The 60,000-nt window shown below is 45.0% G+C and overlaps 3 protein-coding genes across 5 annotated transcripts; 1 reads left to right on the top strand and 2 right to left on the bottom strand.

Moving 5' to 3' along the window:
- Positions 1–11,485: 11,485 nt before the first annotated feature.
- LOC125545740 (probable auxin efflux carrier component 5a) lies at positions 11,486–16,294 on the top strand. Its single transcript, XM_048709771.1, has 5 exons — positions 11,486–12,417; positions 12,689–12,774; positions 13,268–13,425; positions 15,751–15,827; positions 15,930–16,294. The coding sequence occupies exons 1-5, from the start codon at positions 11,678–11,680 to the stop codon at positions 16,000–16,002; spliced, it is 1,134 nt and encodes a 377-aa protein (XP_048565728.1). The 5' UTR covers positions 11,486–11,677; the 3' UTR covers positions 16,003–16,294.
- LOC125545741 (cis-3-alkyl-4-alkyloxetan-2-one decarboxylase) lies at positions 14,414–19,542 on the bottom strand. 2 transcript variants are annotated; one of them, XM_048709772.1, is made up of 15 exons: positions 19,388–19,542; positions 19,259–19,307; positions 19,096–19,157; positions 18,557–18,657; positions 18,382–18,451; positions 18,237–18,306; positions 17,780–17,836; positions 17,632–17,699; positions 17,475–17,555; positions 17,227–17,304; positions 16,989–17,144; positions 16,702–16,854; positions 16,401–16,465; positions 14,794–14,843; positions 14,414–14,682 (listed from the first exon to the last, which is right to left on the bottom strand). In XM_048709772.1, exons 1-14 carry the CDS (start codon positions 19,499–19,501, stop codon positions 14,837–14,839), a joined length of 1,131 nt encoding a protein of 376 aa, XP_048565729.1. In that variant the 5' UTR covers positions 19,502–19,542; the 3' UTR covers positions 14,414–14,682; positions 14,794–14,836. The 2 variants fall into 2 exon arrangements, with proteins under 2 accessions (XP_048565729.1, XP_048565730.1); XM_048709773.1 differs by lacking the exon at positions 14,414–14,682 and having other exon boundaries at positions 14,803–15,238.
- Positions 19,543–22,693: 3,151 nt separating this feature from the next.
- Positions 22,694–25,815, bottom strand: LOC125545739. 2 transcript variants are annotated; one of them, XM_048709769.1, is made up of 5 exons: positions 25,598–25,815; positions 24,400–24,795; positions 24,010–24,264; positions 23,753–23,944; positions 22,694–23,664 (listed from the first exon to the last, which is right to left on the bottom strand). In XM_048709769.1, exons 2-5 carry the CDS (start codon positions 24,565–24,567, stop codon positions 22,873–22,875), a joined length of 1,407 nt encoding a protein of 468 aa, XP_048565726.1. In that variant the 5' UTR covers positions 24,568–24,795; positions 25,598–25,815; the 3' UTR covers positions 22,694–22,872. The 2 variants fall into 2 exon arrangements, with proteins under 2 accessions (XP_048565726.1, XP_048565727.1); XM_048709770.1 differs by having other exon boundaries at positions 24,400–24,513; positions 25,598–25,814.
- Positions 25,816–60,000: the final 34,185 nt, after the last annotated feature.

Below are 60,000 nucleotides of genomic sequence, written 5' to 3'. Positions count from 1 at the left end.
CAGTCCTCAGAAGGATTGCTGGAGCTTTGCATACTTATTAGCATCTTTCAGGATTGACAAAACCTTCCGGTTGTATCACATACAACCTTTCCTCAAGAAAATCGTCGAGGAAACAATGTTTTGACATCCTATCTGCAAGATTTCATAAATAATGCAGTGACTGCTAATATAATTCCAACAGACTCTTAGCATCGCTACGAGCGAGAAAATCTCACCGTAGTCAACTCCTTGAACTTGTCAGAAAACATCTTAACGACAAGTCGAGCTTTCTTAATGGTGACATTTACCATCATTGTCCGTCTTCCTTTTAAAATCCATCTACACTCAACAGCCTTACGACCATCAAGTAGTTCTTCCAAAGTCTACACTTTGTTTTCAAACATGGATCCTCTCTCGGATTATATGGCCTCAAGCCATTTATCGGAATCCAGGCCCACCATCGCTTCTCCATAGCTCGTAGGTTCATTGTTGTCTAGCAACATGACTTCCAAGACAGGATTACGTACCACTCTGAAGTAGTACGCATCCTTGTCATCCCACGAGGTTTGGGAGTGACTTGATCCGAAGTCTCATGATCAATATCATAAGCTTCCACTTCAATTGGTGTAGGTGCCACAGGAACAACTCTTTGTGCCCTGCTATACATTAGTTGAAGTGACGGTTCAATAACCTCATCAAGTCTCCCCATCCTCCCACTCAATTCTTTCGAGAGAAACTTTTCCTCGAGAAAGGACCCGATTCTAGAAACAATCCCTTATTGCTTTCGGATCTGAGACAGGAGGTATACCCAACTGTTTTGGGTGTCCTATGAAGATGCATTTATCCGCTTTGGGTTCGAGCTTATCAGCCTGAAACTTTTTCACATAAGCGTCGCAGCCCCAAACTTTTAAGAAATGACAGCTTAGGTTTCTCTAAACCATAGTTCATACGGTGTCATCTCATCGGAATTACGTGGTGCCCTATTTAAAGTAAATGTGGTTGTCTCTAATGCCTAACCCATAAACTATTGTGGTAATTCGATAAGAGACATCATGGTATGCATCATATCCAATAGGGTGCAATTATGATGTTCGGACACACCATCACACTATGGTGTTCCAGGCTGTATCAGTTGTGAAACAATTTCCACAATGTCTTAATTCTGTGCCAAACTCGTAATTCAGATATTCATCTCTATGATCATATCATAGATTTTTTATCCTCTTGTCACGACGATCTTTCAACTTCACACTGAAATTACTTGAACCTTTCAATAATTCAGACTCGTGATTCATCAAGTAAATATACTCAACATCTACTCAAATCATCTGTGAAGTAAGAACATAACGATATCCACTACACACCTCAGCCCTCATTGGACTGCACACATCAAAATGTATTACTTCCAACAAGTTGCTTTCCAGTTCCATTTTACTAAAACCGAGGCTTTCAGTCATCTTGCCCATGTGGTATGATTTGCATGTCTCAAGTGATTCAAAAATCAAGTGAGTCCAAACGGTCCATTTGCATGGAGTTTCTTCATGCATAAACACCAATAGACATGGTTCGCATGTCTCAAACTTTTCAAAAATGAGTGAGTCCAAAGATCCATCAACATGGAGCTTCTTCATGTGTTTTATACCGATATGACTTACGTGGCAGTGCCACAAGTAGGTGGTACTATCATTACTATCTTTTGGCATGAACATGTGTATCACTACGATCGAGATTTAATGAACCATTCATTTTAGGTGTAAGACCATTGAAGGTATTATTCAAATAAACAGAGTAACCGTTATTCTCCTTAAATGAATAACCGTATTGCGATAGACAGAATCCAATCATGTCTATGCTCAATGCAAACACCAATCTCGATGGTAGAGGGAGCGTACGATATTTGATCATATCAACATTGGAAACACTTCCAACACATATCGTTAGCTCACCTTTAGCTAGTCTCCGTTTATTCCGTAGCTTTTATTTCGAGTTACTAACCCTTAGCAACCGAACCGGTATCCAATACCCTGGTGCTACTAGGAGTACCAGTAAAGTACACATCAACACAATGTATATCCAATATACTTCTATCGACCTTGCCAGCCTTCTAATCTACCAGGTATCTAGGGTAATTCTGCTCCAGTGGTTGTTCCCCTTATTACAGAAGCACTTAGTCTCGGGTTTGGGTTCAACCTTGGGTTTCTTCACTAGAGCAGCAACTGAATTGCCGTTTCATGAAGTATCCCTTCTTGCCCTTGCCCTTCTTGAAACTAGTGGTTTTACTAACCATCAACGATTGATGCTCCCTTTTGATTTCTACTTTCGCGGAGTCAAACATCGCGAATATCTCAAGGATCATCATATATGTCCCTGATATATCATAGTTCATCACGAAGCTCTAGCAACTTGGTGGTAATGACTTCGGAGAACTATCACTATTTCATCTGGAAGATCAACTCCCGCTCGATTCAAATGATTGTTGCATTCAGACAATCTGAGCACAAGCTCAACAATTGAGCTTTTCTCCCTTAGTTTGCAGGCTAAGAGAATCGTCAGAGGTCTTATACCTCTTGACGTGGGCACGAGCCTGAAATCCCAATTTCAGCCCTCAAAACATCTCATATGTTTCGTGACGTTTCAAAACGTCTTTGGTGCCTCAACTCTAAACCATTTAACTGAACTATCATGTAGTTATCAAAACGTGTATGTCAGATGTTCACAACATCCACAGACAACGTTCGAGGTTCAGCACACTGAGTGGTGCATTAAGGACATAAGCCTTCTATGAAGCAATGAGGACAATCCTCGGTTTACGGACCTAGTCCGCATAATTGCTACTATCAACTTTCAACTAATTTTTCTCTAGGAACATATCTAAACAGTAGAACTATAGCGTGAGCTACGACATAATTTGCAAAATCCTTTTGACTATGTTCAGGATAATTAAGTTCATCTTATGAACTCCCACTCAGATAGACATCCCTCTAGTCATCTAAGTGATTACATGATCCGAGTCAACTAGGCCGTGTCCGATCATCACGTGAGACGGACTAGTCAATCATCGGTGAACATCTTCATGTTGATCGTATCTGCCATACGACTCATGCTCGACCTTTCGGTCTTCTGTGTTCCGAGGCCATGTCTGTACATGCTAGGCTCGTCAAGTTAACCCTAAGTGTTTTGCATGTGTTCCGAGGCCATGTCTGTACATGCTAGGCTCGTCAACACCCGTTGTATGTGAACGTAAGGATCCATCACACCCGATCATCACGGCGTGCTTAGAAACGACGAACTTTAGGAACGGTGCACAGTTAGGGGAGAACACTTCTTGAAATTGTTATGAGGGATCATCTTATTTACTATCGTCCTTCTAAGTAAACAAGATGCAAAAACATGATAAACATCATATGCAATCAAATAGTGACATGATATGGCCAATATCATATTGCTCCTTTTGATCTCCATCTTCGGGGCTCCATGATCATCATCGTCACCGGCATGACACCATGATCTCCATCATCATGATCTCCATCATCGTGTCTTCTTGAAGTTGTCACGTCATCTATTACTTCTACTACTACAGCTAACGGTTAGCAATAAAGTAAAGTAATTACATGACGTTTATGTTGACACGCAGGTCATAAATAAATTAAGACAACTCCTATGGCTCCTGCCGGTTGTCATACTCATCGACATGCAAGTCGTGATTCCTATTACAAGAACATGATCAATCTCATACATCACATATATCATTCATCACATCCTTTTGGCCATATCACATCACATAGCATACCCTGCAAAAACAAGTTAGACGTCCTCTAATTGTTGTTTGCATGTTTTACGTGGCTGCTATGGGTTTCTAGCAAGAACGTTTCTTACCTACGCAAAACCACAACGTGATATGCCAATTGCTATTTACCCTTCATAAGGACCCTTTTCATCGAATCCGATCCGACTAAAGTAGGAGAGACAGACACCCGCCAGCCACCTTATGCAACTAGTGCATGTTTGTCGGTGGAACCGGTCTCACGTAAGAGTACGTGTAAGGTTGGTCCGGGCCGCTTCATCCCACAATACCGTCGAATCAAGATAAGACTAGTAACGGCAAGCATATTGAACAAAATCAACGCCCACAACTACTTTGTGTTCTACTCGTGCATAGAATCTACGCAATAGACCTAGCTCATGATACCACTGTTGGAGAACGTAGCAGAGATTCAAAATTTTCCTACGTATCACCAAGATCTATCTATGGAGAAACCAGCAACGAGGGGAAAGAGAGTGCATCTACATACCCTTGTAGATCGCTAAGCGGAAGCGTTCAAGTGAACGGGGTTGATGAAGTCGTACTCGTCGTGATTCAAATCACCGATGATCAAGTGCCGAACGCACAGCACCTCCGCGTTCAACACACGTACAGCCCGGTGACGTCTCCCATGCCTTGATCCAGCAAGGAGAGAGGGAGAGGTTGAGGAAGACTCCACCCAGCAGCAGCACAACGGCGTGGTGGTGATGGAGGAGCGTGGCAACCCTGCAGGGCTTCGCCAAGCACCACATAAGAGGAGGGAGAGAGAGATATGCAGGGCTGCACCAACGGGATCAAATCGCGCGTCTTTTGGGCAGCCCCCTAGGCCTCATATATAGAGGGGAAGGGGTGGAGGCTGCACCCCCTCTAGGGTTCCCACCCCTAGGGGGGCGGCAGCCCTAGATGGCCAAGGGGTGGCGGCCACAAGGGGGAGGAGCGAGAGGCGCAGGGTATATGGGCCTTAGGGCCCATCTGCCCTTAGGGTTTGCCTCCTCTCCCCTTCTAGGCGCATGGGCCTTAGTGGGGCTGGTGCCCTTGGCCCATGTAGGCCAAGGAACACTCCCTACAGCCCATGTGGCCCCCCCTTGACAGGTGGCCCCACTTGGTGGACCCCCGGGACCCTCCCGGTGGTCCCGGTACGTTACCGATAAACCCCGAAACTCTTCCGGTGACCAAAACAGGACTTCCCATATATAAATCTTTACCTCCGGACCATTCCGGAACTCCTCGTGACGTCCGGGATCTCATCCGGGACTCCGAAAAACATTCGGTAACCACATACAAACTTCCTTTACAACCCTAGCGTCATCGAACCTTAAGTGTGTAGACCCCACGGGTTCGGGAGACATGCAGACATGACCGAGACGATCTCCGGTCAATAACCAACAGCGGGATCTGGATACCCATGTTGGCTCCCACATGTTCCACGATGATCTCATCGGATGAACCACGATGTCAAGGACTTAATCAATCCCGTATACAATTCCCTTTGTCTATCGGTACGATACTTGCCCGAGATTCGATCGTCGGTATCCCGATACCTTGTTCAATCTCGTCACCGGCAAGTCTCTTTTACTCGTTCCGTAACACATCATCCCGTGATCAACTCCTTGATCACATTGTGCACATTATGATGATGTCCTACCGAGTGGGCCCAGAGATACCTCTCCGTTTACACGGAGTGACAAATCCCAGTCTCGATTCGTGCCAACCCAACAGACACTTTCGGAGATACCTGTAATGTACCTTTATAGCCACCCAGTTACGTTGTGACGTTTGGCACACCCAAAGCACTCCTACGGTATCCGGGAGTTGCACAATCTCATGGTCTAAGGAAATGATACTTGACATTAGAAAAGCTTTAGCATACGAACTACACGATCCAGTGCTATGCTTAGGATTGGGTCTTGTCCATCACATCATTCTCCTAATGATGTGATCCCGTTATCAATGACATCTAATGTCCATGGTCAGGAAACCGTGACCATCTGTTGATCAACGAGCTAGTCAACTAGAGGCTCACTAGGGACATGGTGTTGTCTATGTATCCACACATGTATCTGAGTTTCCTATCAATACAATTATAGCATGGATAATAAACGATTATCATGAACAAGGAAATATAATAATAACCAATTTATTATTGCCTCTAGGGCATATTTCCAACACGGCCCTCCTAGGGCGCGCCAGGAGAGGGGAATCCTACTAGGACTCCAAGTCCTAATAGGTTTCCACATAAGGAAGTGGGGGAAGAAGGAAGGAAGAGGGGGAAGGGAAGGAAATTGGGCGCCGCCCCCTTCCCCTAGTACAATTCGTACCCAAGGGGGGGGCAGCCCCTCCTGTCCCTTCCTCTCTTACCACTAAGGCCCATCGAGGCCAATTAGTTCCCCCGGGGGGTTCCGATAACCCTTTGGCACTCCAATAATTATCCGGTACCTCTCGGAACTCATCCGGTGTCCGAATAACATCGTCCAATATATCAATCTTTATGTCTCGACCATTTCGAGACTCCTCGTCCTGTCGGTGATCTCATCCAGGACTCTGAACAAACTTCGGTCATCAAATCACATAACTCATAATACAAATCGCCATTGAACGTTAAGCGTGCGGACCCTACGGGTTTGTGAACTATGTAGACATGACCAAGACACATCTCCGGTCGATAACCAATAGCGGAACCTGGATGCTCATATTGGATCCTACATATTCTACGAAGATTTTTATCGGTCAAACCGCATAACAACATACGTTGTTCCCTTTGTCATCGGTATGCTACTTGCCTGAGATTCGATCGTCGGTATCATCATACCTAGTTCAATCTTGTTACCGGTAAGTCTCTTTACTCGTTCCGTAATGCATCATCCCGTGACTAACTCATTAGTCACATTGCTTGCAAGGCTCATAGTGATGTGCATTACCGAGAGGGCCCAGAGATACCTCTCCGATACACGGAGTGACAAATCCTAATCTTGATCTATGCCAACTCAACAAACACCATCGGAGACACCTATAGAGCATCTTTATAATCACCAAGTTACGTTGTGATGTTTGATAGCACACAAGGTGTTCCTCGGGTATTCGGGAGTTGCATAATCTCATAGTCTGAGTAACATGTATAAGTCATGAAGAAAGCAATAGCAGAAAAACTAAACGATCATTATGCTAAGCTAACGGATGGGTCTTGTCCATCACATCATTCCCTAATGATGTGATCCCGTTCATCAAATGACAACACATGTCTATGGCTAGGAAACTTAACCATCTTTGATTAACGAGCTAGTCAAGTAGAGGCATACTAGGGACCTCTGTTTGTCTATGTATCCACACATGTACTAAGTTTCCAGTTAATACAATTCTAGCATGAATAATAAACATTTATCACGATATAATGAAATATAAATAACAACTTTATTATTGCCTCTAGGGCATATTTCCTTCAATCCGAGCCCCACCCTCAAGCAGGACACACCAAACAGACGCGGCCGACCGGAACAAAGCGGAAGCTCGCCTTCCACCCCAAAGCCGACACCTTGGCATGGTCGATGACCTCGGCGACCAGATCAGGGCCAGGGGAACTCCGCCGGCCACCGGTAGTAGCCACCAGAAGCAACGGAGGGGGCACCCTACCCCTTCCCGAAGTCCCCTGCCACCACCAGCAGGCCTCACGTGCATCACCACACCATGGCACCACCCCGGCCTGATGAACCCGTCGCTGAGTCTAAAGAAGAGGGAGGGAGATCACTCGAGTCCGACGCAGATGAACCGCCGCTGGAGAGACCCGCCGTTGTCGCGCGCAAATCAGACAACCACCAGGTAGCAGCAGCGCCGCTGCAGACCACCCCACTCCGAGGTCAAGACCGACCTCGGCCACCGCCCCGCGCCACCCGCCACCATCCAGGAGCCAGATCTAGGAGGATCGGGCCGGATCCGTGCCAGCACGCTACCGCCCAGATCGGGAACCCCCACGGCTGCCGCGCCACAAACGAGCCCGCTGCTCGACGTCGCGTCCCCACCAGGCAACCCCACCGCCGAACTCCAAGCACGCAGCCGTGCCGCCGGCCCTGCCAAAGCCAGGCGCCCCCACTCGACGGTCATCTCGCACCAGCCTGGAGCACGAGGGGGGAGGAAGAAGAGGCCCTGCCATCGCCCCCACCGGCCGGGCTTCGTCCGACGGCATATCTGGGCGGCGGCGAGGGAGGAGAGGGAGGTCGGGTCGCGGCGGCTAGGGTTCCCCCCGGTCGCTCGCGAGAGCGACACGGGAGGAGAGGGGAGCGCTACTCCTTCGAAATGGTTTAGGGTTTAGGGTTAGCTAAAAGGCTTAAAGGCTAGGTAATGAACATCACTTCTTGGTTGTTTGGCCTGTAGTAGGAATCTGGTCCACTATTAAAGAAACCAAACACATTATAGAAAATAAATATATGAAAAGAGAAAGAAGTCGAGCTAGAAGAAAAATTCCCTCAACAGGGAGAGGCGGGAATTCATTCAAGAAAAAGGAAGAGGCAAGATTATAGCTTCAGAATCTCGCTTAACTGAATCTCCTGCTCCAAGTATAATTTCGAGGTGTTGCATATATGAATATCTTCAAACATGCCTTATTGCTCTCCACTCTCCAAGGAGAGAACAAAGTCAAGAACGTTGCCACCATCCGATCCAATCTATGTTTTTGCTTGAAGTATGAGACCCAAATGTTAGTGAGGGTGGGGGAGGGGGGGGGATGACGATGGCACCACAAAGGAAGCGGCAGTGGCGGAGACAGGGGTGCCAGCCAGGGCCCGGGCCGGGTCAACATGCAAATATTTTCAATAGAACATTGAGTATTTCTGCTACAACAGTGTATTAGCTTTGTATTCCTTTGGTCTGACCCTCCACAAGCTAGCTTAGCAGCTCTTGGCCCCGCCCATTCAGTTTTCCTGGCTCCGCCACTGGGAAGCGGTGCATAGGAGTGCCGGGATCGTTGTCACCAACATAAGTGAGGCAACACTTTCACCTAAAGCAGCACCACCGCACCCTCAATGACATGCTACAAGGACATTCTCCCGTGGCACGCAAATAACGTCACCAAAGAGCCGACAACCACGTATTAGGAGCACCCTAGGCCATGCACGGTTCACCGCCACCCACCCAACCAATATAGCACGCCACCAAAACTAAAATGACACAGAGCCACCACTTTGGCTTCCGCACGTTGACAAACACACCTCACACCTAAAATTGCTGCCGTGACACTCTGTAACTGCGGTTCGTCGCCCCATGTCCAAGACGGCCAACCAAATTACCTACATAGTTACTTTAACTAGGGTTTCTACTGCTGCCCCACTCGGTTTTTATCCTGTGGAGTAAAGAAATGGACGGCTCCAATTTTTTGGGAGGGAGACAGAACAACGGTAAAAACCCAAATTGGTGAGAAGCCCCACAATGTGTTAAGGGCCTCTTTGATTTGTAGGATTCCAAAAACATAAGATTGCAATGTCATGTCCATTTAAATCCTAGAGGACTTTGCCTTGTTTGATTACATCATAAATTTTTTATTTTTAAGAAAAGGATCCTTAAATTTGTTTTTTCTCCGTAGGATTTGATCCTATGAATCAGACGACCATCGTAAGAAAAAATCCTAATGATTTCAATCCTCCAAAATTGCTATAAAAATCCTTTGAATAAAGAGTCCAGTAGATAATGATGAAGATCATGAACATTGCATACGGCTTCAAGTGCCGAGGCATAACTTCAAAAAAATCCTAAGAATTCCAATACCTCAAAATTCACATAAAATCGTTTGAATCAAAGAGGCTCTACAAACTGCGTACCTCGCTTCTTCAAGGGACGAGACCGGACTTTAGTTTTCTTTTGTCGCATGCATTTGCCGACAACAAATCAATGTCTACGAGGATTACCCCTTCAAAACCAAAATCAAAATCGATACGCAAGGCATTAATGCAAGGTATATATCCCAGTCACTCTCCATTCCAACTTATTTGTGCACGACATGCACCAATTCTCTCCACATTATCCTTCCGAACAAACTAAAAAATTCGCCGCGTATCTTTGTTCTTTGTGCATACATGATACATCTCGCTGTTTCAAGGTCGACCAGAGATATATTTGCATACGGAGCTACTACTAGCTAAGCATTGTTAAGTGATAATAACAATAATTTGGACAACATGCATGGGATGGGGCCGGGCTAGAATTTCGAACAAATCACTATACTGCGCACCGTATTCCCTCATGCAGACATATATGCTTGATTGATCGATCCACTTACCACGTACACGATACGTCTCTCTCTCTCTCTCTCTCTCTCTCTCTCTCTCTCTCTCTCTCTCTCTCTCTCGTCCCCCTCAGGTACGTAGGCCCCCAGCAGGAGATGCTAGGTGGCTAGCGGTGCACTTTTGAAGCAACGTACTGGCCTGAGAGGCTGAGACCACTAGCATGCATGGGTAGTAGCATCATGCTAGCATTTCACCATAGCTTCATTCTCTTTCAACGCTTTACATGTAGTTATGTATCGTCATCTAGCTTGCTAGTTGCGCAAGTGCCTGTTATTCCCAGCTTTTTATTGCATCGATCGGTTGAGCATATATCCATTTTACTTTTTTTGTGTGCAAAATACATGTCCATTTTACTTGTACGAGTATGTAACAAATGGCAAGTGGTAGAGTTAAGTACTCCCTCCTTACCAAATTATAGTGCATGGATATTTTTCATAAGTTAGACACTCAAAACTTTATAAACGTTGATTAAGTTTGTAAAAATATTATCAACGTTTTTACGATATTAAATTAATACCACAAGATTCGAGATGAAATGTGTTTTCATTTTAGAAACGATAAGTACCTGGCGTCATGTACGAGCACATGGCAAATCGAACGTTTTCGATGGCGATTCTAGTGATGCAAGGATGGCAAATTAGTTAACACACACGGCAATTTTCCATCCAAAAAATAAACCGAAACGCGAAATTGCCATGCTTGCCAACTAAAGTTGACATTCCCGCGTCACTAAACTTGCCATCGAACACGTTCGATTTGCCATGTGCCCGTACCCGACGTTCGGGCATCGGGCGTTATCAAATTCCTTTCATTTTGAGATGGTCAAAGCTCATGGTTTTTCTCCTTCTAAAAACCTGGTCAAAGTTTATAAACTTCAACTTCTTCAAAATACTATACGTGCAACCAGCTGACGATGTGAACAGCTGAGCACTGACCATAAGCGTACGCACGCACGCACGCACGCCGACCGGGCTCGATCGAGCCGAAAGCATGGGAATTGGGGTGTACTGTACGTCCATTTCAGTCTCCTCGATCGCATGGACTTGGCGCTCTGCTTTCGGCCACATCCCACGTACTGTTGCACGCACCTGAACGCACGCGCACCGCGCGTATGTGTGTGTCCATGTCAGCCGCCTCTCCTCTCGTCGAAGCAAAGCAAACGAAGCTACTGCATGTCCATGTCAGCCGCCTCACCTCAAGTAGTTCACTCTCGCTGCTGCATGCGCGCGCGCGTCCGTGCATGCGCGCACAGATTCGAAAGCCAAAATTAAAGCGCGCGAACAAGATCCCCCCTCCTCCCCTAAACCTAACCGTCCCTTCAACCGGCCACTAGCTAGCTTGCCAGAGCTTCCGTGACATGTCCAACACCTGGCCACACACTCGTCTCTTCCACCTCGCCCCCAGCCCCCTATAAAACTCGCCACCCCGGCTCACCTAGCCTCTCACACACTATAGCTCTCACTCCACCGGGCACACACACACTCTTGCACGCTCGATCGATCGATCTCTAGCTTGCACGAGATCACAAGGTCACGAGTTAGTTTCGACAGCAAGAGGAAGAAGAAGCGGGTCACCGGCGCCGCCTGAGACCGAGGAGGAAGAAGGGGGCCACACGTACTAGTCGAGGATGATCGGGTGGGGGGACGTGTACAAGGTGGTGGCGGCGACGGCGCCGCTCTACTTCGCGCTGTTCCTGGGCTACGGCTCGGTGCGGTGGTGGCGCATCTTCACGCGGGAGCAGTGCGACGCCGTGAACCGCCTCGTCGCCTTCTTCGCGCTGCCCTTCTTCACCTTCGAGTTCACGCTGCACACCGACCCGTTCCAGGTCAACTACCGGGCCGTCGCCGCCGACGTCATCTCCAAGGCCGTCATCGTCGCCGTCATCGCCGTCTGGGCCAGGCTCCTCGGCCGGAACGGCAACGGCAAGGGCGCCGCGGGGTGGTCCATCACCGGCTTCTCCCTCTCCACGCTCACCAACTCGCTCGTCGTCGGCGTGCCCATGGCGCGCGCCATGTACGGCGAGTGGGCGCAGCAGCTCGTCGTGCAGCTCTCCGTGTTCCAGGCCATCGTCTGGCTCACGCTCCTCCTCTTCGTGCTCGAGGTCCGGAAGGCCGCCATCGGCATGTACGTCGACGTCGGCAGGAAGAACGTCGTCCACGACGCCACGATGCCCGAGTCACCGGTCAAGGCCGACGTCGAGGCTGCGCCCACCGGCGCCGTGGCCGTGCTGGTGGTCGGCGGCGTCGAGGAGGTGGGCGGCAAGCCGTCGGTGTGGAGGCTGGTGAAGACGGTGGCGCACAAGCTGGCGCGCAACCCCAACACCTACGCCAGCTTCGTGGGCATCACCTGGGCCTGTGTTGCCAACAGGTATGGTGCTACGTGCATTCCGACGTGTCGCTCACCATGCAGCACTGCATGCGTATGCATATGCATGCTGCTTTAATGCTATCTCCTCTCCACAAGCCCTAGACTAGAGCTAGCCATATAATTTGTTTAGAATTTATTTTCTGCTCCCCAAATGCATATGCATGCACGGTAGATATGCAATGGGACGAACTATTTTACTGCCCATCTTTTGCACCCCATGTTAACAAGTTTCAATAAGTTTGTGCTAGCTGAACATGAAATTAATATGCAGGCTACACATGGAGCTGCCAAGTGTCCTGGAGAACTCGGTGCTCATCATGTCCAAGTCGGGCACGGGGATGGCCATGTTCAGCATGGGTGAGTCGCCAATCCATTACTTATATATGAATATGATGCAAACATGCGCATGTTTTATCCAGATTTACGTACGTGCATGCACTGCTGGTGCATAGTGGTTAATCTCAATCGTAGAGGTATCGCATAGCTATCACTTCCATAGCTTTGCATCGCTACTTGTTCCTATCCGGATCTAATACCCCATCATCTAGTAGTAATACATATTCCATTTGGGTTATTAGTAATAATTACCTAAAAGAAATGAAATAGTACAAAGAATCATATATAGCAAAAGCAATAGAATATTTGCAGAGGAATCCATCCACCAAAAGGCACGGGTTCTGCTTTCACGTTGCATGCATGCTGTCTGTGGTCGACAGCAACCTAAAACAGGAGTGAAAGGCAACAAAAAATATTACTCTACTAGAGAAACTTACAAGATTATTCTAGAGTTGTTCGGTTAACTCATGTAGTACGGGGTAGTACTAGCTAGCTAATTTTTGTGTGCATGCAGGACTGTTCATGGCGCAGCAAGAGAGGATCCTGGCGTGCGGGCCGGGGTATGCGGCCCTGGGCCTGGCCCTCAAGTTCGGTCTCGGCCCGGTCGCCATGGCCATCGGCTCCATCGCCGTCGGCCTCCGCGGCGACGTCCTCCGCGTCGCCATCATACAGGCACGTACCGCTCCCTAATCACCTCATCACCTCATCTCCTTATGCTATTCTACATGCGTCCAACAAAATTTCACTAATCTGAATACTTCAGTTCTGCTTCTGAATCCCCTTATTAAGCAACTGAGAAATAACCTTTTTACAGTTACCACTAAAAACTATCTGGCCTAAACACGTGGTGATTCGTGTAAGTACAAAAAAGATATACCCTCCGTTCCTAAATATAAGACATTTTGGCAGTTCATGTATAGACAGAGATAGCACAAGATTTTGATCGGTCGGCTATCCATATCTAGGGTCCCTTTTTACCGACATGTTTATAAGATTAAAGATCAAATTTGTGTTTACGAAACCGTTTCAAAGCCAACACGCTCAAAGGGGCTGTGTATTACTGAACATCTAGTCTCTGTTTCCTGACACCTGAGAATTTTCACTTGGTTGATGCTATGCTGATGTCAATCCACCCAGCATCTGCCTTCCTAGGCATGCATGCAAGAAAACCAATGAAGAGTTTTTACCACTTTATAGCAAAGTCCCGTGGCTTCACTTTTGACCCGAAAAGAAAACCAGCTTAAGCCGAGCACTTCGGTCCTTACTGTGCATTTTAAACAAAAGCTTTCACAAAGTCATCTACCATGATTGGATTTCACCGACATTAGATCGCATCCGCGGAGAAAACATTACCACAAGAACACAAAGCCGCCCGAAGGTTTTCTTTAGTCGATGTAGATTAGGTATAATTTCCTCAAGACCACACACACAAATGTGCGATCCCAATCTGAGATTCGAGTCCTAGTTTGTCAGCACCACTAACCTCGCCACTTTGGGCTTTTGAGACCAACGCTGCCTGCAGAGCCACAAACATGGAGCCTAATGCTTAAAAGCTAAGCATGCACCACAGGAGCAATAACAGACTCATTATAGTTTAATCACATCATTACGTGGCATGGGACACGTACGCGTTCCAAACAGTATAGTTGTGTGATTGCAGTTAGCAGAATTATCATCTTGGTCATCTGTGTTGATATTGTTTAAGAACATTATAAATCATGCACAACGCACACTGAAAAACGCATCCAATAACATGGAACACAGACCGGTAATTGCCGTTTGTTTGTGTCCGTACACACTCAAAATCACTCTAGAGCGCTGTCTTGACCATGGAGTGGATTGGCCTTCAATGGGGCGGCGCAGCTTCTCTTTTTCATACCAAGAAGAGTGCATGTCCTTATTTGCTATTGTTGTACCACATTTTGACCCCTGGTGAGGACGAGAGGAGATCGTTGAAATCGGTCGGGGATCGAAACTGTGCTTAAATTAAAGGAAAAGGAAAAGAAAGGCTTAGAGAAAGTGCAAGCAAGGGCACACCACCTGTTTTTGGCATGTTGTAGAGCCTGGCCCCATATGACTATAGTCATCCTCTGATGAAAAAAGGCCATGTCCAAAACAGCAAGACATTAACAACCACTCATTAGATGCTTGTCATACAGTCGCATAGGCATGAACCACACTAAACTGTTGGTTAAACACTAGCATCCATATAGTAATATGTAAAGTTTGACAACATAATCATGTTAAGGGTTTTTTAAACCAGTAGCTGCTATTGTGGAGTCAGCACTTAGACGATGCACCAGGGTAGTCCTACTCCTCATCATGTCAGCTAATGCGCATTTCACTGGGGATGAGTTGGCCTCATATGAACCAATAAATATTTTGATGTGGATCATGGTTAAAGAATAGTCTGCCCTCTTTGATGCCTGACTGATGTCCATGCCTCGTCATCCTTTCATAATACCCCATGTTGGCACTTCAAACCCTATATATAACATCATAAAAGATGCAAAGCGGTGCCAGTTTTGCTTTGGTGAAACAATCACTACTTATTGTCAAGGTAAAGGACTGCCACAATTTAACAAACTGGAGGTAAAAGGGAGAATGTTACTCTGGAGGCGGTGCTTGGAACAGGTGTGAACTCAATCCTGGACTCCAAGAATTTGTGGTCTAAAAAGAGGGGGGAATTGGCCTCCAGCCAGATAGTGGGAAAGTTATCATCTGGGTGATGGTAGGGTTATGAAGGTCCGATCTCATATACCAAGAAGATGTTCCTCTCTACAGCTCAACCTTACTAAAATGAGTGTACACGAGGTTCTACATATTGTTGTTAAGAAATTTCAAATAAAAAATTGGTACCTCTTTATAATACTTTCTATATTTAATTCTTGAAATATATTGGACTGTAATTAAAAACAACGGGGGTAATGCATTATAATGCTGTTGACATTTTCCTGTGCCTATAGCCTGACTAAGCTTTGTTTGAACATTCTGCAGGCTGCACTACCTCAATCGATCACGTCGTTCATATTTGCAAAAGAATACGGGCTGCATGCAGACGTCCTTAGTACTGCGTAAGTCTTTGGAACTAACTATAAACTACAATTAGATGAGGGCAAATGCTTATGCAGACAACAATTTCTTAGTCTTACACCGTTTGTTGCTCAATTTTGCAGGGTGATTTTTGGGATGCTTGTCTCCCTGCCATTGCTAGTAGGACTTTATATAGTCTTAGAGCTAATTAGGTAGACGCAGAGCCTTGGATACATCAGGAAAACAGATTTTCCCCCTGAAGCTGCCCAAACATAAACGCTGACAAGAAATGTTATGACATATCTCATAACTACATTCCTCATCACATAAAACTCCAGTGGGAGTTATCTGAGTGCTATGGAATCCTTTTAACACACCTTGTGTTAGACCAGCCCAGGCCATTAGGCCCATTACGTACTCTAACACCTTGTAACAACAAGGCTTACTTATTCTGTTACTCAAAAGAATGTATTACATGAATGCTTGATATTGAGTCTGACTTCTCTGAGCCAGTCAGTTTTGCAGTGGTGTAAACAGTTAAAAACGACATTTGTGGCGGACAATGTCAAAAATTCAACTGTGAAAGGAAGTAAATAAAGTTTCAACAGCATTACCTCAGTATACGTTTTAGTATATTCCCTAGCTCTTCACCACGATCCTCCTGAGCATGGTGCCCTGCCTGTATGATAAGTCATGAAACCAAATTAGTAACACGTGAAGTGAAGAAAACAAGATCCAGGCATCCAAATTAGTTGCGCAAGAAAAAGAAGATGTATCAGCCACCTATTCCTAATACAAGGAACCATGAAAATAATCTAGACCTGCAGTAACTTTACTTTGATTTCATTTAATTCCCATTTAAGTACTTTGAACATAATGTTTTAAAAAAATTGGGAGAAGTGTACAGAAACAAACCATTGGCAGCTGCACAACGTTGTGTTTTAGGCCATCACAAAAATCTTCAACCCCATCATAAGTGAGCCAACGATCTCTCAAGCCCCAACATATTGTTGTCTTCGTATTCCATGAATCACTCGCTAATATGCTCCTCATGGACTCAATGTAAGCCTGTATTAAAACAACCAATTTAGAGCATTTAAATTAACATAGCAATAGCAAGGTGATAGATTAGCTGTCTGCATCAATAGACAGGGGTTACCCTCTTTTTGAAACAAAAGCCAGGCAATAGATGAGCATACTACCTTAAGATCCTTTCCCATAGCTCTTGTTATTGCATTCAGTGCAAAACCAGATGCACCTGAGACAAGGTATGGCCTTCTATATACAGTAGCATCTTCCTCCTTCATCATGTATGGCCCACTACTAGTCAAGGCCTTATCACTAGCTCTAAGAGGATCCTGAAAGATTTAAGACAGTTGTTTTTAACCAAAATGGTTATATAACATAAGTCTAGGCAAAGTTGGCACAATAGCTGCTAACCTGAGAAAATACTTCGCCCAACAAAAAGTTGCTGAAACATGCAAGGGTGGATGGAAGCTTTGCATGTTTGTCGGTTATCTATAATATGAGATATCCCGTGATCAGCCTATAACTCTTGAAACATAATGAAGCCTTTAACTCATAAATTAGATTCAGCCTGCAACTCTTAATGTATAATGAAGCTTTAGAGGGAAAACTTGCTTATCTCACCAAAATGCCTGTGCAAAATACACGATAAAAAAACTTACCGGTGGATTAACTAGTATAAGGTGGTTCAACTTGTCCTGATGTTCTTTAGCATATTTGACTACAATTGGAGCGAAGTACCCCTGCAAGATTTTACATTCTTGCATTAAAACACACACACAATGATACATTAACCAACATCCATATGATGAGAAGCACCTGAACAACAATGGAGAGCTTATCAGGAGCAACAGCATCGATTAATGATTCCAGGGCTGAAGTATATTCTGGAACATGGTAGTTCATATTAGTATGCAGTTCAACACGATTGTTTGGAACAAAAGGAATAATATGAAGATCACATTACCATCCAGAGTATAGTCAAAACCATATTTAGGTTGAGGCTTGTCTGAGAATCCAAAACCTGCAAATACAAACTTCTTTGTTCTAGAGTTACAGATAAATATCTAATTGTTCTAACTTCTGGGGACTGAGCGGGAACACCAAACAGAAACACAACCAGTTATTTACTAGTCCGTAGAGCGCTGAGGAGATTTTTACAAAAGGGGAAAAAGTTTTGTGGGTGGTAAGTTGGTAACTGGTAAGCTAGTCAAATCTGTCCCTTCTGTTCTTGATTTCTGACATCAGAGGTTGATAACTTGTACCAGTGATGACTTTCTATGTTGCTCCATATACTCTTTGAGACTAATGACCAGTAATTTTTCAGAATGTGTTTTGCCATCATATGAATGACATAGCTTTTCTCTGCCAATTTATTCGATTATTCTACATTTATCAAGCACCAAAAAATGTACATAACTCACCAAGCCAGTCAAAAGCAATGGAACGATACTTGTCTGATAGTACAGGTAGCACATTTCGGTAAGAGTATGCCTGTAACCCAAAAAAGCCTCAGCACAGCCATTGTCAGTGTAATGCGAAGAAATTGGAAGCCATCTAAAAACTGACCTGAGATGGAAACCCATGAATTAGAAGGACAGTAGGATTAGAAGAGCTCCCCGCTTCCACACAAAACCAACTGAAACACAATAAAGAAGTACACAGAAAAACTATGATCTTCTTTGCTATATTAACATACTTGTCCTATATATTAGCAGACAACATATGGTTCAATTCAACTCACTTAAAAACATCACCCGAAGATTGTGATCCTGAACCCATGGTGAGCCCAAAAAAGGGATCCTTTGCCTTTTCTTTGTTCCCATATAATGCATGAGCTTTTACCTGCAACAGTTTGGGTAATTCATCAAAAACTAACCAGCATATACAATGTAACTAATTGGCACCACACCACAAAAAAAAAATCCCTTATCAGCACAAGTGTACACTCATTGCCATGCTTGGTCAGACAACTGATAAGTCAAAAATTTACGGCAACATTGGCACAACACGATGTTAGCAGACGAAAGGCGCAAACATTCAAACATTTGCTCAAACAAAATAAAGGAAACTACCTATCAGCACAAGTGCACACTCGTTAGCATCCCTAGCTCAAATTACAGTGGCCACACGATTGATAAGTCAAAAGTTCATGACACGGCACTGAATTAGCAGGGAAAAGGTGTAAACATCCAAACATTTGCTCAAAACTAGAGAGATTGTGAGTATCCATCAGCGCAAAACAAGAGATCGGAACAGAGTGAATGAGTGACCGCATCGTACCATTCTCCCCTGAGCGAACCACTCGTCCGACTTACTCGGGCCTTCGGCTTCCGCATACTTCCCTGCACCAATCCCCACGTTAGCAAGCATCAGAGCAGAGAGGAACCCACCCAAACTTTTGCACCCTGCGATTCCGCAAGCATGCACACAGATCCTCACTCACCCCCGCTGAACGAGAAGCCGTCTCCGATGTCGTCGTCGACGTACAGATCCTGCAACGGACACCAAATCAAACCCAAACCGAGCAAGAAACCACCAAATGCGGGCGCGGGCGCGGGCGCGTGGGATGGACCTGGTCGTCCGGGCGAGCGGCGCGGCGCCAGGTGGGGAGGGGCTTCCGGGGGCGGAGGAGGAGGCCGCGGGGGGGGGCGGCGTGGAAGCGCGGGGCGGCGAGCGGCGGCGCCATGGGAGGGCTGGCGGGGCGGGTGCCATGGGGGATCGGATTCCGTTGGGGTTTTGGAGGGAGACCGTGGCGGGGCCTGGAGGGGATAGGGTTTGGTTGGTTCGCGCCCACCTGCTCCTCCCGCCACAGTTCCAACGGCCGTGATCCGGAAACATGAACTTCTGTGGGTCCGGCTTGTCAGTGGCTGCTGCTCACGGCTATGCGCGCATCGTTTCTTCTTTGTGTGTTTTTCTCAACACTTCTCAACGCGGTTCATGTATTGTTGAGAGTGTGCCTTGTCTCTCGGCGGCCAGATCCGCGATGGGGATCGACAAATTGTATCGATCGGTACGGGAATTTACTCAAAATCTGAGTATAAGAGGATGGCAGTGCGACGGCGCCGCACTTGGAGGTGGGAGCGGAGCTGCCATGGCGGCATGTGGGGTTGTGGTGGTGTTGCCGGACGTGTTGGTGGTGGTGGGTGGCGTCGCGGCGGTGAGTTGACCAGTGCTCTTGGTTGCTACGGGTGGCGGTTGGCTAGATTGACTATGCTGGCGATGGGTTTGATGAGCTCCAGGTGAAAACCATAGTTGATGCCAGCATCGGCGGTCTCCTAGGACGTCGTTCTTTCCTTGGAGGTGGCATCGTGGAGCCCCTTCACCTCCCGCATCTTCTCAGTCTCAGATTCTTTGGGTGAAAACCCAAGCTTCGCCCTTGGTCGAAGCGGACGATGGCGATGGTCCCCATTGCTTCCCTCTTGGAGGCTACGCCTTGGAGGTTTGGTCTCGTCAGTTGGTGGTGGATCATGTGGCTTGGTTAGCTTTGTCGTCTGCTAGGCAAGTGTGTGGCCTCGGGGCCGGCGTGGAAGTCGGAGCAACGACTCTGGAAGTCTCCTCCACATGGTGTTGATTTTGGTCGCTTGGGCGGCAATGTTTTCGACTAGGCTAGTTCGTGGCCTCGGGGCCAGTGTGGAAGTCAGAGCAGCGGCTCCGGAGATCTCCTACGCGAGGGTGTTGCCTTTGGTTGCTTAGGCGACAGAGCCATCGAAGTTGGGTCGCGGTCTTAGGTTGGTGTGGATGTCGGAGTGGCAACTGTGTTAGGTTGTTGGGTGTCGTCTGTTATCATCTCGGTGGCGGTGTTGTTGGGTCGGTTGGGTGTTAGTTTGTTATTAGGGTCTTCTGTGTAAGTTACTACACCGCTTTGATTAAAATGCAGTATTGGGTCTTTTTGGACCATCCTTTGTTAAAAAACATGGTTGATGGATCTATGAGTCTTTAAATCCAATTTCACACTTGAAGTCAACTATCCAAAAATTAGAAAGTTCATGACTATTTGGATCCAAAGAGATTTTGAAAATTAGTTCAAATATTTCGATTTTCTGAGGATATTATTCGTGTTGTGAAGCCTTTCAATCCCTCGGTTAAAGGAAAGGAAGGACAATGATACTTTATAGGCTACTTTGATGTTTTGATAGGGCTATCTGCTCGAAGGTATATAGCTGAGGGGTTAATGATATAACTATTGTGTCAGATACAAAAGGTAAATAATCCAGTGGATGTAGAGGATTTTCGTACTATCAGTCTTCTTTATTAGATTTATATAATCTTCTCAAAGTGTCCGGCGAACCGCTGAAGGCCATTGTTGTATGATATGATTCTCCTACTCACGGTGCTTTCATTCCTGGTCGTTTGATCATAGATACTGCTCATTTTTTGTGTTCAAGTATGTGCACTCCATGAGCACTCCGATGGATTTGACGAAAGACTATGAATGAGTGGATTGGACCTTCTTGACAGTTATGCTTCCGCCTCTGGGATTCTCATCTATTTGGACTAGTTGGATTATGACTTGTGGACCTATTATTACATATTCTATATGCTTCAATGGACAATGAATGACGTCCTTTTCCCAACCCAAGGCCTCCGACAAGGCGATCCCCTATTGTCTTATTCATTTCTTTTGCTGGTTGACGCACTCTTTGTTCTTTTGATCGATGCCATTTATAGGAGAGCGTTCCAGGAGTTTAGCATGGGTAGGCAAGCACTGGGGATGTCATGTTTTCTTTTTGCTGATGATTGTATGATGTTATTTCAAGTGAATATTGACCGGTCTTTGAGTATTAATAATTTTTTCGTTTGAGTGTGAGAGGGAACATGTTAGCAGCTGAACACATCTGAGTGTTCCCTTATGTTTGATAAGAAGTGTGGTATTGAGAAGCTTCTGCTATAGAAACTATGGAGGTGGTTTCATAAAGTTTTGAGGATGCAAATTTGGTACTCCGGCTCTAAGAAAGGCGTACGGAAGTCCAGAATTTGGTCTGCGGGAGGATAAACTGTAAAGTGTCTACGAGATTGGGCTGAAAAAATATACTCCCTCTGTTCCTTGATATAAGGTGTATAGATTTTTGAGAAAAACTCCGAAATATAAGGTGTATTGCGTTGCACCACTCGTTTGGATTTTATTTTTTTAGGGATTTGATTACATTTCCTTATAGCAAGCAAGCTCCTTTATTTTATCATATCAATTAAACGGGCTAAAGAGATTTTGATTAAGTCTATTATACAAGCATTGCCTACATATTCCATGGGGGTTTCAAATTCCATGTTGGTTTGCGTGATGATTTAACTCATATTGTTTGGGACTTCTAGTAAGGAACGAAGGAAAATGCATTGGTTGACGCAGGAAAAAAAACTATTACACTAGGGGCATGGAGGCATGTGCTTTCGTGATCTCCATTTATTTTACATGCTCTTTTGGCCAAGCAAGCTTGAGATTGTTGGAAAACGGCGAATTGCCTTTGTGATAGACCTCTAAATGCACGTCATCTTCGATTCTAGTTTTGTTTATTCCCAAAGAGAAACAGAGATATGTATTGTCACATTGTATTTGAAGCTCCAAGCTCCCTAACCAGGCCTGCAATTTTGATGTTTCTATATCGTCTAAGAGAATGTCAGTGCAACAACAAGTTGCTAACTGCCATTTGTTCTTCGGACGCCTCATCACCATGGCCGGATCTGATTTTCTGGGACTTGAGACCATCAAATTCTGAAAGCTTGATTCAGTTTTCTGGAAGTTGAGCCGAACAATTTTGGAAAGCCTGCTAAGTTTTTTTTTAAAGTTGAGTCCATCAGTTATCCAATTCGGTATTCTGAAAGTTATGATAAAACTGACATGTCAAAAACTCAAAACTTGGGTCTTTCAAAAAAAACTCAAAACTTCATTAATCCACCTTTTTACCGAAAATTATGATAATTACATCGTCTTTGAACCTATCTTATTGGCCGGGGAGAAAGAGATCTGTACATGACATGTTATCCGAAGCTCTCTAGACCTGTAAATTTTGATGTATCTTCTATGTCATCTACTCAACCGCAAAGGCCATCGCCGGCGGCGGGTCATCCCTTGGGCGTCGCCGTCGGCGGCTGCGGGTAGGGGTCCGTCCAGCACATGTCCTCCGCCACCGCCTCCTTCCACCTCTTGTTGAATATCTGCAGCTCCTTATACGATCGCAGCCGCACTGCGTACCTGTCCGCCGACGTCGCCGACGACGCCTTCGCCTTCGGCGCCGGCCCCTTGCCGCCGCCGTCATCGCCGAGCGTGGGGATGCCGCGGTGGAGGACGTACTCGCTGTCGACGATGCCGACGTTCGCGCTCCGGTTGCCCTGTGCGCAGTACCCGAGCTTGAAGTCGAGCCCCCAGGCGAAGACGAGGTCGTTCTGGATCATCCGCCACGCGCACCGCCACGCCGCGCGCGAGAACACCGGCACCATCATCTCCACCCACCCCGTGCACGGCGGCCCCGTGCTGTTGCCGTAGCACCTCCCGCCCCCGGCCGTCTTGTAGAACCGCCGGTGCACCGTCCCGCCGCGGCGCGAGCGGGCCGTGAGCCGGTGGTGGATCTGCGACCGGTGGTCCAGCGCCGGCTGCGAGATCTCCAGCCCCTCCTTCCTGACGATCCTGAGGTACCTCATGGGGTCGAAGCCGTCCACCTCGATGTCCTCGTCCCAGAGGAAGATGTAGTCGTAGTCGGCGACGAGGTCCGGGTGCAGGAACCGCTTGCCGAACCACCACTTGGTCTGGTCCACCGCCGCCACGTGCACCGCGCGGCGCGACCACGGCAGGTCGCTCCACCCGTCCACCGCGCCGTCGTAGTGGAACAGCATCACCGCGAAGTTCGCCGCCGGGAACTGCACGACCATGATCACGGCGAACAGTTAAGCATCGAGAATTAAGCTGATCAGGAAAACTGAGTGATCGTGCATGCATGGCGCGCACCTTGGAGACGAGCTTGTCGACGACGGCCTTCTGCTTGATGCCTACGGGGATCGCCAGGAGGCTCTTCGCCGGCCGGCCGGCGGCGACCCCCTTCCGCCCAGGGTTGCCGCCCAGCGACTCGAACTCAAAGTTGGACTTGTCCTGCACGATGCCCCTCGGCAGCGCCTCGCTGCCCGGAGCCCTGCACTGGTTCTGCAAGCAACAGTTGTTCAGCAGGTGTTCTGAAACTGAAAACAATGTGTCTCTGACTGACTGACCTCGCAGATGTCAGGGGCTTCTTCCACCGGCGGCGTCGTTTGCTCCACCGGCGTCGTCGCCTGGTCCACCGGCGGCGTCGCCTGTTCTTCTTCCACCGGCGTCGTCGTTTGTTCCACCGGGGGCGTCGCCTGTTCCACTGACGGCGTCTCAGCCACGTCGCTCGCGACGCGCAGATCGCTGGCCGGAGGCAGGGGCCTGAACGAGTCCTCGTTAGCGGCCAGCTCTCGTGGCTGCACCTGCAGTATCGACAGGTTCTGCAGGGGAACAACCGAGCAGGTCAGGCGTGACACTTCTGCAGCATCGCGGCGCCTCATTCGTGTGACGCGAAATGTGATCACCATCAACATGTCATGTTCAGTTATCTACAATACACAGCAAACAGCACGCACCTCCTTGTGATGGAGCGTGACGATGGCGCCGGCGACGAACACCAGCGCCAGGAAGACGAGCGCGGCCGGCGGCACCACGCCGGAGAACCGCTTCGCGTCGCCGGGCGCCGGACCCTGCGGGTGTGGGGACGAGCCGTCAGAACCAGCAGCGAGCGAGCGCATCATCATACATGTGTCAGGGTTTCAGGGAGGGCAGAGGCAGGATTGAACGAGGTAAAGCAATGTGAACTTCGCTCGGATTAACCAAGCCGGCCTTGATCGGGAAGCAAAGAGACGGAGGTCTACGCGGCGGAGGGGAAACCCAAGGGAGGACGGTGAAGCAATGCCAAGGCGCGCCCTGAAATCTACTGCAAGTGTGGCCCCCAAGCAAAGAAACCTTCACCGGGGTTAAGAACTCTGCAACAGCAGCAATCAACCTCTGTGGCACTCCAAGAAAAAACAACTGAAAAAACAGCAAAACGTGCGCGGGGAGATAAAAAAATTCAGAGAGAATTTTGCTGTTCCAGTCCAGTTAACACGGCCACAGCCTACGAAATGGAAAGAGATTTCAAATTATGGATTCACATGCAATGCATCAGAGCTAATAAAATGGAACCAAAATTCTAAAATTTCAAATTATGGAACCAGAGTAACCCCTGTCTGAATTCTGATTCACTCGAGCCTCGCAAGCAGAGCACCTGCCATAGCTACAGAATTTTATAAAAATGGAAAGCGCGTCGCCGGAGAATTGCCGGAGCGCCGGCCTGGCTGCTGAAATTCCTCGCGAGAAAGGCGATAAAACACCCTACAAAAGTTTCTTCCGGGAATTCCAAAAATCCGATCTTGAACGCAATTCAGTGAATCCCAAGCAAGCAGACGACACAAAAATTCTCCGTGGATCATCATCACCTCGTCACGGGCAGTTCTGCGGGCGGATTCCGGCAAAAGAATTCAGCGGCGGGAACCCACGAGCTCGGAGAGATTCGATTTTCTGAACCGCCGTCCGTGCACTGAATGAACCCAACGACTCGGCAAAAAGGCGGCGGAGAGCAGCGCGAATTCAGGGGGGAAGCGTTACGCATCTCCTCCCAGGAAAAAAAAAGCACCGAAACGTAACGGAACTCCATCCGCGTTGCCTGGAACTGGAATGGATAAAGCTCCAACTCCGGCGAGGAATTACGACCGGAGAAAAAAACAGAGGAGATCAAGAACGGCTTACCATGGCGATCTTCTCACGAGTCCGTCGGGGGCTTGCTCCAGCCGCCGGCGACCATTGACGGGGCCGAGCTCGTGATCGGAGGCGAGCGGGGAGCGGCGGGAATCGGCGGCGCGAGGAAGAAGAACTGAACAAGTCGGAAGTGGAGACGAAGGGGGAGGAGAAGTTGGGAGGGAGATGGAAGAGAGGAGTAATGGTAATGGAGGGATATTTTTAATGCTTTCGCCCCTCATGAATCATAGCCTTCGGTTCCGTTTCTGGGCGGTATTGCGTCCTTGCGAATATACCCCTGATATTTTATTTATTTGGAGATAGATCCCTAAAAAGGGTTTAAGGATTCCCATGATCATGGTTTATTGGTCCTTACTATTCATTTTTTTGGGTTAAAAGGAGATGTAATGAGGTGTCAAGTTATTATGTATTGGGATATAAAAACACCTCATCATTAGGCGTGGCATCGCGGCGACGTGTACACGCATTGTGTATATATCTCTCTAGATTATTAAAAGACATCGACTTGAATATACTAGTTTACATGATAGTACTCTAAACATCAGCCAACTCATCAATCATTGCTGAGATGGCTGGTTTAGCTTCTTGTCAAACATGTAATGTATTGAACACCTACAACTGCAATACACCTCTTCTTCACTGTTATGCATTCAAGGTATAAAGGTCATAGACATTATGGGTCTTCTAAACACATGATAATAGTTAGCAAAGTGGACTTGCTCCAAACTAATATCGTGTGAAATCTATATTTAGATATATATACATGCTTCCCTAAAAAAAGATATACACAAATGTGTATTTTTGTATATTTAGACATATATAAACACATGTTCAAAAAAAGGCATATATAAACACTTCCCTAATATATATATATATATATATATATATATATATATATATATGTGTGTGTGTGTGTGTGTGTGTGTGTGGAATGGTGTCTGCTAAAAACGGTGAAATCTAAGGGCTTGCGCCGAAAGATGCTGGAATAATACTTGTGGAAGTCAAGATTGATGACCATACGTCACAAGAGGGGGGACTTGCCTTTTCGGTGTCCACCCACCAGCTAAGCTAAAAAATGTGCTCATTTATTTTTGTCGATTTCCCCTACTAATATTTTTCTTTGGGAGAAAATTGTTCTACTGCTTCAATGAGTACAAGCAGAAAATAATCACCATTCGTCGTATTAAAAAAGTTTTTTTCTTTGCGAAAACTAGGAAAAAAGATTTCGTCATCATGTAATTTCTACTGATAGAGCGAGGGATACGGTGGCTGAATGGCATTCGGCGGAGCTGATAAAATTCACCCGCTACGAGACGATATGCGGCGGAGGGAATGAATGAACAGGAGCCGCCGTGTCTGATAAGTGGGGCCAGATAAAGTTTGTTTGAGCCGGTTCGCGTGTACCCCACGAGGGGCTTTCAAACACGTGGGGGCCATTGTTCATTTCGCACGCTGCGCATGAAAAATCTTCACTGCATATGTATCCTAGCGTGCTCGGGATCTTCTGTGGTCTTAGCTTTTTGCACCTCATGTTTTCCGAGAGGAATATGGGCTTTGTTACGCATGCATCGTTGCATGAACAAAACAAGGTTAAATCCAGCGTTTCTTCAGTCGGGTTTGGCGTGCAGTACTGCATGCAAGATACGCTCTGAATGCCACGACACAAACACGCTACTTTTAAACAGCCATGCTATGCTGACATTTTCATGAAAAATATGATGTCATTGTTTATTCTCATGAAAAAAGAGTATGGTTTTTACACGCGCAAAGCACCAAACTCAGGCGCACACACACTGAAACGCGTTTATATCGGAGATTGGAGTCGTGGAGTTTGAACGTTAGTGAAGACACTGTAAGACGTCTTCTTGCTCGACGGATGTGATGTCTCACCGTGGAGACATGCGGGACCTTAAATCGGAGATTTCATCTCTGGTAGGTTGAGTGTATAACCACCACCATGATGAAATGGTTAGAGAAGTTTGACCGTGATACACTTCTAGACAGAAGTATTAAGAACAGTAACATGTCTTCAGATATAAAAAGAAGAAGAAGAGAAATGACACCATTCTAATCAAGTAATCATGCGCGGGGTGAATTTCTTGTTGCAAATGATAGTGCCTAATGACCTTAATGGATAATAAAATGCTCGATTAGAAAGGCATTCATCCACCATCCACAAAGTTGTGATCCTTTCAAGTTGAAGCTAGAAGAGCATAAAGGGAAGAAATGCATATACATTATACTGGACCCACACCAGAAAGCAATGTCCACCACTGAGATCGATGAAGTAGTCAACTAAACCATAATCATCCATTGTGGTCATTTTTAAACATTTTTCTAAATCATATAAGATGTTTAAACATTTTTCTAAATCATATATACACACGTTTTAGTGTGTTTTGTTCACTCATTTCAGTCCCTAATAGTTCATATTAAAATATCTAAAACATCTTATAACAGTGATGGAGGGAGTAGAAAATACCGCCACACAAACACGACCTCGAGTGCATCCTTCGTCGTCAAACACAAAGAACAGACACATAGCTCCTCGTCCATCAGCTATCAACTACAATCCCTCTTCTTTTTTTATGGAACGGGAGACCTGACCGCGTGCACCGAAGTCGCTCCTCCTTCTCCAAGAAAGAAAGGTAGGGTTTCTGCCTCTCGTCGGCGCCGTCGCACGTCCGCCTCGTCTCCGGTGGCCCTAGAGCCATGGAGGCGCGGTGGATCCTGCCAAGGGCCGGCGGGAGGGCTCCATTTTTAGTCGTTTTTTTCTGTCTTGTTAGGGTTTGTGTCCTGTTCAGGAAGACGATACGGCGGCGGCTCCCTGAAGATGGAATAAAGGTCTCCCCGCCTAACCCTCGTTCCGGCGGTGCGTCTAGCATCGTTGGTGGGCGTGTGGAGGTGTGCTCCGGCGGATCTATCTTTGGTGGATTTGCTCGGATCTCGTCGTTGTTCGTCTACGTTCGTGTGTCTTCGGGTTGAATCCTTCCGACCTACGTTATTCTTCATCTGCGGCGGTTGCTGTTCTGGTGCGCTGGTCCTATGAAGCCTTAACACGACGACTTCCCGACTGTCTACTATAACAAGTTGTATCCGACTCCGACGATGGAGGGGTGATGACGACGGCGCGTCTTCGGCTCGCTTCAGTGCTTGTAGTCGTCGCTAGGTGGTCTACGAATCTGGATGTAATATTTATTTCTGGTAGTTCGTTGTACTGCCATGATTGAAGATGAATAGATTGAAAGTTTTTTGGAAAAAAAAACTACCATCCCATTTTTATTTTTATGTTTATTTTCTTGTTTCTTTATACTAGCACACTTTGGCCCAGTCCCTTCTAGAGGATGAAGACAATGTCTCTATCTATCAAGAAAAATAAAGAAATAAAAAATTAATAAAGAACAGTAATAAGAGCCAAGGTGTGACAAAATTGGGAATCTATATTTTGAGAAAAGGACGCCTTAATTTTGCCGATGTGTGCCTGCAACAAACATTTTCGTTCAAAAATAATGGATGGATGGAGGGAGGGAAGCTGTTGCAACAAAATATGCCTCGTGCTCGTGGCAACAGTCCCTGAAAATGCTATATCACCAACAAATATTTGCCGTACCAAAAAATAAAGAAAGCTGTTGCAAATAGTCTCTTTCCTTCTGAGATTCTCGTGATGCATGGCGAAGTTTGTTAGGAGGTCGTTAGGCCAAAGTACACGCTGAAATTTTGGTCCACCATGGCTAGAAATCGTGTCATGTTGCACCCTCGTACCTGATCATCTCGCCTTCTCGGAGCAGTGAGCGTGCATGCATGGTGACAGAGTGACAGTCCAACCAACAAAGGGTACACAAGGAAACTCTGCAAATCTGTTTTAGAGTTTGTGTTATATACTCCTACAGAACAAGAATGACGTTTTGGCACTGGCGTAACCTTTATGTTTTAGCACTGATATTTGTGCTTACACAGCAGCCTAATTTGTAAAACCTAACTTAGTGCACTATGAACGCATTTTTGAAGACAAATCCATTACATATGAATTGCACACATCCAAATGACAGTACTGCCTATACAAATACGAATGCTCAGTCATAAAAGTTGAAGCTAGAAAGAGCAAAAAAGAAAAGAAATGCATCTATCATACTGGACCAGAAAGCTATCTCCACCACTGAGATGAAGTAGTCACTAAAGATAGGCGCATGCTTGTCAAACACAGAAGAAATGTGCCACTGCATCCGCCAACAAAAGCCGTTTTCACTTCGTCGTCAAACACCAGAGAACGGCCGCATAGTTCCTAATCCGTCAGCTTTCACCTACGTACCATCCCATTCTCATCTTTATTTTCTTTTTTCTTTTTTTAAACTTAATTAACGGTGGTATGTTCAATTTGGCCGGTCGCTTCTGGATAAATTAAGTCGCCGTCTTTATCATGTAAAATCAATAAATATAGAGAGTAGAGAAAAGAAAACAGTATCTTTCTTTCTGAAATCTGTCACCCTCAAGCAAGGCTGCACTGACAAAAATATGCCGCGGCAAAAGTCTCTTTCCTTCTAACAAAATACTCTCCTGATGCATGGCGAAGTTTGTTAGGAGGTCGTTAAGCGAAAGTACACGTTGAATTTTGGCCTGCCATGGCTACAGAATGGTGTCATGTCGCACCCTCTTAACTGATCGTCTCGCCGTCTCGGAGGAGCAGTATACATGCAAGCATGGTGACAGAGTGACAGTCCAAACAACAAAGGGTACACAAGGAAACTCTGCAGCAAATCTGTTTAGAATTTTGTGTCACACAGTACAAAATAAGAATGACGTTTGGCACTGGCATAATTAACCTTTATGTTTTACCACTGAAATTGGTGCTTACAAGTGCAGCGTACTTTGCAAAATCTGACTCACTACCTCCGTCCTGGTTTACCAGTTCTCCTCGTATTTTGGGTCATAATTTGACTGTAGTTTAACTAATTAAATAGTCCCTCCGTATCTAAATATAAGGCCTTTGAAATATTTCAACAAGGGCTGCATATGGATGAATATAGACGTATTTTAGAGTGTAGATTCACTCATTTTGCTTAATATATAGTCCGCATTGAAATATCTAAAAATCCTTATATTTAGAAACAGAGGGAGTATAAGTTATACCTAGCAAACAATAAGTTTTCTTGTTTTCTCCACCATCTTAGCCATGATGCACAACCTAAGATGACTAATGCACGGGTATGGAAAGAGTAGGAATGTTCAGTCATAAAAATTGAAGCTAGGAAGAGCGAAAAAGAAAAGAAATGCATCTATCATACTTGACCAGAAAGCTATCCAGTATATATCCACCACTGAGATGAAGTGACTAAAGATAAGTGTATATGCTTGTCAAACACAAAAGAAATGTGCCACTGCATCCGCCAACCAAGCCATATTCACTTCATCGTCAAACACCAGAGAAAATCCAGTTCCTAATCCATCATCTTTCATCTACGTATCATCCCATTCTCATCATTATTTTATTTTTGTTTTCTCATATAACTTAGTTAACAGTGGTATGTTTAATTTGGCCGGTCGCTTCTGGATAAATTAAGTCACCATCTTTGTCAAGAAAAAATCAATAAAGAACCCTAAACTTGTTATTCTTAAAAAAAACAGTGTCTTTCTTTTTGAAATCTGTCACCCTCAAACCACGCTGCACTGACAAAAACAAGCTGGTGGATCCTTATTATGCATGACAAAGTTGGTTAAGGAATAAGGAGTCATTAAACGGAAGTACACACTGGATTCTTGAAATTTTGTTCTACCAAAGCTAAGGTCATCCTGCCATGAACTGCCTTCAACGCCATCGTTCACTGGGTCAGCGAGATCAGGATATATGCATGCGGAGTTGGTGACAGAGTGACGGCTCAACGAACGAAGGATGCAAAAGGAGACTTTGCGGCTAATTTGTTTTAGAATTTTGTGCTATATACAAAACACTACTTTCAATCTTCACAAAAAGTGAAATTTTTTAACATTGACACAATTGCTGCAAAAAAATATTGACACAAATTTTAAATAGAACTTGCCTATTAAAGTTTACCGTACCAGCGTAAGAGATATGTGGTTGCCTCTTAGCCTGTTGTTTCTAATAAAATTAATATTCATCACAATGTGGTTTTTAAAACCTAATAGATTTTCATATTGTGACAGTATAATCAATATAAATCTGTACATACGACCTTCACACATCCAATGCAAGTATTTGACAAAATATTCACCATGGCCAAAAATTTAAGGATTTTGAATTTTGCATAAAAAAATCAGCACATAACTCAATCGTTCGGATAGGGTGAGCTCTCCAAGATGAGCGGGGAACCACCACAGTTGCCGCCATCTGTTTGTAACCTGAAGTCTCAAGACCCCGAGAAGGCCATGATAGAAGTGGGTCTGTCTCTTCTGAGCTTTGAAGTCCCGTTTCCATTTTCGTAATTCCTCTACGACAAAATCCCCTGCTAATCCCCTAGCATGCAGTTGTCCAACCTGGATTTTTAGATAGTGGTTGATTGCCCTGGATTCGTAACTACTACCCTCGCCCCCAACATCTTTTTATTACGATTCACTCATTTTGAAGGTTCGTACTGCTTTTGGTCTTCAAGAAATTCAGAATATTTCTGAATAGTTGGTACTTAACTATCTCCCCGGTCCCGGTGCTAGGACAACACACATTTTGACAATCTTGCCCTTGTGTCACTATGCCATGCCGTAGTTTTATGCCCATGCAATTCTATAGTATCAAATAGATATATAACACTTTAATCTAGTGTGTTATTTCTATTCCTGAGCTTTAGAAATCTACAGATCTAATATTCCCTCGACGACTCCAAAACAAAGAGGGCAAAAAGAGGTATATAACAACAACAACAACAACAACAACAACAACAACAAAATCATGATTTCTAGTTAAGTTTTCTCCATTGAATGATGGAAAATAAGACAATTACTCACACTTTGCTCGTGTTTTATTTCATTACATCTTGCTGAGGCCCGTCTAACTCGCGGGGTTTATAAAACATGGAAATGAAGAAAAGGCAAAAGGAACATGATGTCATATACATGATTGCATTGGTGTTTGTTGATTGTGTACAAGATATCCATAAGAGTCTTCAAAGGAAGTTGGAGTGGATGCTTTTCTTTCCTATGAAGTGTATCATAACGAAAATTGCAAGAAATTTTTTTTTATTGATCGCAATCTTATAAATCTAAAAATCCATGCAGGAAGAGTAATTATATGATTAAACGGAAGTACACACTGGATTCTTGGAATTTTGTTCTACCAAAAGCTAAGGTCATCCTGCCATGAACTACCTTCAACGCCATCGTTCACTGGGTCAGCAAGATCAGGATATATGCATGCGGAGTTGGTGACAGAGTGACGGCTCAACGAACAAAGGATGCAAAAGGAGACTTTGCGGCTAATTTTTTTTACTACCTCCGTTCCTAAATATTTGTCTTTTTAGAGATTTCAACAAATGACTATATACGGAGCAAAGTGAGTGAATCTACACTCTAAAATATGTCTATATACATCCGTATGTGGTAGTCATTTGAAATCTCTAAAAAGACAAATATTTAGGAACAGAGGGAGTAGAATTTTGTGCTATATACAAAACACTACTTTCAATCTTCACAAAAGTGAAATTTTAAACATTGACACAATTGCTGCAAAAAAATATTGACACAAATTTTAAATAGAACTTGCCCATTAAAGTTTACCACGGTAAGAGATATGTGGTTGCCTCTTAGCCTATTGTTTCTAATAAAATTAATATTCATCACAATGTGATTCTTAAAACCTAATAAATTGTCATATTGTGAAAGTATAATCAATATAAATCTGTACATATGACCTTCACACATACAGTCCAAGTATTTGACAAAATATTCATCATGGCCAAAATTTTAAGATTTTTGATATTTGCATAAAAATATCAGCACATAACTCGGTCCTTCGAATAGGGTGAGCTCTCCAAGATGAGCGGGGGGAACCACCACAGTTCCTGCCATCTGTCTGTAACCTGAAGTCTCAAGACCCCGAGAAGGCCATGATAGAAGTGGGTCCGTCTCTTATGAGCTTTGAAGTCCCGTTTCCATTTTTGTAATTCCTCTATGACAAAATCCCCTGCTAATCCCCTAGCACGCAGTTGTCCAACCTGGATTTTTAGACAGTGGTTGATTGCCCTAGATTCGTAACTACTACCCTCGCCCCCCAACATCTTTTTATTACGATTCACTCATTTTGAAGGTTCGTACTGCTTTTGGTCTTCAAGAAATTCAGAATATTTCTGAAGGACAACACACATTTTGACAATCTTCGCCCTTGTGTCACTGTGCCATGCCGCAGTTGTATGCCCATGCAATTCTATAGTATCAAATAGATATATAACACTTTAATCTAGTGTGTTATTTCTATTCTTGAGCTTTATAAATCTACAGATCTAATATTCCCTCGACGACTTCAAAACAAATAAACGAGAGGGCAAAAAGAAGTATATAACAACAACAACAAAATCATGATTTCTAGTTAAGTTTTCTCCATTGAATGATGGAAAATAAGACAATTACTCACACTTTGCTCGGGTTTTACTTCATTACATCTTGCCGAGGCCCATCTAACTCGCGGGGTTTATAAAACACGGAAATGAAGAAAAGGCAAAAGGACATGATGTCATATACATGATTGCATTGGTGTTTGATTGTGTACAAGATATCCATAAGAGTCTTCAAAGGAAGTTGGAGTGGATGCTTTTCTTTCCTATGAAGTGTATCATAACGAAAATTGCAAGAAAAAAGTTATTGATCGCAATCTTATAAATCTAAAAATCCATGCAGGAAGAGTAATTATATAATTATAATTTTCTAAATTTCTTGGAAAGTCCATTGAATCATAGAGGTCCTAAACCTGAAGTGTGAGAAGAGAGATCATGGGGTGTCTGGCCAAAAACATCTGGTGTGTAAGCAGAATTTAGGAGACAACCTGCTAAAGAGGGGAATGAACAGAAACTGCAGTGTGAGTGGAAGGCGGGCCCACGACCTGACAAGTGAGGAGATCAAATGAGGCAGGATATGAGTTTTGGGGAGTTCCAGTGAACCCCACGAGGGGCTTTCAAGAGCGGGTCCCATGCCTCCGTTTCGCACAAACACACCGTGCTCGGGATCTTCTGCGGCCTAAACTTTTAGCAAGATGCAGGGCACGTGTGCCCGTCAAGTGAAAAACATATCACTGTCCTCTGCGGCCAAGCTTTTACCTGAACAAAACAAGGTGAAAGCACTCGGCATGAAAGTGAAATCCAATACACGGAGACATACTACGGCAAGATGGTGCCAAGACGTTGAGATCACGCCCACGCCCACTGCAATTAGTAGCAGGCTACATATATTTTTTTGTTCGAAAGGTGGTATCTATTGGCTATCCGTCAACCGTAAAGCTGTGCTCTCCTTTTCAAGATGAATCCATAGGGTGAACGAAAAGATGTGCATAAAATATGTTGGACCAGAAACCAGATAGCTACCTCCACCACTGGGATGAGGCCACCACTAGATGGGTGTACGAGAGCCAAAGAAAATTGTGTCATTGTGTGTGGAGAAAAACATGTCGAAGGAACGTGCCGCTGCATCGCCAACCGCCGTACTCAGGTCATGTTCGAGCAACGAGAATCACCCATGGTCTCTTACTTGATTATTTCGTTTTCCTTTATGATTAGTCTTCGCAACACCAGAATGGCTTGGTCGCTTCTGGAGAAGTTTGAGCCATGGTCTCCATCAACGAAACCGGTGGCAACCGGCACCAAGACGGACAGAGCTTTGGAATTTCCATGGAGAAAGAGAGAAGCGACCATTGTGGCCGTCCTTTGTATAAAAATGCCCCGATCGATGTATCACCAAAAAATTTAAAAAAGAACCTTGCGAATATATCCATCACTCCATGGTAACATATTCATTCTTGTAGGTCCAACTAAAAAAACATATTTTTGTAGGTGCATTGTCAAAATTGCATGGCAAACTGTAGGAGCTTGTCACGACTGACAGAGCGGCCCCACTGCCACCAGTGGGCCACGACGAACGCGGCAAGCCAGAGCACGAAGGACGTGCGGAGCAAGCCAAAAAAGAGTTGGCAAGTGGGGCCAAGGTCGAGGGTAGTGGGTGAGTGTGGCTGCGCCCGCGGGTATTAGTTCCCCACAGCTGTGTGTGGGAGGGCATCGAGAAATATCTAGCCCAGGAAACAAGGTTCTATTAGGCTTGCAGGGCTTAAAAAAGAATGAGCTAGATCGCAGGTATTTGGATACGAGGTAGTAGCGGGGTCTAGTCGAAGCGGTGCGCAAAGTGTACAAAGGCGAGTCTCACGGGCAGCGGCACGTGAGGGGTCTCCCGAACTTCATGGAAGACGCGGTTAGGGAGTTGGAAGATGCACTTTGGACTCCTGCACCAGTAAGAATGGAACTGGAATAAAAAGTCGGGGTAGCTAGTCACTCCGTTACTGAGGAAAGAGAGGATAGCATTTCCATAAGTAGACTCTCCTTCTTACTGAATCCTTATCCTGCCCTCTCTACTCGGGAACAATTCATTCTTAACTCGTACATAAGTTCCGGGCGTCGACAAGAGAGTGAGCGATCTACAGCTGGTTCGGTGGACTGGTGGTGACACGGGCGGGCCCTCTACTTTATTTGCCGAATCCAATCGATCATGGGCGGCCCTCTTCGTTCACAGTCTTTCTTTCCTTTCGAATCCAATTGTTCCAATCTGACCAAATAGACGTTGTTCTTCTCCTGGCCTCCTCTTCCTCCCCTCTCCGATCCCCAACTTTGTAATCCATCTCGCCCTAGATCGGAACCATTACAAGTGGTATCAGAGGTCCAGACGATCTAGAGACTGCCTACCCCAAGCCCTGTTACCAGACCAAGCAGGCGACGCAGGCGGCGGCGATGGAGGCGCAGTTGGCAGATCTGATCAGATCGGTCAACGAAGGGCGCGCGGCTGGAGACGATACAGACGTCACTCGAGTTATGGCGGCCCGCCATCACCAACCTGCAGCAGCAGCTCGACGAGCTGCACACCCAAGTGGGGCGAATCGCGCTTCACCTGGCGCTCGCGACTCCGGATCCACCGACGGAGGACGCGGTGGGGCGGACGGCGCCGCCTCCAGCGGTCGCCGACCTCACGCACCACGGGCCCGAAGGCCACGGCGACATCTACAACTCTGGGGGTCTGGCTCATGGGGTGGTCACCACTCTACAGCCGCCTTCGGTCGAGGGTGCGCGTCCTTCTCCACCTGAAATTTCAGCATCTAGGGGTTTGGAGTTAGATTGCACTGCTGGCTGGGGGTCACCGCATGACGCACAACACAACCATCACACACAGCAGGCGCACTGGGCGTTGCTGAAACTGGATTTTCCGCAGTTCGATGGCGAGAACCCGCAGTTCTGGAAGGCTAGATGCGAAACATACTTCGATGTGTATGGGGTTCAGAGGGATCTTTGGGTTCACGTGTCAGCGTTGCATTTCACAGGAGCCGCGGCACGCTGGCTCCAGTTGCACGAGTTGGACATCAAATCCTTTACCTGGGAGGGTCTCTGCACCGCTCTGAATGAGAAATTTGGTCGCGACCAATGCCAATTGCATCTCCGTCAGTTTAATATGCTGAAACAAACTGGGTCGGTTGCGAAGTATATGAGTGTCTTTGAGGAGTTGATGCACAACATCCTAGCTCATAATCCCAGCTTCGATGCGGTTTACTTTACTACACAATTCCTTGATGGTTTACGTCCTGAGATACGTGCAGGCGTGGTTTTGCATCGCCCCCAAACCTTGGACTCTGCTTGTTCCTTGGCTGTCTTGCAGGAGGAGTTGGTGGCAGCATGGCCACGACGGGAGTACAAGCGTTATGATCTGGTGATGCCGCCCCCCAGCACGGCCGATGGTGGCTGCTGTGGCGCCACCCCCGCCTCGACTGACACAAGGGCACGAGTTTACCACTGATCTGCGTGTGCTATCGCTGGGATGTTACGACATGGTGATCGACATGGACTGGTTAGAGCAATGTGGGCCAATGAGAGTCGATTGGACAAAGAAAACGATGCGGTTTCATCACCAAGGAGTTGGCATACATCTCCAATGTCTGACGGGGGCACAGCAAACAGTCGAAGCAGTGTCAGCAGCAGAACTGCAGGAATTGGAGCGCACCAGATCGATAGCACATATGGTGATGTTGTGTATCAGTGAAGATAAAGTGGAAGTCATGCCTGTACCGGAGTCGATTCAGCAAGTATTGGATGAGTTTCAGGAGATCTTTCAAGAGCTAGCCACACTACCTCAGCACAGAGAATGGGATCATGCTATCCAACTCCTGCCAGGGACAAAGCCAGTCAATATACGTCTGTACAGATACACACCGGAGCAGAAGAATGAGATTGAAGCGCAGGTCAAGGACATGCTGGAAAAAGGGTTCATCACAAGTAGTTTCAGCCCTTTCTCGTCGCCGGTTCTTCTGGTGAAGAAAATAGATCAGAGGTGGCGGTTCTGTGTGGACTTTCGACATCTCAATGCTATCACACTAAAGAGAACCTATCCAATGCCTATAATTGATGAGTTACTGGACGAACTAGCAGGAGCGTGTTGGTTCTCGAAGCTGGATCTGCGGGCGGGGTACCACCAGATTCGACTAGTGATGTCTACTACACAACCTTCTTCTTTTAGATGTTGTTGGGCCTCCAAGTGCAGAGGTTTGTAGGACAGTAGCAAATTTCCCTCAAGTGGATGACCTAAGGTTTATCAATCCGTAGGAGGCGTAGGATGAAGATGGTCTCTCTCAAGCAACCCTGCAACCAAATAACAAAGAGTCTCTTGTGTACCCAACACACCCAATACAATGGTAAATTGTATAGGTGCACTAGTTCGGCGAAGAGATGGTGATACAAGTGGTATATGGATAGTAGATAATGGTTTTTGTAATCTGAAAATATAAAAACAGCAAGGTAACTAATGATAAAAGTGAGCGTAAATGGTATTGCAATGCGTTGAAACAAGGCCTAGGATTCATACTTTCACTAGTGCAAGTCCTCTTAACAATAATAGCATAATTGGATCATAAAACTATCCCTCAACATGCAACAAAGAGTCACTCCAAAGTCACTAATAGCGGAGAACAAACGAAGAGATTATGGTAGGGTACGAAACCACCTCAAAGTTATTCTTTCCAATCAATCCGTTGGGCTATTCACATAAGTGTCACAAACAGCCATAGAGTTCGTACTAGAATAACACCTTAAAACACAAATCAACCAAAACCCTAATGTCACCTAGATAATACAATGTCACCTCAAGTATCCGTGGGTATGATTATACGATATGCATCACACAATCTCAGATTCATCTATTCAACCAACACATAGGACTGATGACCCACAAGTATAGGGGATCTATCGTAGTCCTTTCGATAAGTAAGAGTGTCGAACCCAACGAGGAGCAGAAGGAAATGATAAGCGATTTTCAGCAAGGTATTCTCTGCAAGCACTGAAATTATAGGTAGCATATAGTTTTGTGATAAGATAATTGGTAACGAGCAACAAGTAACAAAAGTAAATAAAGTGCAGTAAGGTGACCCAATCCTTTTTGTAGCAAAGGACAAGCCTGGAAAAACTCTTATATGATGTAAAGCGCTCCCGAGGACACATGGGAATATCGTCAAGCTAGTTTTCATCACATTCATATGATTCGCGTTCGGTACTTTGATAATTTGGTATGTGGGTGGACCGGTGCTTGGGTGCTGTTCTTACTTGGACAAGCATCCCACTTATGATTAACCTCTATTGCAAGCATCAACAACTACAACAAAAGTATTAAGGTAAACCTAACCATAGCATGAAACATATGGATCCAAATCAGCCCCTTACGAAGCAACGCATAAACTAGGGTTTAAGCTTCTGTCACTCTAGCAACCCATCATCTACTTATTACTTCCCAATGCATTCCTCTAGGCCCAAATAATGGTGAAGTATCACGTAGTCGACGTTCACATAACACCACTAGAGGAGAGACAACATACATCTCATCAAAATATCGAAGGAATACCAAATTCACATGACTACTAATAGCAAGACTTTTCCCATGTCCTCGGGAACAAACGTAACTACTCACAAAGCATATTCACATTCATAATCAGAGGGGTATTAATATGCATATAGGATCTGAACATATGATCTTCCACCAAATAAACCAACAAGCATCAACTACAAGGAGTAATCAACACTACTAGCAACCCACAGGTACCAATCCCGGACTTAGAGACAAGAATTGAATACAAGAGATGAACTAGGGTTTGAGATGAGATGGTGCTGGTGAAGATGTTGATGGAAATTGACCCCCTCCCGATGAGAGGATCGTTGGTGATGACGATGGCGATGATTTCCCCCTCCCGAAGGGAAGTTTCCCCGGCAGAACAGCTCCGCCAGAGCCCTAGATTGGTTCCGCCAAGGTTCCGCCTCGTGGCGGTGGAGTCTTGTCCGGAAAGATGGCTTATGATTTTTTTTTCCTTATCGAAAGACTCCATATAGCAGAAGATGGCCATCAGAGGGCCACCAGGGGGCCCACGAGGTAGGGGGGCACGCCCAGGGGGGTAGGGCGCGCCCCCCACCCTCATGGCTGGTGTGTGGCCCCCTCTGGTACTTCTTGCGCTCAGTATTTTTTATATATTTTGAAAATAGCTTCCATGAAGTTTCAGGACTTTTGGAGCTGTGCAGAATAGGTCTCTAATATTTGCTCCTTTTCCAGCCCAGAATCCCAGCTGCCGGCATTCTCCCTCTTTATGTAAACCTTGTAAAATAAGAGAGAATAGGCATAAGTATTGTGACATAATGTGTAATAACAACCCATAATGCAATAAATATCGATATAAAAGCATGATGCAAAATGGACGTATCAAGGACCTCAAAGAGTGCCCCAAAGCTTGTACCGAAGAATCAAGACGAAAACGTGTGCCAACCCCTATCATAGGTTCATGGGAGGAACCCGCAAGTTGATCACCAAAACATACATCAAGTGGATCAATAGAATACCCATTGTCACCACAGGTATCCACGCAAGACATACATCAAGTGTTCTCAAATCCTTAAAGACTCAATCCGATAAGATAACTTCAAAGGAAAACTCAATCCATTACAAGAGAGTAGAGGGGGAGAAACATCATAAGATCCAACTATAATAGCAAAGCTCGCGATACATCAAGATCGTACCACCTCAAGAACACGAGAGAGAGAGAGAGAGAGATCAAACACATAGCTACTGGTACATACCCTCAGCCCCGAGGGAGAACTACTCCCTCCTCGTCATGGAGAGCACCGGGATGATGAAGATGGCCACCGGAGAGGGATTCCCCCCTTCGGCAGGGTGCCGGAACGGGTCTAGATTGTTTTCGGTGGCTACGGAGGCTTCTGCGGCGGAAACTCCCGATCTATTCTGTCCTGATGTTTTAGGGTATATGGATATATATATATAGGCGGAAGAAATACATTAGAGGAGCCACGAGGGGCCCATGAGGGTGGAGAGCGCGCCCAGGGGGGTGGGCGCGCCCCCCTGCCTCGTGCTCTCCTCGTTGATCCCCTGACGTGCACTTTCTTTCCAAAAAATTTTTCCAAAGGTTTCATTCCGTTTGGACTCCGTTTGATATTCCTTTTCTGCGAAACACTGAAACAAGGGGAAAACAGAAACTGGCACTGGCTCTGGGTTAATAGGTTAGTCCCAAAAATCATATAAAATAGCATATAAATGCATATAAAACATCCAAGGTTGATAATATAATAGCATGGAACAATACAAAAATTATAGATACGTTGGAGACGTATCAGCATCCCCAAGCTTAATTCCTGCTCGTCCTCGAGTAGGTAAATGATAAAAACAGAATTTTTGATGTGGAATGCTACCTAACATATTTACTAGTAATTCTCTTTATTGTGGCAAGAATATTCAGATCCATAAGATTCAAGACAAAATTTAATATTGACATAAAAATAATAATACTTCAAGCATACTAACAAGCAATTATGTCTTCTCAAAATAACATGGCCAAAGAAAGTTATCCCTACAAAATCATATAGTCTGGCTATGCTCTATCTTCACCACACAAAATATTTAAATCATGCACAACCCCGATGACAAGCCAAGCAATTGTTTCATACTTTTGATGTTCTCAAACTTTTTCAATCTTCACGCAATACATGAGCGTGAGCCATGGACATAGCACTATAGGTGGAATAGAATGGTGGTTGTGGAGAAGACAAAAAGGAGAAGATAGTCTCACATCAACTAGGCGTATCAACGGGCTATGGAGATGCCCATCAATAGATATCAATGTGAGTGAGTAGGGATTGCCATGCAACGGATGCACTAGAGCTATAAGTATATGAAAGCTCAACAAAAGAAACTAAGTGGGTGTGCATCCAACTTGCTTGCTCACGAAGACCTAGGGCATTTTGAGGAAGCCCATCATTGGAATATACAAGCCAAGTTCTATAATGAAAATTCCCACTAGTATATGAAAGTGACAACATAGAGAGACTCTCTATCATGAAGATCATGGTGCTACTTTGAAGCACAAGTGTGGTAAAAGGATAGTAGCATGTCCCTTCTCTCTTTTTCTCTCATTTTTTTATTTGGGTTTTCTTTTTTTATGGCCTCTTTTTTTTTATTTTTCGTCCGGAGTCTCATCCCGACTTGTGGGGGAATCATAGTCTCCATCATCCTTTCCTCACTGGGACAATGCTCTAATAATGATGATCATCACACTTTTATTTTACTTACAACTCAAGATATACAACTATACTTAGAACAAAATATGACTCTATATGAATGCCTCCGGCGGTGTACCGAGATATGCAATGATCATGAGTGACATGTATGAAAGAAATTATGAACGGTGGCTTTGCCACAAATACAATGTCAACTACATGATCATGCAAGCAATATGACAATGATGGAGACGAATCTAGAATATGTGGAAAGTTGCATGGCAATATATCTCGGAATGGCTATGGAAATGCCATAATAGGTAGGTATGGTGGCTGTTGTAATGATGGACGGTATGAATGGTGCGGCACATTATATAATGTCGCTATGGTGGCTGTTTTGAGGGAAAAAACATCATGGGGTAGGGTATTCAACAAAAAACAAAAAGAGTCCCGGCGACCAAAGAATGGCGCAACGACAAGAAATAAGAATAAAAAAGAAAAAAAAAGAAGCCCCAAAAAACAAAACAAAAAGACTGGAGCCCGCAGAGGGTATAGAGAGAGCTCAGCAATGATGGAAGGGGTCATTGAAGTGCGTATAATCCATAGGAGCTCAACATTAGTCATAAAGAACTCACATAATTATTGCAAAAATTTACTAGTTATCGAAATAAAGTATTACGCGCATGCTCCTAGGGTGATAAATTGGTAGGAAAAGACCATCGCTCATCCCCGACCGCCACTCATAAGGAAGACAATCAATAAATAAATCATGCTCCGACTTCATCACATAACGGTTCACCATACATGCATGCTACGGGAATCACAAACTTCAACACAAGTATTTCTCAAATTCACAACTACTCAACTAGCATGACTCTAATATCACCATCTCCATATCTCAAAACAATTATCAAGTATCAAACTTCTCATAGTATTCAACACACTCATAAGAGAATTTTATTATTAATCTTGTATACCTAGTATATTAGGATTTTTTAAGCAAATTACCATGCTATTTAAGACTCTCAAAATAATCTAAGTGAAGCATGATAGATCAATAGTTTCTATAAAACAAATCCACCACCGTGGTCTAAAAGATATAAGTGAAGTACTAGAGCAAAACTATATAACTCAAAAGATATAAGTGAAGCACATAGAGTATTCTAATAATTTCCGAATCATGTGTGTCTCTCTCAAAAGGTGTGTGCAGAAAAGATGATTGTGGTAAAATAAAAAATAAAGATTCAAATCATACAAGACGCTCCAAGCAAAACACATATCATGTGGTGAATAAAAATATAGCTCTAAGTAAAGTTACCGATGAACGAAGACGAAAGAGGGGATGCCATCCGGGGCATCCCCAAGCTTAGGCTTTTGGTTGTCCTTGAGTATTACCTTGGGATGCCTTGGGCATCCCCAAGATTAGGCTCTTGCCACTCCTTATTCCATAGTCCATCGAATCTTTACCCGAAATTTGAAAACTTTACAACACAAAACTTAAAGTAGAAAACTCGTGAGCTCCGTTAGCGAAAGAAAGCAAAACACCACTTCAAGGTACTGTAATGAACTCATTCTTTATTTATATTGGTGTAATATCTACTGTATTCCAACTCATCTATGGTTCATACCCTCCGATACTACTCATAGATTCATCAAAATAAGCAAACAACACACGAAAAACAGAATCTGTCAAAAACAGAACAGTCTGTAGTAATCTGTAGCTAGCGCAAGATTCTGGAACCCCAAAAATTCTAAAATAAATTGCTGGACGTGAGGAATTTATCTATTAATCATCTTCAAAAATAATTAACTAAATATCACTTTCCAAATAAAAATTACAGCAGTTCTCGTGAGCGCTAAAGTTTCTGTTTTTTTACAGCAAGTTCAACAAGACTTTCCCCAAGTCTTCCCAATGGTTCTACTTGGCACAAACACTAATTAAACACAAAAAACACAACCAAAACAGAGGCTAGATAATTTATTTATTACTAAACAGGAGCAAAAGCAAGGAATAAAAATAAATTGGGTTGCCTCCCAACAAGCGCTATCGTTTAACGCCCCTAGCTAGGCATGATGATTTCAATGATGCTCACATAAAAGATAAGAATTGTAACATAAAGAGAGTATCATGAAGAATATGACTAGCACATTTAAGTCTAACCCACTTCCTATGCATAGGGATTTTGTGAGCAAACAAACTTGTGGAACAAGAATCAACTTGCATAGGAAGGTAAAACAAGCATAACTTCAAAATTTTAAGCACATAGAGAGGGAAACTTGATATTATTGCAATTCCTACAAGCATATATTCCTCCCTCATAATAATTTTCAGTAGCATCATGAATGAATTCAACAATATAACCATCACATAGATCATTCTTTTCATGATCTACAAGCATAGAAAATTTACTACTCTCCACATAAGCAAAATTCTTCTCATTCGGAATAGTGGGAGTATCATAAGAGACTTGAATACTATAAATTGTTTCCACATTAAAAGAGTAATGTTCAGAAAAGGGTAATCATAATCATGACAAGTTTTATAAATATAATCATCACTACTTTTTATAGCATATGTATCATCACAATAATTATCATAAGTAGCAACTTTGTTCTCATCATAATCGATTGAAACCTCTTCCAAGATAGTGGAATCATTACTAAATAAAGTCATGACCTCTCCAAATCCACTTTCATAATTATCACAATATTCAACATCCTCCAAAATAGTGGGATTACTACTTCCTAAAGTTGACACTCTTCCAAACCCACTTTCATCAATATAATCATCATAAGTAGGAGGCATGCTATCATCATAAATTTGCATATCAAAACTTGGGAGACTAAAAAATATCATCTTCATCAAACATAGCTTCCCCAAGCTTGTGGCTTTGCATATCATTAGCATCATGGATATTCAAGGAATTCATACTAACAACATTGCAATCATGCTCATCATTCAAATATTTAGTGCCAAACATTCTAATGCATTCTTCTTCTAGCACTTGAGCACAATTATCGGAATCCTTATTTTCATGATAGATATTAAAAAGATGAAGCATATGAGGTACCCTCAATTCCATTTTTTGTATTTTTTATAAACTAAACTAGTGATAAAACAAGAAACTAAAAGATTCGATTGCAAGATCTAAAGATATACCTTCAAGTGCTACACCTCCCCGGCAACGGCGCCAGAAAAGAGCTTGATGTCTACTACACAACCTTCTTCTTGTAGACGTTGTTGGGCCTCCAAGTGCAGAGGTTTGTAGGACAGTAGCAAATTTCCCTCAAGTGGATGACCTAAGGTTTATCAATCCGTAGGAGGCGTAGGATGAAGATGGTCTCTCTCAAGCAACCCTGCAACCAAATAACAAAGAGTCTCTTGTGTCCCCAACACACCCAATACAATGGTAAATTGTATAGGTGCACTAGTTCGGTGAAGAGATGGTGATACAAGTGGTATATGGATAGTAGATAAATAGGTTTTTGTAATCTGAAAATATAAAAACAGCAAGGTAACTAATGATAAAAGTGAGCGTAAACGGTATTGCAATGCGTAACAAGGCCTAGGGTTCATACTTTCACTAGTGCAAGTTCCTCTCAACAATAATAACATAATTGGATCACATAACTATCCCTCAACATGCAACAAAGAGTCACTCCAAAGTCACTAATAGCGGAGAACGAAGAATTATGGTGTTGGAAATATGCCCTAGACGGCAATAATAAATTAGTTATTATTATATTTCCTTGTTCATGATAATCGTTTATTATCCATGCTAGAATTGTATTGATAGGAAACTCAGATACATGTGTGGATACATAGACAACACCATGTCCCTAGTAAGCCTCTAGTTGACTAGCTCGTTGATCAATAGATGGTTACGGTTTCCTGACCATGGACATTGGATGTCGCTGATAACGGGATCACATCATTAGGAGAATGATGTGATGGACAAGACCCAATCCTAAGCATAGCACAGATCGTGTAGTTCGTTGCTATAGCTTTTCTAATGTCAAGTATCATTTCCTTAGACCATGAGATTGTGCAACTCCCGGATACCGTAGGAGTGCTTTGGGTGTATCAAACGTCACAACGTACTGGGTGACTATAAAGGTGCACTACAGGTATCTCCGAAAGTGTCTGTTGGGTTGGCACGAATCGAGACTGGGATTTGTCACTCCGTGTAAACGGAGAGGTATCTCTGGGCCCACTCGGTAGGACATCATCATATGCAGCAATGTGACAGGAGTTGAGCACGGGATGATGTGTTACGGAACGAGTAAAGAGACTTGCCGGTAACGAGATTGAACAGGTATCGGGATACCGACGATCGAATCTCGGGCAAGTACAATACCGCTCGACAAAGGGAATTGTATACGGGATTGATTAAGTCCTTGACATCGTGGTTCATCCGATGAGATCATCGTGGAACATGTGGGAGCCAACATGGGTATCCAGATCCCGCTGTTGGTTATTGACCGGAGAACGTCTCGGTCATGTCTGCATGTCTCCCGAACCCGTAGGGTCTACACACTTAAGGTTCGGTGACGCTAGGGTTGTAGAGATATTAGTATGCGGTAACCCGAAAGTTGTTCGGAGTCCCGGATGAGATCCCGGACGTCACGAGGAGTTCCGGAATGGTCCGGAGTTAAAGAATTTATATATAGGAAGTGCTATTTTCGGCCATCGGGACAAGTTTCGGGGGTCACCGGTATTGTACCGGGACCACCGGAAGGGTCCCGGGGGTCCACCGGGTGGGGCCACCTGCCCCGGGGCACATGGGCTGTAGGGTGTGCCTTGGCCTATATGGGCCAAGGGCACCAGCCCCAAGAGGCCCATGCGCCAAGAGATGGGAAAAAGGGAGAGAGTCCTAAAGGGGAGGCACCTCCGAAGGTGCCTTGGGGAGGATGGACTCCTCCCCACCCTTGGCCGCACCCTTCCTTGGAGGAAGGGGCAAGGGCTGCGCCTCCCCCTCTCCCTTGGCCCTATATATAGTGGGGAAAAGGAGGAGCAAACGAATCTAAGGCCTGGCGCCTCCCTCTCCCTCCCGTGACACATCTACCTCCTCCCGCAGCGCTTTAGCGAAGCCCTGTTGGAATCCCGCTACTTCCACCACGCCGTCGTGTTGCTGGATCTCCATCAACCTCTCCCTCCTCCTTGCTGGATCAAGGCATGGGAGACGTCTCCGGGCTGTACGTGTGTTGAACGCGGAGGTGCCGTCCGTTCGGCACTTGATCATCGGTGATTTGAATTCACGACGAGTACGACTCCATCAACCCCGTTCACTTGAACGCTTCCTCTTAGCGATCTACAAGGGTATGTAGATGCACTCTCCTTCCCCTCGTTGCTTGGTCTTCTCCATAGATAGATCTTGGTGACACGTAGGAAAATTTTGAATTTCTGCTACGTTCACCCAACAGTGGCATCATGAGCTAGGTCTATGCGTAGTTTCTATGCACGAGTAGAACACAAAGTAGTTGTGGGCGTTGATTTTGTTCAATATGCTTGCCGTTACTAGTCTTATCTTGATTCGGCGGCATCGTGGGATGAAGCGGCCCGGACCAACCTTACACGTACTCTTACGTGAGACCGGTTCCACCGACAAACATGCACTAGTTGCATAAGGTGGCTGGCGGGTGTCTGTCTCTCCCACTTTAGTCGGATCGGATTCGATGAAAGGGTCCTTATGAAGGGTAAATAGCAATTGGCATATCACGTTGTGGTTTTGCGTAGGTAAGAAACGTTCTTGCTAGAAACCCATAGCAGCCACGTAAAACATGCAAACAACAATTAGAGGACGTCTAACTTGTTTTTGCAGGGTATGCTATGTGATGTGATATGGCCAAAAGGATGTGATGAATGATATATGTAATGTATGAGATTAATCATGTTCTTGTAATAGATGATCATGGAGCCCCAAGATGGAGATCAAAGGAGCTACATGATATTGGCCATATCATGTCACTATTTGATTGCATATGATGTTTATCATGTTATGCATCTTGTTTACTTAGTACGACGGTAGTAAATAAGATGATCCCTCATTAAAATTTCAAGAAGTGTTCTCCCCTAACTGTGCACCGTTGCTACAGTTCGTCGCTTCGAAGCATCACGTGTTAATCGGGTGTGATAGATCCTTTCGTTCACATACAACGGGTGTAAGAAGTTTTACACATGCAAAAACACTTAGGGTTAACTTGACGAGCCTAGCATGTGAAGACATGGCCTCGGAACACATAGACCGAAAGGTCGAGCATGAGTCGTATAGAAGATACGATCAACATGAAGATGTTCACCGACGTTGACTAGTCCGTCTCACGTGTTGATCGGACACGGCCTAGTTCACTCGGATCATGTAATCACTTAGATGACTAGAGGGATGTCTATCTAAGTGGGAGTTCATAAGATGAACTTAATTATTCTGAACATAGTCAAAAGGATTTTTGCAAATTATATCGTAGCTCACGCTATAGTTCTACTGTTTGGATATGTTCCTAGAGAAAAATTAGTTGAAAGTTGATAGTAGCAATTATGCGGACTAGGTCCGTAAACTGAGGATTGTCCTCATTGCTTCATAGAAGGCTTATGTCCTTAATGCACCGCTCAGTGTGTTGAACCTCGAGCGTTGTCTGTGGATGTTGTGAACATCTGACATACACACTTTGATAACTACGTGATAGTTCAGTTAAACGGTTTAGAGTTGAGGCACCGAAGACGTTTTGAAATGTCGCGAAACATATGAGATGTTTTGAGGGCTGAAATTGGGATTTCAAGCTCGTTCCCACGTCAAGAGGTATAAGACCTCCGACTATTTTCTTAGCCTGCAAACTAAGGGAGAAAAGCTCAATTGTTGAGCTTGTGCTCAGATTGTCTGAGTACAACAATCACTTGAATCAAGTGAGAGTTAATCTTCCAGATGAGATAGTGATGTTTCTCCGAAGTCATTACCACCAAGCTGCTAGAGCTTCGTGATGAACTATAATATATCAGGGACATATATGATGATCCTTGAGATATTCGCGATGTTTGACACCGCGAAAGTAGAAATCAAGAAGGAGCATCAATTGTTGATGGTTGGAGAAACCACTAGTTTCAAGAAGGGCAAGGGAACGAAGGGATACTTCATAAAACGGCAATTCAGCTGCTGCTCTAGTGAAGAAACCCAAGGTTGAACCCTAACCCGAGACTAAGTGCTTCTGTAATAAGGGGAACGGCCACTGGAGCAGAATTACCCTAGATACTTGGTAGATAAGAAGGCTGGCTAGGTCGATAGAAGTATATTGGATATACATTGTGTTGATGTGTACTTTACTAGCACTCCTAGTAGCACCAGGGTATTAGATACCGGTTCAGTTGTTAAGTGATAGTAACTCGAAATAAAAGCTACGGAATAAAACGGAGACTAGCTAAAGGTGAGCTGACGATATGTGTTGGAAGTGTTTCCAATGTTGATATGATCAAGCATCGCACGCTCCCTCTACCATCGAGTTTGGTGTTTGCGTTGAGCATAGACATGATTGGATTATGTCTATCGCAATACGGTTATTCATTTAAGGAGAATAATGGTTACTCTGTTTATTTGAATAATACCTTCAATGGTCTTACACCTAAAATGAATGGTTTATTGAATCTCGATCGTAGTGATACACATGTTCATGCCAAAAGATAGTAATGATAGTACCACCTACTTGTGGCACTGCCACGTAAAGTCATATCGGTATAAAACGCATGAAGAAGCTCCATGTTGATGGATCTTTGGACTCACTCATTTTTGAAAAGTTTGAGACATGCGAACCATGTCTATTGGTGTATATGCATGAAGAAACTCCATGCAAATGGGCCGTTTGGACTCACTTGATTTTGAATCACTTGAGGCATGCAAATCATACCACATGGGCAAGATGACTGAAAGCCTCGGTTTCAGTAAAATGGAACTAGAAAGCAAATTGTTGGAAGTAATACATTTTGATGTGCGCAGTCCAATGAGTGCTGAGGCATGTAGTGGATATCGTTATGTTCTTTCTTCACAGTTGATTTGAGTAGATGTTGAGTATATTTACGTTATGAATCACGAGTCTGAATTATTGAAAGGTTCAAGTAATTTCAGTGTGAAGTTGAAAGATCGTCGTGATAAGAGGATAAAAAAGATCTATGATATGATCATAGAGATGAATATCTGAATTACGAGTTTGGCACAGAATTAAGACATTGTGGAAATTGTTTCACAACTAATACAGCCAGGAACACCATAGTGTGATGGTGTGTCCGAGCATCATAACTGCACCCTATTGGATATGATGCATACCATGATGTTTCTTATCGAATTACCACGATAGTTTATGGGTTAGGCATTAGAGACAACCACATTCACTTTAAATAGGGCACCACGTAATTCCGATGATATGACACCGTATGAACTATGGTTTAGAGAAACCTAAGCTGTCATTTCTTAAAAGTTTGGGGCTGCGACGCTTATGTGAAAAAGTTTCAGGCTGATAAGCTCGAACCCAAAGCGGATAAATGCATCTTCATAGGACAACCCAAAACAGTTGGGTATACCTCCTGTCTCAGATCCAAAAGCAATAAGGGATTGTTTCTAGAATCGGGTCCTTTCTCGAGGAAAAGTTTCTCTCTAAAGAATTGAGTGGGAGGATGGTGGAGACTTGATGAGGTTATTGAACCGTCACTTCAACTAGCGTGTGGCAGGGCACAGGGAGTCGTTCCTGTGGTACCTACACCAATTGAAGTGGAAGCTTATGATAGTGATCATGAGACTTCAGATCAAGTCACTCCCAAACCTCGTAGGATGACAAGGATGCGTACTACTTCGGAGTGGTACGTAATCCTGTCTTGGAAGTCATGTTGCTAGACAACAACGAACCTACGAGCTATGGAGAAGCGATGGTGGGCCCGGATTCCGATAAATGGCTTGTGGCCATATAATCCGAGAGAGGATCCATGTATGAAAACAAAGTGTAGACTTTGGAAGAACTACTTGATGGTCGTAAGGCTGTTGAGTGTAGATGGATTTTAAAAGGAAGACGGACAATGATGGTAAATGTCACCATTAAGAAAGCTCGACTTGTCGTTAAGATGTTTTCCGACAAGTTCAAGGAGTTGACTACGGTGAGACTTTCTCGCTCGTAGCGATGCTAAGAGTCTGTTGGAATTATATTAGCGATTACTGCATTATTTATGAAATCTTGCAAATAGGATGTCAAAACATTGTTTCCTCGACGATTTTCTTGAGGAAAGGTTGTATGTGATACAACTGGAAGGTTTTGTCAATCCTGAAAGATGCTAATAAGTATGCAAAGCTCCAGCAATCCTTCTGAGGACTGGAGTAAGCATCTCGGAGTTGGAATGTATGCTTTGATGAGATGATCAAAGATTTTGGGTGTATACAAAGTTTATGAGAAACTGGTATTTCCAAAGAAGTGAGTGGGAGCACTATAGAATTTCTGATGAATATATGTTGTTGATCGGAAATGACGTAGAATTTCTGGGAAGCATATAGGGTTATTTGGAAAGTGTTTTTCAATGGAAAGCCTGGATTAAGCTACTTGAGCATTGAGCATCAAGATCTATAAGGATAGATCAAAACGCTTAATAGTACTTTCAAAATGAGCACATACCTTGACATGATCTTGAAGGTGTTCAAGATGGATCAGTCAAAGAAGGAGTTCTTGCCTGAGTTATAAGGTATGAAGTTAGGACTTAAAGCTCGACCACGGCAGATTAGAGAGAAAAGACGAAGGTCGTCCCCTATGCTTAAGACATAGGCTCTACAGTATGCTATGCTGTGTACCGCACCTGAAGTGTGCCTTGCCATGAGTTAGTCAAGGGGTACAAGAGTGATCCAGGAATGAATCACAGGACAGCGGTCAAAGTTATCCTTAGTAACTAGTGGACTAAGGAATTTTCTCGATTATGGAGGTGATAAAGAGTTCGACGTAAAGAGTTACGTCGATGCAAGCTTAACACCTATCCGGATAGCTCTGAGTAGAGATGTCGGATACGTATAATGGAGCAACAATTTAGAATAGCTCCAAGTAGAACAGTTATTTGGAATAGCTCCAAATAGAACGTGGTAGCTGCATCTAGGAGATGCCATAGAGATTTGCAAAGTACATATGGATCTGAATGTTGCAGACCCGTTGACTAAAACCTCTCTCACAAGCAACATGATCAAACCCAGAATTCATTGAGTGTTAATCACATAGTGGTGTGAACTAGATTATTGACTCTAGTAAACTCTTTGGATGTTGGTTACATGGCGATGTGACCTGTGAGTGTTAATCACATGGCGATGTGAACTAGATTATTGACTCTAGTGCAAGTGGGAGACTATTGGAAATATGCCCTAGAGGCAATAATAAATTAGTTATTATTATATTTCCTTGTTCATGATAATCGTTTATTATCCATGCTATAATTGTATTGATAGGAAACTCAGATACATGTGTGGATACATAGACAACACCATGTCCCTAGTAAGCCTCTAGTTGACTAGCTCGTTGATCAATAGATGGTTACGGTTTCCTGACCATGGACATTGGATGTCGTTGATAATGGGATCACATCATTAGGAGAATCATGTGATGGACAAGACCCAATCCTAAGCATAGCACTAGATCGTGTAGTTCATATGCTATAGCTTTTCTAATGTCAAGTATCATTTCCTTAGACCATGAGATTGTGCAACTCCCGGATACCGTAGGAATGCTTTGGGTGTATCAAACGTCACAACGTAACTGGGTGACTATAAAGGTGCATTACAGGTATCTCTGAAAGTGTCTGTTGGGTTGGCACGAATCGAGACTGGGATTTGTCACTCCGTGTAAACAGAGAGGTATCTCTGGGCCCACTCGGTAGGACATCATCATATGAGCAATGTGACCAAGGAGTTGATCACGGGATGATGTGTTACGGAACGATTAAAGAGACTTGCCGGTAACGAGATTGAACAAGGTATTGGATATCGACGATCGAATCTCGGGCAAGTAACATACCGCTAGACAAAGGGAATTGTATACGGGATTGATTAAGTCCTTGACATCGTGGTTCATCCGATGAGATCATCGTGGAACATGTGGGAGCCATCATGGGTATCCAGATCCCGCTGTTGGTTATTGACCGGAGAACGTCTCGGTCATGTCTGCTTGTCTCCCGAACCCGTAGGGTCTACACACTTAAGGTTCGGTGACGCTAGGGTTGTAGAGATATTAGTATGCGGTAACCCGAAAGTTGTTCGGAGTCCCGGATGAGATCCCGGACGTCACGAGGAGTTCCGGAATGGTCCGGAGGTAAAGAATTATATATAGGAAGTGCTATTTCGGCCATCAGGACAAGTTTCGGGGTCATCGGTATTGTACCGGGACCACCGGAAGGGTCCCGGGGGTCCACCGGGTGGGGCCACCTGCCCCGGGGGGCCACATGGGCTGTAGGGGATGTGCCTTGGCCTATATGGGCCAAGGGCACCAGCCCCAAGAGGCCCATGCGCCAAGAGATGGGAAAAAGGGGAGAGTCCTAAAGGGGGAAGGCACCTCCGAGGTGCCTTGGGGAGGATGGACTCCTCCCCACCCTTGGCCGCACCCTTCCTTGGAGGAAGGGGGAAGGGCTGCGCCTCCCCCTCTCCCTTGGCCCTATATATAGTGGGGAAAAAGGAGGAGCAAACCAATCTAAGGCCTGGCGCCTCCCTCTCCCTCCCGTGACACATCTACCTCCTCCCGCAGCGCTTAGCGAAGCCCTGTTGGAATCCCGCTACTTCCACCACGCCGTCGTGTTGCTGGATCTTCATCAACCTCTCCCTCTCCCCTTGCTGGATCAAGGCATGGGAGACGTCTCCGGGCTGTACGTGTGTTGAACGCGGAGGTGCCGTGCGTTCGGCACTTGATCATCGGTGATTTGAATCACGACGAGTACGACTCCATCAACCCCGTTCACTTGAACGCTTCCGCTTAGCGATCTACAAGGGTATGTAGATGCACTCTCCTTCCCCTCATTGCTGGTTTCTCCATAGATAGATCTTGGTGATACGTAAGAAAATTTTGAATTTCTGCTACGTTCACCAACATATGGTAGGGTACGAAACCACCTCAAAGTTATTATTTCCAATCAATCCGTTGGGCTATTCCTATAAGTGTCACAAACAGCCGTAGAGTTCGTACTAGAATAACACCTTAAGACACAAATCAACCAAAACCCTAATGTCACCTAGATACTCCAATGTCACCTCAAGTATCCATGGGTATGATTATACGATATGCATCACACAATCTTAGATTCATCTATTCAACCAACACATAGGACCTCAAAGAGTTCCCCAAAGCTTCTATCAGAGAGTCAAGATGAAAACGTGTGCCAACCCCTATGCATAGGTTCATGGGAGGAACCCGCAAGTTGATCACCAAAACATACATCAAGTGGATCAATAGAATACCCCATTGTCACCAAAGGTATCCCACGCAAGACATACATCAAGTGTTCTCAAATCCTTAAAGACTCAATCCGATAAGATAACTTCAAAGGGAAAACTCAATCCATTACAAGAGAGTAGAGGGGGGAGAAAACATCATAAGATCCAACTATAATAGCAAAGCTTGCGATACATCAAGATCGTACCACCTCAAGAACACGAGAGAGAGAGATCAAACACATAGCTACTGGTACATACCCTCAGCCCCGAGGGAGAACTACTCCCTCCTCGTCATGGAGAGCGCCGGGATGATGAAGATGGCCACCGGAGAAGGATTGCCCCCTCCGGCAGGGTGCCGGAACGGGTCTAGATTGGTTTTTGGTGGCTACGGAGGCTTCTGGTGGCGGAACTCCTGATCTATTCTCGTCTCTGATAGTTTTAGGGTATATGGATATATATAGGCGGAAGAAGTACATCAGGGGAGCCACGAGGCTGGAGGGCGCGCCTCCTTGCCTCGTGCTCTCCTCGTTGATCCCCTGGCGTGCACTCCAAGTCTCCTGTATTATTTTCTTTCCAAAAATAACTTTTCCGAAGGTTTCATTCCGTTTGGACTCCGTTTGATATTCCTTTTCTGCGAAACACTGAAACAAGGAAAAATAGAAACTGGCACTGGGCTCTGGGTTAATAGGTTAGTCCCAAAAATCATATAAAATACTCCATCCGTTCCTAAATATTTGTCTTTCTAGAGATTTCAAATGGTCACCACATACGGATGTATATAGACATATTTTAGAGTGTAGATTCACTAATTTTTCTCCGTATGTAGTCACCATTTGAAACCTCTAGAAAGAAAAATATTTAGGAACGGAGGGAGTAGCATATAAATGCATATAAAACATCCAAGGTTGATAATATAATAGCATAGAACAATCAAAAATTATAGATACGTTGGAGACGTATCAACTAGTTCCAGCCGACGAGCACAAGACATCTTTGAAAACACACATGGGGCATTTTCAGTTCAAAGTGATGTCGTATGGATTGGCTTATGCTCCAGCTACCTTCCAAGGAACAATGAACACCGTGCTGGCCCCAGTATTGCGCAAGGGAGTTGTGGTGTTTATGGACGACATCTTGGTGTTCACAGCTACTTTAGAGCAGCATCAGGCTCTACTCGCTCAAGTGCTTCAGTTACAGAAAGAAAACCAGTTCTATGTGAAAATGTCTAAGTGTTCCTTCGCTCAGCAGAACATCAGTTATCTCGGGCACTATGTCAGCAAAGAAGGGGTGGCTACGGATAAGACAAAAGTTTAGGCTGTTCAGAACTGGCCCATCCCTCAAACCGTGAAGCAGCTTAGGGGATTCTTGGGGCTGGCGGGGTATTACCGGAAATTCGTCCGAAACTTTGGGGTGATCTCGAAACCACTAACAGATCTTCTCAAGAAGAACACACTCTTTGTCTAGACACCTACCGTAGACGAGGCATTCCATGCTCTGAAGCAAGCGCTTGTAGAAGCCCCGGTGTTGGCGATCCCAGATTTCAATAAGCAGTTTGTCGTCGAGACTGATGCCAGTGGCACGGGCATTGGGGCGGTGCTTATGCAGAACTCGCACCCAGTCGCTTACCTTAGCAAGGCATTGTCACCACGAAACTTGGGGTTATCAGCTTACGAAAAGGAATGCTTGGCCCTGCTATTAGCCGTCGATCGATGGAGACCATACTTGTAGCATGCAGAGTTCGTGGTGCGCACGGACCAGAAAATCTTGTTACACCTGACAGATCAACGATTACACACCCCAATTCAGCAGAGGGCATTCAAAAAGCTGGTAGGGCTTCAATTCATCATTCAGTACAAGGCTGGACTAACAAATCGCGCGGCTGATGCGCTGTCGCGCCGTGACCATCCGGAAGAGGGAGAGTTAGCGGCTATCTCCCTATGCAAGTCGGCATGGCTGGAAGCGATCAAAAACAACTACCAAACATACACCAACGCCATGCAGAAACTCACAAGCTTGGCATTGGATCCAACAAGCGTGCCGGAATTTACATTGCAAGACGGGATCCTTCGCTTCAAAGGCAGAGTCTAGATTGGTGATGATGCGTCAACTCAACAGCATCTGATCAACTCCCTTCACGCAAGCGCGACAGGAGGCCATTCGGGGTTTCACGCTACTTACAACAGAATCAAGAGGTTGTTCACTTGGAAAGGACTGAAGAATCAGGTCAGAAAAATAGTACGCGACTGTATCATCTGTCAACAAGCAAAAATGGAGAGAATCTCGATGGCTGGGCTTCTGCAACCTCTGCCGATTCCACAGAAACCCTGGTCAGTGGTCTCTCTTGACTTTATCGAAGGATTGCCCAAGTCTCGCGGAGATGACATCATTCTAGTGGTAGTGGACAAGTTCTCGAAGTATGCCCATTTCGTGCCTCTTACTCACCCATATACATCATTGCAAGTGGCCAAAGTGTTCATGAGAGAAATCTTTCGGTTGCACGGGTTACCGCTGGCTTTGATTTCCGACAGGGACCAAGTATTTACCAGCAACGTTTGGCAGGAACTCTTCAAGTTGTGTCGAACGGAACTCCGGATGAGCTCATCTTATCACCCGCAAACCGATGGGCAGACCGAGCGGGTAAACCAGTGTCTTGAGACTTACCTTCGATGCGCAGTTCATGCCTGTCCAAAGAACTGGGCGAAGTGGTTGGCGCTGGCCGAATTCTGGTATAACACATCCTTCCACTCATCGCTGGGGAGAACCCCGTTTGAAGTTATATATGGACACCTGCCGCGGAATTTGGAGTGGCTCAAATAGATGAATGCACGGTGCCTGACTTGGCAGCCTGGCTCCGGGAAAGGGAAATCATGATCGAACTTCTTCAGCAACAACTCAAGAAAGCTCAAGACAGGATGAAAGCGCAAGCCGATCGGCACAGAACAGACAGATCCTTCGAGGTGGGCGATTCAGTCCTGCTTAAACTGCAACCGTTCATACAGACTTCGATTGCTCAGCGGCCATTTCAGAAGCTAGCATTCCGTTACTATGGGCCATACAAGATACTGGCAAGGGTGGGAGCAGTCGCTTACAAGCTGGATTTGCCGTCGACAAGCAAGATCCATCCAGTAGTCCATGTATCCCTCCTGAAGCGCGCGCATGGCGCTGCAGTTCCAGTAAACTCTGAACTGCCTCCTGCTAACGAGATTTTGCAGGCTGAACACGCATCAAGAAGTGTACTCAGCAGCAAGCAGATCTGAGTGGCGGGCGAAGAACACATGCGCGTCCTGGTGCACTAGGAAGACCTGCCCAAGTCGCTGGCAACATGGGAGAACCCCCAACTGCTCCAGCTCAAGTTTCCGACGCCGCCGCCTTGGGGTCAAGGCGACCTTCAAGAGGGAGGGAATGTCACGACTGACCGAGCGGCCCCACTACCACCAGTGGGCCACGACGAACGCGGCAAGCCAGAGGACGAAGGACGTGCGGAGCAAGCCAAAGAAGAGTTAGTAAGTGGGGCCAAGGTTGAGGGTAGTGGGTGAGTGCGGCTGCGCCCGCGGGTATTAGTTCCCCATAGCTGTGTGTGGGAGGGCATCGAGAAATATCTAAAAACTGAAAAGAGAAGCTGTTCTTCTCCTGGCCTCCTCTTCCTCCCCTCTCGGATCCCCAACTCTGTAATCCATCTCGCCCTAGATCGGAATCATTAGGCCATGTTTAATGCAAGCCGCGGGCGAATATCATGTGCGAAGTCCGCGGCCCCTAAGGATCAGCGCGGCGAACCGCCTCCGTTCACGTCCAACGTACCCGTCAGACCCGTCCCATGGAAGTCGCCGAACATGACCCGACCGATGCGTAATACGCCAGGCAGCCGAACAGGACCTCCCACAGTGCAGCCGTTGACGATCTCGCGTGCGCGGGCCCGCGTCGTGCCGTCACGCCACGCCGCTGGTTATACTTGTGCCCGTATTTCCAGTTTCCCTTGTGCCTGGCTGCGTTACACGTCTAGCCGCCGGGACGCCAACGCCGCGCCTGGCTGGCTTGAACCGGTCAGGAGACGCCACGTCCCGCACACACTGCAAGCTTGCATGCAATGTTCTCCTGTACTCCTACTCTACAGGAGAACCACTGGCACTTTGGTTCGTGGCTCGCCGGTGTAGACAATTCCTGGGTCTACCACCGCCACCGGTCGCCACCCTACTATCTCCTACTAGAAGGACAGATTAACGAGCAAAGCGGACCAGTCAAGTGTGGATTCCGGTCCATATTCTCCAACCTTTAGCTTTGAGCCATACGACTATACGAGGGAGGCGTTACCTTGGCTGGCTAGTGCAACCCGCATCATACGTGACCGAGTGGAGGAGGATAATGCTGGGTGCGGTGGCGTCAACGTCCCTCCGTCCACCGCCCCTTATCCCCGTCGGCGTCAACGGCCGGATCCGCGTGCCCGTGGTGCGGCGCCGCCCCTTGCTTTAGGCCAAATGGATGGCAACTCGTCGACAAGCACCCCCACGTACCAGCATGACCAAGACATTTTCCCGGCTTGTTTACGTACTAGCATGACGCGGGCTAGCTAAAAGAGAACTAAATGTCTACTTTTTTTTTTAGAAACACCTCTGTCTCGCTTATTGCGGCATGTAGAGCAGCCTCGCCTCAAGCAGCGCCCAGAATCGGCCGGCCCATCGGGGACCAAATGCATTGATTTTTCTCTCTTCACATTTTTGCTTTGTTCATTTTTCTTTTACTAACTTTTCGTATATTTTGAAATATTCTAAAACATATCTATTATCAAAATCGCTTTACATACAGAATTGGAAAATATTAATCGTGCATTTGAAATATGTTAAACATGCATAGAAAAAATGTTTCTGATGTATAAAAGATGTACAATGTGTATGAAAAAAGTAGACATCAAAACATTTACATGAAACGATGTTAATCATGTATTAAAAAAATGGTAAATGCGCATAAAAAATGTCCCTGGTGCGTACAGAAAGGTACAATGTTTATACAAAAAGGTAGAAAACAAAACATATATATTAAAAAAATGTTAACCATGTATATAAAACATGTTCAACGTGTATAGAAAATCTTCCTGGTGTGTACAACAAATGTATAATTATTTATGGAAAAAGTAGACATACAAATACATGTTTTCAAAAATATTAATCATTTATTTAGAAATAAATGTTAAACATGTATTTTAAAATTTTAAATTATGTATTTAGAAAATGTTAACTGTGTGTACAAAAAATAT

The sequence above is a fragment of the Triticum urartu genome, chromosome 3 (assembly GCF_003073215.2).
Source record: "Triticum urartu cultivar G1812 chromosome 3, Tu2.1, whole genome shotgun sequence".
Taxonomy (NCBI): Eukaryota; Viridiplantae; Streptophyta; class Magnoliopsida; order Poales; family Poaceae; genus Triticum; species Triticum urartu.
This window is presented reverse-complemented; position numbering and strand designations above follow the sequence as displayed.

Excerpts from the sequence above, each read along its gene's own strand:
- LOC125545740 (XM_048709771.1), top strand. The coding sequence starts at position 11,678 with ATGATCGGGTGGGGGGACGTGTACAAGGTGGTGGCGGCGACGGCGCCG. Across the intron at positions 12,775-13,267 it reads GATGGCCATGTTCAGCATGG|GACTGTTCATGGCGCAGCAA; the intron begins GTGAGTCGCCAA and ends GTGTGCATGCAG. Across the intron at positions 13,426-15,750 it reads TCCGCGTCGCCATCATACAG|GCTGCACTACCTCAATCGAT; the intron begins GCACGTACCGCT and ends AACATTCTGCAG.
- LOC125545739 (XM_048709769.1), bottom strand. The coding sequence starts at position 24,567 with ATGATGATGCGCTCGCTCGCTGCTGGTTCTGACGGCTCGTCCCCACAC. Across the intron at positions 23,945-24,009 it reads AAGCCCCTGACATCTGCGAG|AACCAGTGCAGGGCTCCGGG; the intron begins GTCAGTCAGTCA and ends TGTTGCTTGCAG. Across the intron at positions 23,665-23,752 it reads TCGACAAGCTCGTCTCCAAG|TTCCCGGCGGCGAACTTCGC; the intron begins GTGCGCGCCATG and ends ATGGTCGTGCAG.
- LOC125545741 (XM_048709772.1), bottom strand. The coding sequence starts at position 19,501 with ATGGCGCCGCCGCTCGCCGCCCCGCGCTTCCACGCCGCCCCCCCCCGC. Across the intron at positions 18,658-19,095 it reads GGTTCGCTCAGGGGAGAATG|GTAAAAGCTCATGCATTATA; the intron begins GTACGATGCGGT and ends AAACTGTTGCAG. Across the intron at positions 18,307-18,381 it reads TTCATGGGTTTCCATCTCAG|GCATACTCTTACCGAAATGT; the intron begins GTCAGTTTTTAG and ends TTTGGGTTACAG.